The 72,089-nt window shown below is 40.7% G+C and overlaps 2 protein-coding genes and 1 long non-coding RNA gene across 5 annotated transcripts; all 3 read left to right on the forward strand.

Moving 5' to 3' along the window:
- Positions 1 to 12,039: 12,039 nt before the first annotated feature.
- LOC123596704 lies at positions 12,040 to 13,872 on the forward strand. The gene is made up of 2 exons (XR_006711815.1): positions 12,040 to 12,129; positions 13,206 to 13,872. It is a non-coding gene; the product is annotated as an uncharacterized LOC123596704 (long non-coding RNA).
- An 8,793-nt stretch (positions 13,873 to 22,665) lies between these two features.
- On the forward strand, positions 22,666 to 38,412 carry LCE6A (late cornified envelope 6A). The gene is given in 3 exon segments (XM_045475124.1): positions 22,666 to 22,822; positions 23,278 to 23,551; positions 38,387 to 38,412. Coding segments are annotated over 2 exon segments (279 nt in total). The 5' UTR covers positions 22,666 to 22,822; positions 23,278 to 23,298.
- Positions 38,413 to 40,818: 2,406 nt separating this feature from the next.
- On the forward strand, positions 40,819 to 50,386 carry LOC123596705 (late cornified envelope protein 2A). Of its 3 annotated transcripts, XM_045475063.1 has the most exons (3): positions 40,856 to 40,943; positions 43,903 to 43,995; positions 49,817 to 50,386. In XM_045475063.1, exon 3 carries the CDS (start codon positions 49,838 to 49,840, stop codon positions 50,138 to 50,140), a length of 303 nt encoding a protein of 100 aa, XP_045331019.1. In that variant the 5' UTR covers positions 40,856 to 40,943; positions 43,903 to 43,995; positions 49,817 to 49,837; the 3' UTR covers positions 50,141 to 50,386. The 3 variants fall into 3 exon arrangements, with proteins under 3 accessions (XP_045331017.1, XP_045331019.1, XP_045331016.1); XM_045475061.1 differs by lacking the exon at positions 43,903 to 43,995 and having other exon boundaries at positions 40,819 to 40,943; XM_045475060.1 differs by lacking the exons at positions 40,856 to 40,943; positions 43,903 to 43,995 and adding an exon at positions 49,081 to 49,178.
- The last annotated feature ends 21,703 nt before the right edge of the window (positions 50,387 to 72,089 follow it).

The following is a 72,089-nucleotide window of genomic DNA, read 5'->3' on the forward strand; positions in this document are numbered from 1 at the left end:
ACCCATCTATTTGCTGTCTACAAGAGACTCATTTTAGACCTGAGGACACTTTCAGATTGAATGTGAGGGGATGGAGAACTATCTATCATGCTACTGGAAGTCAAAAGAAAGCTGGAGTAGCCATACTTATATCAGACAAACTAGACTTCAAATTAAAGGCTATAACAAGAGATGAAGAAGGGCATTATATAATAACTACAGGGTCTATCCATCAGGAAGAGCTGACCATTATAAATGTCTATGTGCCATATACGGGAGCCCCAAATATATAAAACAATTACTCACAAACATAAGCAACCTTATTGATAAGAATGTGGTAATTGCAGGGGACTTTATAACCCCACTTATAGCAATGGATAGATCATCTAGACACATGATCAATAAAGAAACAAGGGCCCTGAATGATACATTGGATCAGATGGACTTGACAGGTATATTTAGAACTCTGCATCCCAAAGCAACAGAATATACTTTCTTCTCGAGTGCACATGAAACATTCTCCAAGATAGATCAATACTGGTCACAAAATAGCCCTTCATAAGTATACAAGAATTGAAATCATACCATGTATACTTTCAGACCACAATGGTATGAAGCTTGAAATCAACCACAGGAAAAGTCTGGAAAACCTCCAAAAGCATGGAGGTAAAAGAACACCCTACTAAAGAATGAATGGGTCAACCAGACAATTAGAGAAGAAATTAAAAAATACGTGGAAACAAATGAAAATGAAAACACAACAATCCAAATGCTTTGGGTTGCAGTGAAGGCAGTCCTGAGAGGAAAATACATTGCAATCCAGGCCTATCTCAAGAAATAAGAAAAATCCCAAATACAAAATCTAACAGCACACCTCAAGGAAATAGAAGCAGAACATCAAAGACACCCCAAACCCAGCAGAAGAAGAGAAATAATAAAGATCAGAGCAGAAATAAACAATATAGAATCTAAAAAAACTGTAGAGCAGATCAACGAAACCAAGAGTTGGTTTTGTGAAAAAGTAAACAAAATTGATAAACCTCTATACAGGATTCTCAAAAAGAAAAGGGAGAAGACCCAAATAGATAAATCATGAATGAAAATGGAATCATTACAACCACTCCCTCAGAGATACAAGCAATTATCAGGGAATACTATGAAAAATTATATGCCAACAAACTGGGCAACCTGGAAGAAATGGAAAAATTCCTAAGTACCACACACTTCCAAAACTCAAACAGGAAGAAATAGAAAGCTTGAACAGACCCACAACCAGCAAAGAAATTGAATCTGTTATCAAAAATCTCCCAACAAATAAGAGTCCAGGATCAGATGGCTTCCCAGGGGAATTCTACCAGACATTAAAGGAGAAATAATACCTATCCTTCTCAAGCTATTCCAAAAAATAGAAAGGAAAGTTAAACTTCCAGACTCATTCTATGAAGCCAGCATTACTTTGATTCCTAAACCAGACAGAGACCCAGTAAAAAAAGAGAACTACAGGCCAAAATCCCTGATGAAAATGGGTGCAAAAATTCTCAATAAGTTACTAGCAAATCAAATTCAACAGCATATAAAAAGAATTATTCACTATGATCAAGTGGGATTCATTCCTGGGATGCAGGGCTGGTTCAATATTCACAAATCAACCAATGTGATACATCACATTAATAAAAGAAAAGATAAGAACCATATGATCCTGTCAATCGATGCAGGACAAGCATTTGACAAGCTTCAGCATCGTTTCTTAATAAAAACCCTTGAGAAAGTCGGGATAGAAGGAACATACTTAAAGGTCATAAAAGCCATTTATGAAAAGCCCACAGCTAACATTATCCTCAACTGGAAAAAACTGAGAGCTTTCCCCCTGAAATCAGGAACACGACAGGGATGTCCACTCTCACCGCTGTTGTTTAACATAGTGTTGGAAGTGCTAGCATCAGCAATCAGACAACAAAAGGAAATCAAAGGCATCAAAATTGGCAACGATGAAGTTAAGCTTTCACTTTTTGCAGATGACATGATATTATACGTGGAAAATCCGATAGACGCCACCAAAAGTCTGCTAGAACTGATACATGAATTTAGCAAAGTTGCAGGATACAAAATCAATGTACAGAAATCAGTTGCATTCTTATACACTAATAATGAAACAACAGAAAGACAAATAAAGAAACTGATCCCATTCACAATTGCACCAAGAAGCATAAAATACCTAAGAATAAACCTAACCAAAGATGTAAAAGATCTGTATGCTGAAAACTATAGAAAGCTTATGAAGGAAATTGAAGAAGAAATAAAGAAATGGAAAAACATTCCATGCTCATGGGTTGGAAGAATAAATATTGTTAAAATGTCAATACTACCCAAAGCTATCTACACATTCAATGCAATCCCAATCAAAATTGCACCAGCATTCTTCTCAAAGCTAGAACAAGCAATCCTGAAATTCATATGGAACCACAAAAGGCCCCGAATAGCCAAAGTAATTTTGAAGAAGACCAAAGCAGGAGGCATCACAATCCCAGACTTTAGTCTCTACTACAAAGCTGTAACCATCAAGACAGCATGGTATTGGCACAAAAACAGACACATAGACCAATGGAATAGAAAAGAAACCCCAGAATTAGACCCACAAAAGTATGGCCAACTAATCTTTGACCAAGCAGGAAAGAATATCCAATGGAAAAAAGACAGTCTCTTTAACAAAGGGTGCTGGGAGAACTGGACAGCAACATGCAGAAGGATGAAACTAGACCACTTTCTTACACCTTTCACAAAAACAAACTCAAAATGGATGAAGGACCTGAATGTGAGACAGGAAACCATCAAAACCCTAGAGGAGAAAGCAGGAAAAAACCTCTCTGACCTCAGCCGCAGCAATTTCTTACTTGACACACCCCCAAGGGCAAGGGAATTAAAAGCAAAAATGAACTATTGGGACCTCATCAAGATAAAAAGCTTCTGCACAGCAAAGCAAACAATCAACAAAACTAAAAGGCAACCAACGGAATGGGAAAAGATATTTGCAAATGACATATCGGACAAAGGGCTAGTATCCAAAATCTATAAAGAGCCCATCAAACTCCACACCCAAAAAACAAATGATCCAGTGAAGAAATGGGCAGAAAACATGAATAGACACTTCTCTAAAGAAGACATTTAGATGACCAACAGGCACATGAAAAGATGCTCAGCCTCGCTCCTCATCAGGGAAATACAAACTAAAACCACACTCAGATATCACCTCACGCCAGTCAGAGTGGCTAAAATGAACAAATCAGGAGACTATAGATGCTGGAGAGGATGTGGAGAAACGGTAACCCTCTTGGTGGGTTCCCCCAACACTGTTGGTGGGAATGCAAATTGTTGCAGCCACTCTGGAAAACAGTGTGGAGATTCCTCAAAAAATTAAAAATAGATCTACCCTATGACCCAGGAATAGCACTGCTAGGAATTTACCCAAGGGATACAGGTGCTGGTGCATAGGGGCACTTGTACCCCAATGTTTATGGAGCACTTTCAACAATAGCCAAATTATGGAAAGAGCCTAAATGTCCATCAACTGGCGAATGGATAAAGACATTGTGGTTTATATACACAATGGAATACTATGTGGCAATGAGAAATAATGACATATTGCCTTTTGTAGCAATGTGGATGGAACTGGAGAGTGTTATGCTAAGTGAAATAGGTCATACAGAGAAAGACAGATACCATATGTTTTTACTCTTATGTGGATCCTGAGAAACTTAACAGAAGTCCATGGGGAGGGGAAGAAGAAAAGAAAAAAAAAATAGGTTAGAGAGGGAGAGAGCCAAAGCATAAGAGACTCTTAAAAACAGAACAAACTGAGGGTTGATGGGGGGTGGGAGGGAGGGGTGGGTGTGTGATGGGTGTTGAGGAGGGCACCTTTTGGGATGAGCACTGGGTTTTATATGGAAACCAATTTGACAATAAATTTAATATTTAAAAAAAAAGGAAAAGTAGTGGGACACCTTTTATTGATTAAAAGGAAATCAGTCAGCTGGGCATCCAACTCTTGATTTTGGCTCAGGTCATGATCCTGGGCTTGTGGGATTGAGCCCGGCATTGGGCTCAGTGCTGAGCATGGAGCCTGCTTGGGATTCTGTCTCTCTCTGTCTCTCTCCCTCTCTGACTCTCTCTCTCCCTCTGCCCCTCTCCCCCACATGTACTCTTTCTCTCTCTGTAAAAAAAAGAAATAAAAAGAAAAACAGAAAAAGGAGAAATAGTGAGTATATAATGAAGAAACTCAGCCAAAGTCATCTAAGTGGTCAAGTTATATTACCAGAATAGGGCAATTAGAGACCTTACGAAGCTTGATACCAGTTTCAGAGAAGGACACAGCACCACTTCTGTGGAATCTCTGAAAAATGCAAAACCAAATCTAGTCAAGAAGAAATATCAGATGAATGTGAATGGAGAGTTGTTCTACCAATGGCTCAAAAAGTGTCAGTACATGGAAGACAAAGAAAGCCTAAAGGACTGCCACAGATAGGAGGAAACTAAGGAATCACAGTAGCTAGAGGCAATGTTGGCTCCTGGATTGGATTCTGAGCCAACAGAAATTTGTTTTGCTCTTAAGGACAGTAGTGATGCAAGTGGCAAATCTGAGTAAGTTCTGTAGACACTCAGGGGAAGGAGTGAGGGCACATATGAGAAGGACGACATAAGTATAAAAAGAAACAATCAAGGCAAAAGAAGGAACGAAGAGTTCTAGTTTTATTGTTTCCCATTAGGCTGGGTTTGCCACAAGGTAAGCAGAAGAAGGACGTTGGGTCTGTACTCTGGGTTCCCAGGGCAGCCACACATTTGGGCGAGAAGGTGAGTGAATGGGTTCGGAGAAGTTCTGGCTTCTGGACACCAGGACACAGCGATCCTCTGGGCCAGAGGTCAGACCCCTCAGCCACATGGCTAGGCCCAGCAGGAGGAGCAGGAGCAGGAGGAAGGATTTGGCATTGGCTGCCCCCAAATCTGCTTTTCTTGGCTCAGAATCCACTTCAGCAGCAGCCTCCAGATGACTGACTGCTCCCTCCACAGCAGTTGGAGCCCCCCAAGGGCTGGCTGCAGCAGTCAGAGTTCTGGTGCCTGTGGCGGTGGGACCTGCGTCTTCTGTGGTGGCTCAGACAGCAGCCACCACCCCCAGAGCTACAGCAGCCACCACCCCCAGAGCTGGAGCCACAGCAGCCCCCAGAGCTGACACTGCAGCAGGAAGAGACTGGAGGACACTTGGGGGGACACTTGGGGGGGCATTTGGGAGGGGGCTGGCACTGCTGCTGGTTCTTCTGGCAGGACATCTCGGCAGGCGGGGACAGGAGCTGAGGGAGAGTCACACAGTCAGACCCAGGACACAGAGACCCCCTGCCCCACCACCTCCTATTCTTAGTACGTTTCTAGAGCCTTTATTTGATGAACTATTTAATGTAGTCCTTAATAATTCAACACAGAAAATCTCATTATTTCTCATAGTTGTCCAAATGCTCTCATATCATCTCCTTGAACCTAATTTTCTAACAAAGTGTTTTAACCTATTATATAAGTAGAGAAATTAGGCAAAGATGTTAAGTTCTCAGAATCAAACATGTAGTATTTAGGGGAGATATTCTACTGACATAAACCACAATAATCATTGAAACAATTAATCTAGGTAGCAGTTTATAAATGAATTCATTTCTTTAGGGGAAACAGTCATTCCCTCTTGGAGAATATTCTAAATATTCTTGTCCTGTATGGACATAGAAGTTTACAAATGCACAGAATGTTGGAGATTGGCTGGGAGAACTGGCTGAGGGTAGCTATGGTTACTCTAAGCTGGGACTGCACCAGGCCCTGACTGAGTCTGCTTCTCTGGCATCTTGTGGACACTCATCTCAAAGTAACACCTCAGCACCAAGGTTTGAGTTGTTCCTACTCAACTCTGCAGCCCCGTTAGTCTGAGCACTTAAACTAAGTCAGTCAGTTGTGCTTTCCTCTCTGCTGGCTGTCACTGTTCTTATCTCTACTTTTCCTGGAGGGACAGCTATGCTTTCAAAGAGAAACTTCCCTTTTGACAACAGTTACAGGTTGGTATGATGGTCAGTGTCGCAAATTATTCCAACCAGAGACCAATAACTATGGGTCAGTGTGGTTTCTCTAAGAGTGCTGTCACTCTCATGAAGTTCCTCCTGCTCGTGTTCCCAGCCTTGCTCCTTGCCTGTCCCTCAGTGTGTCTGAGACTCCTTCCATGCTGATATGAACCCAGTCTCACAGTCTTCTCACTGCCACCCACCACACACACACATGTGTGCACACACACCCACACACTCACACACACATGCACACACACTCTGCCCTGGAGTCCTCCTAAGGAAGGTGGTGCTGTTCCTTGTCCCAGGGGACACTTACCGGTGCACAGGCAGCACAAGGTCTGTCAGCACCTCAGGAGAGGAGTGTATGGAAGGCCTCAGTCCCCAAGGCCCTTTTATCCTGGTCTTGGGCTCTGCCCCAGCCTGTGAGAAAGGATCTGGGCATGAGGGGACTGCCTCCTGCCACCCACATGGTCCTGTGACAGGTGGTGACTGGCAGCTCCTTCCTGCCTCTTCATGGGGCCCAGGGCAGCTGCTTCCAGCTAGGAATAGGGCTGCTTAGAAATGGGGATGGAGTGTGAATCCCTACCATCATCTGCCACTCAGGGTTCTAGCCTCTCATTCTTGGAACCCCTCCCCCCCAGCTCCAGCTTCCTTTCTTTCCTCCCAAATGTTAATTTAATGACTACATCTAACTTGGTTTAAGCCAGGTTTTTAATATATTCCTTCATGTTTTATTCCATATTGGTAATCCTGACACTTACATGTTATACTGTGTGTGGTTTCAACTTTATAAACACCATCACATTTAATGTAACTTGCTCTCTTTAAACATTATTTTTGTGAATTATTTAAATTGATCTTTGAATTGAAATTGTTCTACAATTGAAACTGTAGCTGTCATTTACTCATTTTTACAACCTTATAGTATCTATCTTGTGAGTACAGCATGATTCTGATATGCTGTCTCTTTTGGAATGGCACTCAGGTTGTTTGCACTATTTGCCATATAAATATTGCAGCTATAGGGATGTGTGTGTGTGTGTGTGTGTGTGTGTGTGTGTGTGTGTGTGTGTGTGTTTGATATCTGTTGGAGAGAGTCTCCAAGTTAAGCATATGTAAGTGGAACTGTTGAATTTTAGAACAGACACATCCTCTGATTTGTTCTTGTCGATTTGTTTCCACTTATGGTTTATAAGAATCACTCTTTCTGTACATTGTTGCTAAACTTAAATGATTGCCATTTGATGCCTGTGAATCCATGTGCTCTTGTTTTTTTGATATGTGTTTCCTGCTTAGTAAAGATAACAAGCATCCTTCTATGCTTGTTGGTCCTTTTAGTTTCCTTTTCTATGAATTATCTGTTCTTTTTAAAAAAAATTGTTTCTATTTGTCTCTTTTTGTTAGGATCTGTAAGTTCTTCACATATTCTGGTTGCTAATCCTCTATTATTACATGAGTTGTGAACATCTTTCCTCAATAATTTGTTTTCTTGTTTGCTTTTTAAAGGTGTCATTTAATGAGCAGGTGTTTTATTTTTAATACAGCTCTATCTCTGCAACATTAACAATGCTATTTGCACGTTTCATGACTTTAAGAAATCTCAACCATTGCTAAGCTCAGAAATCTGTTCTTTTCTGTTTTCTTTAAAAAGTTGTAAAAACTCATTTTCTCTTAAAAATTAAGGTTTTTCTTTAACTTGGAATGGAATTTTTGTACATTTGATATTTATTTCATTTTTTTCCCAAATGGATAATCAGTTGTCTATCATAATCAAATATTTTATTTCCCCCCCTAATTTGAAATACCTCCTCAGTCAATGGCTGAGTTTCTACATTTGTATAGCTCTGTAATTAAACTGATTATTCTTTTCATTGTCGATTTGTTTATCCCAGTGACACTATCCTGCTGCCTTATTTACTATAGGTGTGTAATCAATTGTGATATCACATAAGTTGTATAACTTCGTTCCCCACCTTAAGATTGTCTTGGTGATTATTAGAGCTTTGCTCTATCGTATAAAATTTAGAGGCACCTTGCCACTTACTACAAATGAAAATAAAGAAAAACAAAATATCTTTAGAATTTTGATAGAAATACCGCTAAGTATATGCATTCATATATGAAGGATAGTCAATTTTTTTAAAAAATAATTTTCCTTTCCAGCCATCCATGAATATGGTATATCTCTATTTTGGTATTTATTCTGCAATGCTTTTCAGTAAAGTTTCCTCATTTTATCAAAAATATTTTACAATAATATTTTAGACATTATAATTTTTGCAATTTTATTTTATTTTTTAATATTTATTTATTTTTGAGAGATTTTTTATATTTATATATTTATTATATATTATATATTTATTATACATATATAATTATAATTATTATAATAAATAATTATAATATTTTAAAATATTATTTATTTTGAGAGTGCTGGAGGGGCAGAGAGAGAGGAAGACACAGAGTCTGAAGCAGGCTTCAGGCTCCAAGCTGTCAGCACAGAGCCCGACGCAGGGCTCTAACTCATGAACTGTGAGATCATGACCTGAGCCAAAGTTGGATGCTTAACCAAGTATGCCACCCAGGTGTCCCAATTTTTGCTATTTTAAATAGCAACTTTTATAATTTTGAATTATTTATTTCTGATAAATTTATACCTAATTTATTCTGTATTCTAATCTTATATCTTGCAACTTTTCTAATTCTTACTATTATTTTAATTTCTTGTAGTAATCATTCTTATGCATATGATTTTCTTTATCAAATATTTTCTTTCCTCTTGGGTTACATTATTAGAAGCTCAATTGCTATATAAAAGAGTATGTTCATTTTAGATTTTAATTTGTATATACAACAATTATTTGTTGAATAACAATTCACCAAATTTTCAACTAGATGATTATGATAATTTATATTTCCAACAACACAAGACCTATTTCCGATCACCTTCAGCAATACTGAGTTTTGTGATACATTTCAAGTCTTTTCCAGTTCAGTATAAAGGAATAAGTCTAATAGAACTCATCCCTGAAAATTCATCCTTGTTTTATATGTAATTCTTTGGTTGTTTGTATGCAGAAACATAAAGCAATAAATTTCAAAATCTATTGATTTTGTAGATAGTTTTATAGAATGTTTTGTAGATAGTTTTATGTATTTTCTATAAAAGTGTAAGAACTTACTGTTTATTATAAATGTTAATTCTGCTACTGGGCTGTGTGTTTTGTTTTTCCTAATATGGTTATTTTTTCCATCTTTTTTAAAAATGGTGCATTCTGCCATACAGATTATTTTTCTATGTGTGAAATTTGTCAATATTTTTTGCCATGCTTAAAATATTTTACCTGACTACTTATAAAGGAATAATTAGGTAAATAGTACTTTTGGAGTGTTGATATTGTTGCTACTATAGAGACTTGAAGTTGCTGGCTTGGGGACACTGAGTCTGAATTCTTACTAGGTCTCAGCATTCTTCCTTCCTATCTCCTGAGACTATGAGAGCCTGACAACATAAGAAACAAAACATATGCTTTCAGAAAACTCATCCTTTGCTAGTGCACATTGTTTATGTTAAAATGATACCCAAGCCCTTGAGATCTAGTGCCCGACTTCAGTGTTACATCATGCTGCTATCTTGTCACCTAAGCCCAAACAGATTGGTTGATATTTTGGGTGTTTCTCTTTGTGGAGTTAGGGCATGGACAAAATAGCTTCCAAGTCTCATCACACTTGGAATGGATGAGCTGGGCTCCTGAATCATGTAATTCAGGATTATGTGAGCCAGTAATCAATATCTTGTCTACACTCACATTGGTTACATTCTTTGAAACAATATGAGCCACACCCAGATAATTCACCAGCAGATTTCTGTAGGGTGATAAGTCTAGGACATAATAATGTGAATATCTCAGAGTGAGAATTCTGATGATAATGGCTCAGGTCACAATCAAAGTAAAGCTAATGCTAGTATTAATAAATACATTTTTAAACTCAGTATTCATTGAATGCATATTAGAGCTGATGAGGGATATAGAAATGTAAGACCCAACCTGGGGATTCGAGGAGAGTTTATTATAAGTGGATTTGAGAGAAGAAGAAGAAAAAAAAAACTCATACAGAGAATGACAGTGAACTGTGAATAGCACAGTTTTACAAGTGCATGGATCATGAAATAAATCATGGAAGTTTAACAGAGAGGATAAATTCAAGGTAGAGAAAATAGCTTAAGAAGAATATTTCTAAACTGGAGATGTAGCAAGGGTCCTATTGCACAGGCTTCAACCATCAGCCAGTAGAGATTGGAGCCCATCATGGTCTGAGGCAATTATTCCTGAGGGAGAGGGGTAGAACCCAATGTGGAAAAAAAAAATCAATGAGGAACTGAAACACAAGGAGGAACAGAAAGTAGGGGACATATGGCAGGCAAGAGGCAGAACAATTCAGGAAAGGCTGGACATGAGGGGATACCAGATGCTAGAAGGAACATGGCAAGATATACAGATGTGTATGTGTGCACACCCACGTACATATAGTCATATATGTGGTCTCTCATGGTCTCTATAATATCTCTAAGTAGAAGAACACATAGACACACACACATGCACACACATACCTCAACCACATACTAGTAGGGTTCGTAACACACCAAGTAACCTGGATATTTTCAAATCAACATCCGTTCAGGGTCTAGGAAATTCCAGAATTCTTCACAAGCCTGGAGGGAAGTAGACTTCCTTCATACAGTCTCCCTAGCTCTGATTCTACTTCATCTGATAAGTGGTTTAATTGTTTAATAACCTTGCACCACCATAGATGGGGGTCTTGCTATCTGACTTACTACCAACCCAGATGTGAACTCTGGCTCTTTTCTTTATCTCCTAAAAATGTGAAAATACCAATATTATTTTGAAAAGCCTGTTTTCATATAACTGAATTGAGGCTCTAAGAGACTAGGAGTGTTGGGAGACGCTTATAAAACAGAAAGGGACAAAAGTTATATGATATATTAATTACTCTTGTTCTTAAACACACTCCATCTTCCACTCCACTAAGGATGTCTTTCCCCTGGCTGCTTTACACTGGGCAGTGTCCAGTCTTACACAGTCTCACTGTTTCTTCACTGCCATATGTGGACTTCAGTTTAGCCTTAGACATGACACCTGGAAAATCTGAATTATTTATCTCACTGGTGGACCAGGTCTTCCCTCTCTCCTTCCTCTATAAAACTTCACTCCTGGTTCACAATGTCTTATTAAAACCTACCAATAAGCTCAACAAAACAGAAGAAGATTGTATTTTCTAACCAGATTCACTCTCCTTAGAAAACAACTGTAATTAAAAAAAATGAATGTGTTGACATTTTCTTAGAGAATATAGCATGTTAAAAACTATCAGAAATTTCCCTTGCATTAGCTCACTGACTTTCACACCCCTCCAACAAGAAAGTTATTTTTATATGATCTCCACTGTAGTTGGACAAAACTGAGAACAAGAGGATGAGGTGTTTTTCACAAGGTCATGCAGCTAATAGGTGGTAGAACCAAGATTCTCTCCAAGGTTACACTCCTCAAGCAGGTTTCTGGTTGCTATAACACACACACACATGCATGGATACACACACACACACACACACACACACACACACACACTTACATAAAAGTAATAAAGAGTTGGAGGATTCTATGAAACTTGGATTAAACCAGATTGTCCAGAAACATTGAATTAAGATTTGGGAGGCAAGAAAATAGAACTCAAGCTCCAAAACTGAGCCAGGCAGGTATCCTGCTGGGACAATGGGAGAGTCAGGTGGGGGATGATTGCAGTTTTTCTCCCTTGATCCTTTTTCTAAGCAACCCTATTGCTAACTGGGACTAACTGCCAGTCACCACCTGGTCACAGGTGACAGGACAATGTGGGTGGCAGGAGGAGGTCCCCTCATGCCCAGGTCCTGTCTCACAGCTTAGGGGCAGAGCTCAAAGCCAGGATAAAAGGGCCTTGGCCTCAGAGCACCTTCGTATACTCCTCTCCTGAGGTGCTGACAGACCAGTGCTGCTTGCACACGGTAAGTGTCCCCTGGGAGGGAACTTAGACCAGAGCTGCAGGGGCAGGTGAGAAAAGGCCTTGGGGATTGGAGGCCATGTGGAAAAGGGGAGAGAAGACTCAGGAAGACTGAAGGAGGACATGCATGGGGAAGTGCGTCTACTGAGTGCTGGATAGAAGAGTGGATGGCAGTGTCTTTGTGTTATACCAAACTGAGCTCTAGCTGCGAGGGCTGTCAGGTCAGAGAGAATGAAAGTGCTGGCCATCAGGCTCCACTAGAATTGCTTTCACAAGAGGATGTCACCTTTCAGAGTAAAATCTTAAACTGTGACTCTTTGCAAAGTTCAGCTGGGAATAATAGTTCTCAACTGACAGAGAAAGGGCTAATCAGAGGATATTTGGGGCAGTTCTAAAACCTACATACCTATGGATCTGAGATGAAATTGGGGTCTGTTTAAGAAGTCAGACACACCAAGCTGAGACTCACTGTGCCAAGATATAGTGAGAAGCCTTGGGTGTGCTGGAAATGCCAGAGCATCAGATTGGAGCTGGGGTGTCCAAGTTTGAATCTCCCACCTCCACAAACATACCATTCTTTAGCTATCTCAGTAAGAAAGTGAGCCAGTGAGACCAGTCAGCCTCCCAGACCATTTCTATCAGCATGTCCAATTCCTTACAGAACAAAACCTTCGATAAAGTTATGATCCTTAATTCCTTTCTTCAAGACAATATTTACATTCTGATCTGGTTTCCAGGCTGGACAATTTGAGACTTCTGGTTGACAAGATGGGAGAAATTACCACCTTCACTTATCAGATAATTAATCATAGATTTTCTTCTTACTGGTTTTTGCCTCTGTTTCCTTTTTTTGTGAAATACAGAATAATCCCTGCCTACCTCAAACAGAAATTATGACTCAAGGGAGGCAGTGTGAGAGCATTTGCCTAACCACTAGAAATAATGAAAATTCCAGTGTTGAATTATCAACAACTCCATTTAAACTGTTAAAAATAAAGGCTCTAGAAATGATACTGAGAACAGGAAGGGGTGGGGTGGGGGGCTCTGTGTCCTGGGTCTGACTGTGTGACTCTTCCTCAGCTCCTGACCCCTCCTGCCGAGATGTCCTGCCAGCAGAACCAGCAACAGTGCCAGCCCCCTCCCAAGTGTCCCCCCAAGTGTCCTGCCCCCAAGTGCCCCCCCAAGTGTCCCCCAGTCTCTTCCTGCTGCAATGTCAGTTCTGGGGGCTGCTGTGGCTTCAGCTCTGGGGGCGGGGGCTGTTGTAGCTCTGGGGGTGGTGGCTGCTGTAGCTCTGGGGGTGGTGGTTGCTGTCTGAGCCACCACAGGCGACGCAGGTCCCACTGCCACAGGCACCAGAACTCTGACTGCTGCAGCCAGCCCTCAGGGGGCTCTGGATGCTGCAGCCAGCCCTCGAGGGGCTCCAGCTGCTGTGGAGGGAGCAGCGGTCAGTCATCTGGAGGCTGCTGCTGACATGGACCCTGCCTGAGCCAAGAAGAGCAGACTTGGAAGCAACGAACTGCTGAGAACATCATCTTTCTCCTCCTAGGCCTCAAAGTCTGAGAGGTCCCAGAGAAGACTCTGAACTTGCAAAGACAAGATGACATCTGTGGGGTTTAGAAATCAACCGTCTCCTACTCCCCCATCTGTTGGCCTTGGATCTCATCCCCATGTCAAAGTAACTCATGTTGTACCTTATTCCACAGTGCTCTCTGGCTGATGTAAAACAATAAAATCAGGAATCTGCTCAGCATGTTGTTCTGAAAGGACTATTTCTTTCCTGGATTATCATTGTTCTCCTCCACCCTGTCCTCTGCTGGTAGTGGCCTTGGAACCTCATGGCCAGAGGGCAATCTGGCCTAAACTGGGGTAAATGGAGGTGTAGCATGAAAGACAAAGGCTTCCCACTCTGTTTTGTACCATGTTGTCTGGGCTCTGAAGCAGATTGCTGTAACCAAGTCTCTGGTTACAAGTCTTTGGGGAAGAATTAAGAGGACAGTGTCCTGAATTCTTAATCATAGAAAATTTCTTATTCCCTTTGTTTCCCAGCAGTTAGGTTACCTTTTTGTAAACATAAATGCTTGAGCTTCTGGTCACTTTCAGGGCCCCAACCCCATGTTGTCCTCCCTCCATGTACTCATTCTGGTGCTCTTGACCTACCCCACCAAACATCCTTCCTCTCCCACCACACACACACACACACACACACACACACACACACAGAAGAAGAAAAAATCAAATTAATAAAATTAAAAAAGAAAAAAATAGACATATTTTGAAAATACATGTTTCCTACCCACCACTTCTGTAATACATTTACACCCAGAACATTTGGGACTAAAAATTGCTCTTGTACTCACCTCCCAGCAAACCTTTCTTCCTCTTCTGGCTCCATTAAATCCTCTACACATTTTTTCCCCCAAACATACCCTTTGTGCCACATATGTGAGCTTGCCACTTCATTTCTGAGAAGCAGGGGTCTCTACAGAATAATGCACATGCTTCTTAAGTCCTGCATTTAAGACCCAACAGAAAGTGTTTCCAACTTAATTTCCAAGGTTTGCCCTTCATGGTGCTCCAAGAAAACTCATGCTTTTCCCACACTCAACAATTGACTCTTATCTAGAGATAACTCAGACTTGTACATCTTGATGTCTTTTATCTGGGAAGCAGTAGAGTTTACCATCTGTAGCTCAGTATCCAGAACATTTTACATCCTCATTAAATTCTATTCCCCCTTGAAGGCCCACCTCAAATATCATCCTTTTGTAAAGCCTTATCTGGTCACCTAAGCACTTCCTCAAGCAGGTGGATGTTAAACAATCTGACTATAACCATCAGATTGAGCAAACATAGCTTATGGGATGTAATAAAAATAGAAATTTTTAATATTATGCTACTATCTTTAAAATTTTATTCAATGGGGTGATCTTCTAATTCCTAAAGACCTTGGAAGGCCTAGTGACTTTACAGCTCTTTCCAAGTAAATGAAATAATTTATTTTGAAGCACAAACCCAGTCTCAGTTTAGAAATTAAAATATTCAGTGTAAGAAATAGTCACAATGCCAAACTTGGTTTAATGGCACATTTGTCAGTCCTGTGGGCTGGGTGATCACAGCAGGAGAAGGGAGCCTCTCCATTTCCTTCCTGATGTTTGTTGTTTCTTCTAGTCTTCAAAATGCATTTCTGATTGCTGCTTGGACACTGGGGGAAGGGGCACAGTCTACATGGGGTGCAATTTTCTTCTGATATTAGATGCAATTACTTAGCAGATTCCAGTCTCTGACTCCTCCTTTCCTTTATCTGTGATGTGAATGATGCCTCTCCTATGGCAGCAAGGTCACACCTGATTCCAGAATCTTCTCTTAAACAAAGGATGAAATGGCTCAGGACCAATTGTTCTTTCCACTGTGATGGACATTTGGTCACAGGAAACTGCACTAATGTACATTATTTGACTCACACTTGTAGAGGAACTTGCTTAGGTGACACAGCTGATTTCATTTCCTTGCCATTTCCTGGGTAAGACTTGGGTCCTACTTCCTATCCCCGAAATCAGGGAGACATCTGGCAGACTCCTCCCTGGGGAAGAATTAAGAGGACAGTGTCCTGAATTCTTAATCATAGAAAATTTCTTATTTGTTTCCAGCAGTTAGGTTACTATATATATATACATATATACATATATACATGTATATGTATATATATATACACACACACACAAATACATACACACACATATATATACTTATTATATATTTATATGTATTTATTGTATATTTACATATCAAATATTTATTATATATATAATTCTGTGAGATAATTATATATTATTTGTATATCATATATAATACATGATGTATGATGATAATATATATCTGTTCAAAAACTATCTGCAAAGTTCCTCCAAAAGGGGACTCTTTTTTCTTGCTCAGCAAAGAGTTCTATCACTCTGACTTGGCTCTTAGGTGGGACATTTTCAGAATTCTGAGTGGTGTGGAGCATGGACTCTAGTCACACTTTGTGAATGCCCATTTTACCATCTCCACTTAAAGGACACTGACTTTAGGCAATTTTGTTGATACAGCTGTCCTCTATATCTTTGCTTTCAGAGAAGTTCACCATGTCTGTTTTATGAAAAGCTCTGCCTCATACTCTGACACCATTTCCCAGACAACTCCTATGAAGCTGTCCCTGAACTTGGACTTGGGCTTTCTTCAGGGTGCAGCTTAGTCCTTGGGACAAGGCAGGGACATATGCATAGTCCATCCCTCCATTGGTCTCCTCCTCCTTCCCCCTGTATGACATTGCCCCAACTCACCTTTGAATTTCTTTCTCCTTCAGTCAAAAAAAATTGTTTAGAAAAGTGTACATGAACTTTTTACAAATAGCCCATTAATCTTGGTTAATTCTAACTAGAAACATCCATATAGCACGCGGCAAAGATTGTAAAAATTAAAAATGCCTATTAAAGGAATCAGGGAATTAAAAAAATCTGTCACTTCTTTCTTTTCTCTCCCTGAGTTTTTTAGAGTCAAATATTTCATATCTATGTTTTGTAAAATAGTCTTGATTTTTTTATCAAAATGTTTTTAATTAAAAATTTCACATGATATTTAATTATTATTAATTTTACTTTGGGTTTATTTTGCCTTGATAGTCTTTTTTATTATTGAAATATAGTTGACATACTATATTAGTTTCAGATGTACAACATAGTGATCTGACAATTCTATACATTACATAATGCTTACCAAGAAAAGTGTGCTTACCACCATCACCATACAATGTTATCACAATATTATTGACTATACTCCCTATGCTGTACTTTTCATCCCTGTCTTATTTATTTTATAACTAAAAGTTTGTACTTTCTTAATCCCCTTCACCTATTTTGCCTGTTTTCTACCCCCCTCCCTTGTGACAACCACCAGTTTGTTCTCTGTATTTACGAATCTGTTTCTGTTTTTGTTTGTTTTGTTTTTTTTTTAACGTTTTATTTATTTTTGAGACAGAGAGAGACAGAGCATGAACGGGGGAGGGGCAGAGAGAGAGGGAGACACAGAATCAGAAGCAGGCTCCAGGTTCTGAGCCATCAGCCCAGAGCCCGAGGCGGGGCTTGAACTCACCGGCCGCGAGATCGTGACCTGAGCTGAAGTCGGACTCTTAACCGACTGAGTCACTCAGGCGCCCCTGTTTTGTTTTTTAGATTATACTTATTAATGAAACTATATGGTATTTGTCTTCCTCTGTCTGACTTATTTCACTTAGCATAATACCTTCTAGATCATCCATGTTTTTGCAGATGGCAAGATTTCATTTGTTGATAAACTTGATATAGTCTTGATAGTCTTATTATAAACTGGATAAGTGGCCAATACCTCAAATTTATATTTTAATTCATGAAAAAACACAAGTGTCTGGTGGAGCAGATAGTAAGAACCCATCACAACTGCTGTGATTAATATGACCTCTAGATGTCCCTGTGTCTTTAGTTAATCATTCAAGATTCAAAGTCTCATGAGGATTCATCCATATGGCTGATCTTCAGCATGTATCTGCTCCTTGGCTATTTCAGAAAGCTAGAAGAGGGATGTATATTCCTTTGATGTCATTAACAAGAAAGCTCAAACACTACACGGGTTGGGCGATCCCTTCCAAAAAGTCAACTAGCATACTAACATGTATGGAGTTGATTGCTGGCCAAAGTGACACATGACCACCATGTTTTCTAAGTAGGAATTCTCAGACAGGAGGATTTTATATTTCTGAGGAATGTAATATTCCAGTTCGAAATGGGTCAGGGGTTGTCTCTCCTCGCTTATACTGGATACCTCCTACTGTCAGGTGCTATAAATATCTACCTCAGATTAGATTGTCATGAAAACAGAGGTTATGTTTCCCTACAAGGTCATGAAGATTTTTTCATACATGAAGAGTTTTATATTTTTAAGCCCATCAGTTAGGTTTGGATCCATTCTGAGTTATTTTTTTTTTTAAATACTGTAGGTAGGGAACAACTTCATTCTTTTACATGTGGATATATAGTTTCCCAGCACCATTTGTCGAAAAGCCTATGGCTTCCTCAGTGAAATGTCTTGACACATTGTCAAAAATCAATTGACCAGGCATTGATGGGTTTATTTCTGAACTCTCAAATCTCTTAATTGGTCAGATCCAATTAGGTCCAGTGCCCTTTGCAGGTAGTTTTTGAGGGGATCTTTGAGGTTTGTTCTGAACCCAGAAGGGCTTTGCTTTCCTTGATTCTCTCTGGTAAACTAGCTGTCCTGCTGTGATTCAACGTATTGCTGCCATGGATAAGCAACTTTTCTTAATAAAATCTCCCTTATTTTCCAGAGTGGTTTTAGGTTTGAACTTCTCCCAAACTCTGTTCTGAATAAAGGAAGCTCCTTTGGCAAGAACCTCAAAGCTTTTTATCTTTTGGTTTACCCCTTCTGCTGGTCAAAATCTCTGAGCCACTGCTCTGGAGCTGAGTTTGGGGACAGTTTTGTCTGCTTCTCTTGGAGAGACATCCTGTTGTATGAGCAGGGCATTGTACTGGGATGGCAACCTCTAGTCTTCTTAAATTGCCTCTTCACCATGGATTTTCTATCCTAAAAGTGAAGTGAGGCAAAGGTGATAAGGGTTCCAGGATTCTAGGTCTGTTGCAACTGAGGTAGGATCACTGCCTGCCTCTTCAGTGGGAGCTGGGTAGAAGAAGGGAGCCCTGTGTCTTGGCTGCCCCATCTTGGGATTTAGCCTCTGCAACATAGAGCTAGAGATGTTACAAGAAATGTTGGCTTTTAGTTGTTACTGACATTTAGTAGATTTTCTTGAATAAATGTTTTCTTAATTTGCCATAGAACAATTTATAGAAACTTTAAAAGTTTTTTTTAAAGTAATTGTCAACAGTTTTAGCTATTTTGTTGGGGAGATGGAGTTCTTCATACTGTCGTTCCAGAAGTCATCCTGTAAAATCTTTGGTTGAATTTGGTTTAGATTTTCTTTGAGACTTAAGAAGACTCTACATCTTAAGGTTTTATGTATGTATAGATTTATTTTATATTTTATTTTATATTTTTAAAAATTTATTTTATGAAGAGTATGGATAACTTTGAGCACAGTTTTATTTCTGTTCTTTAAATACCAGAAAATTCTCCTCTACTTCTCTCCTTTGGATGGGAGAAAAGGAGAACATAAGGGACTGAGCCTTTTGATGATGAATAGGTTACACTAAGCCTATCCTTTGCTAGTGACAATTTCCTCTACTGAAATGGAAACCAAGAATTTAGACCCAGTGGTTTGTCCTCATGATGTTACTTGTAGCCATGGGTACAAGTCAGGATTATGGTGGTTTGGCTACAGTTGTACCAGGAGGAAAACTCTAGGGACAGAAGATCTCTTAGTATCTATTCCTAGGAAAAAAAGGCAAATATGAGTTCTGAAATAAGAAGTCCCTGAACACTGACTCCAAATTGAATTTTTTGGTACAATCTAAATAAAAATATCATAGTATTCGGGAAATGTAGTTGAAGTGTCCACAGTGTGATGTAGGCAATCCACCTCACTTTAAGTCTCTGATTTTGTCATGGCCTGAGTTTGTAGTCATGTGAAATTAATTGACTCAGGACATAATATATGGAAAGCATTCTGTAAAGTGTTTTTACAAATGTTGATGACAAGGATTTTTCAATACCTAATAACTAATATGCATAATGAACCATTGCATTCACTGAAAAGAAATAGGATATATATGAGACATAGCCTCATGCTTGAAATGTTTACAATCTCACATTAAAATGTGCACAATAACAAATTACATGTGCAGCAAGCAATAAAGCCTCTGGAAGATTTTCTTGGTCAGGCATTACCAGGGAACCCATTACAGAAGATGTGAGGATTTAGATTGGTTCTTGAAAGATTTCCAAAGACAAAGAGAAGAGGGGGAGAATACTCTCAGAAGAAGAACCAGCACAAAAAAGAAAAAGACAGAAATAAAGAAGGGAAGGAAGGAAGGAAGGAAGGAAGGAAGGAAGGAAGGAAGGAAGAGACATCTATTGCTCAGAGCAATAGGGTCACAACAAATTGGGACTAGGAATGAGAAGGGGTGGATAATTATCAGGGATGGGCTCCTGTCCCCAGCCCAGGATGGGATGCTAATAATAGTAGGAACAACATCATTCAAAATACTATCATTCTGATGTGGTACATGCAGGTGGACTAGTACCATTTTCAACCCATAACCAGAATTCACCTGCCTCTCTGTTTGCCCATCTTTCACTTATCATCTTGTGTTATCTATTAATGTGTAATGTGTTTGCACTATCTCTAGAGTGAAAGCTCCGAAGCATGAAGCAGGGCTCTTACTGCTTTTTGTATCCAGGACAGAGTAGGTGCTTAGCAAATGCCAAATCATAGAATCATGCCATAGACACCTCTGCCAGGGAGAAATGGAGTGGCACTGGAGGGAGACACATGTCTGAGGTCCTGATCTGGAATTGGCTGGACTTGGAAGTCTAGTAGGGTGAGGGACTGCTCAAGGACTTCAAAAAGGCTCACTTCAGGGAGTGGACAAAGCCAGATGCTGCCTCCTCCACTAAATGTGCCAATCCTGGTGGGGTCAATCCCCAACACCGTGATGGAATTCACTGTACTGAAAATGACTGGACTCTGAGACTTCAGGGGGCCAGCATTATGAGGAGTGGTCTGGGGAACTGGAGAGGAAGGGGGAAAGAGCCTCCAGAAAGAGTCCTCAGCCCTTGGGTAGGGGTGGTGTGGGTTGGGTGGTTGTTAGTTAACCTCAAGGAAATGCATTTGTGGTGCATGAGGTATCAGAGTGTCGGCTTATGTGGTATGAGTCTGGGTGGGGAAAAGGAACCGCTGTGATAGTAAGACAAGAGTTACTCTGCCCTCCCAGTGCTTACTGTCCATCACTCCTTTCTGAGGAGCAGTTAGGACTACTTCTGAGGCCTGACAGGGAGGAGAAGAGGGAAAGGGGGAAAAGGAGAGATAGGAGGGAGAAGGAAGTTAGGGAAGAAGGGTTCTGACCTCTGAGGCCCCATAACTCAGGTGCTGTCTCCCCAGGGTCCTGTTCTAATAGGCTGAGAAAAGCTTCTTACCATCTCACCTTCTGTTTCACTTATATAGACTCTTCTTTTCAGCCAAACTACATGTCAAAGCCTGCCTCCCCCTGGGAGCCTTCTAAGTTGAAGCAGATGAGCCCTGGTAGTCTTGTCCTGCAGATTTACTCCAGCAGCTGTTCCTCTGGCCTTGTCCCACTCTCCAGTATTGTTAAGTTCTTACCTGTCACCCCACACACTGACCTTGCTCACCTTTGTACAATGTATGACTTGAAGTCTTTGAGGACAGCCCCTATAATCAGAAAATCCTTTGTAATAGCTCACCTTTTCCACTTACCTGTTTCCTGAGTCCCTACTGTGTCAGGCACTGAGAACATAGAGGAAGGCAAGACACTGTCCCTACCACCAGAAATTTCAACAGGATCTTTTCACTTAGCCAGGCATGTCTGCAGCTATTCTGAGACAGAAGCCTCCAGAAGTGAAAGACTGTATTTCAATGAGAATGTTCCTACCGTAAGCACAGCCACCATGTGCTGATGTCAATTTTCATAATAGATAAGTGAAAACTTTTCACTCTGTAAAAAGCTTTTCCTTGGGGTCTCTCTATAATTACATAAGCAACTCCACTTTGCATTAAGAGGTAGCAGGGTTTATGAATGTTTTGTTCTCCACACTATTCACAGCTTGATCTTTAAGGTGAGGTCCACCCACCAATTTCTCTGTACTATTTATGAAAGGGTGTTCCTAGAAGTCTTAGGTGGGGATACAAGAAGTTGAGATTTGGCCCACAAAACAAAAAACAAGTGGGTTTTTTATGTTTTTCTCTGATTTTTTGTTCTCCCCACATGCAAAGTCTATTTTAATGGCACATAGATTATTCTATCCCACAAGTATTAATGAACATTTATGTCAAGGACAGAATCAGGCCCTAGGAATTTAGAATGATAAAGGCAAGATCTTGTCATTAAGTAACTGTGTAACAAAGATGATAGGACAAATATGTAGGTCACCTTGATTATGAGCAGCTAAAAAGTCTGTGAGAGGTATCTCTGACATTCAGAGGAGGGAGGACTCAGATGTGGTCTGGCAGACCAGGCAAGTCTTCATGGAGGTGGTGGCCTTGAGCTGAGTGGAAGAAAGCATGGATAGAGAGTAGGGGTGGACCAGAAGTGTCTTCCTCACACTTGGATGGCATTTAACCTAGTCCTTCCTTATCAATCCTAGAGACATCTCCATAGTCATCATGTCCCTCTCAGGTCCCCAGAGATGTCATCTAGGCTTGGCCAATGTACCCAGCCCACTCAGGCCACTCTGAAGGCTATAGCCTCTGGTTGTTCACTCACATGGGATTCCTTTGACCCACATCCTGCTGCGTGCCACTGAGGAATCCAGTCCTGGGAATTGTGAAACATTCACATAAATAGTCCACTCACAGCTGTCTTCCAATAACATGTAGCCTGAAGTCTTCACTGGAGGATGTATAAAAGGCCTCCAGACTCCTTCTTGGATGATTTGTCCACACATCTTCCTCTAGGGTGATACTACTTCTGGGTGGGGAGACACTTGGATGTCCCTCACCCAGGTGCTGCAAAAGCAGGCCTGATTTCTCCTCTCACCAGGTAAGAGAGCTTTAGGAAGGGAAGTGGTCCCTGCAAAAGACCTCAAATTATGTAACATGGGAGAAAATTATAGAAGACAGAGGGGTGAAGAGGCAAAGAAGATACAAGCAGGATTAGGACACTCAGAGCAAAGTAAGACTGAGTGAAGAAAGAGTAGAGATTTGCTTCTCCTTCACACTTGAACATGGTGGACACTGGCCTGGGAAAGTGGATGGTCTGCTCAACTCAGCTGCATTTTGTTTAAGAAGAATAAGTTATTAGCTTGGTTGTTGGTGAGTGGGTCCCCTGAGGGTTCCCACCATGGCTCACTTCCCCAATTTACCCTCTCAGACCCATTTCTGTCCTTCCTGGGATGGATTTTAGAAGGTTGTAAATGGCAGCTTCATTTTGACAGTCCCAGCCCATGGAGAAAGAATCAAGGCCCTGACCTAATCCAATGCTCTTTTTCCTTCCAGCTTCCACTCACTAGCCCACTGATGTCACAGCAGAAGCAGCAATCTTGGGAGCCCCCTATTGCTCCCAAATGTACCCCTCCCCAGTGCCCAAACCCCTCCCTCCCTGCCTACTCTGCTCCTTTCTGTGACCTCCGTCCAGGAGTCCAGGTCAGTGATTCCAGTTCCCAGAAGCCAGGAGATCAGAGTCCGGGACACTCTCAGAGGGCTCGCTGCAAGAAACCCTGCTGCCTCAGTGGTGCCACAGTCTACCACATCAAAGAGGAGGAGTGCTAAGGTGACTGGCCCGAAGGAGAGGGACACAGGTACAGTTTCTCTCTCCCTACCCAGGTTTCTGCTTTTATTCTGCTGGGAAGCTCAGGGTCCCCCCTTCTCATTTGGACTGGGAAACACTTCCTGGCCCCTATAAGCTACACTCTTGCTCCTGTCTTCCACCCACTCCTTCATCTCAGCAACAACTTGGAGTTGAAGCTATGGCTGCTATGAACCCCTGAGATCCCTTGTAAGGGCTGAGGTGGAAGCTGCACCTTCTTCTTTCCTCCCAAGATGCTGACTGTTTCAAGATGCTGGTGATTCAAAGACACATGGTTTGAGATTTCTGTCTCTGTATCCTCATAGCTGTCAACCCATGTTGTTGCATAATCCTCGCACTGACAGCTTCAGTGTGGTAAGCATATGTTGAGCACCTACTCTATACTGTGCTCTGTGTTCCTCAATGTAATAGGATATTTGTTCCTGTTCTAGAAAAGCTTACAATCTAGTGCGAGAAGCAATGTACATTGTAGATTGAAATATGTATAATAATAAATATAATTTTAAGGTGATTGACATACTTCTTTTTTTCTCACTTTGTATGAACTCAAAGGAGGAAAAGAGTACAAAAAGTCAAGGACAGAAGGGAGAGACTCATCCTGACGGTGCAGATCAAAAGTGGTTTCCTGGGTCTTGGAAAGAGAAATCTGAAGCAGAGCATACTGCTTGAGGGAGAACAGGCCTCTGGGGTAGTTGTTTTCAACAGGGCTTTTAAAGACAAGCAGACTTTGGTGCTGGGTGTGGAACGAGGGGAAGAACTTTCCAGGTGGAAATGGTCCTTTCACACACAAGTGGGGTACTTGCCAATGACATGGACTTCAACTTGGCTGGACTTCCAGGTGTGAGATGATCATATGAAACAACTCATAAGCCAGGTATGAAACCCCAGGTCCCAAAGGACTGTACCTTAGAAGACCGTCTGGGCCCATGCCTAGGGTCTGTTGCCCCAGGATAGGACAGACTTGAAATAAAGTAGAGGTGCCTGGGGGCCTTGAGGCTTGAGGCTCAATGTAGTTGCATATCAGTGTAAGTTCCAGGTGATAATTTTTAGCTGATTCCCATTTTCCTGGGGGAAACTGAAAATATGTTTTTAACTAAGTACCCAGCCCAATGAATTCTATTGCTTAGTCTCAGGGCAGAGTGTCAGCTTGTCTATGATTCCCAAAACACAAGATGCCAATTTTGAAACCTTAGCAATCCTCCTGACTGCTGTGACCTGATTTTGCCTCTGCTAGCATATATCTCACTATATAGGTATATAGATAGAGCATAATTGTATATAATTTTGAATGTGTAATTTTTTTCTCTCTAAAAAAAATGATGCATACCCATATAAAGATGTATTAATGTAGATAAGCATAAGGAAGATGATTAAGATCAATGAAAAATCTTACTGCCTAAAAATAACTCCTGCTAATAATTTCAGGATCTATTTCCAAATTTTCTAAAGAAAGTCTCAAAATGGGATAATTTCAGAATACTTTATAACCTGATCTTTTAATTAATAGTACAATTGTCAATATTCTTCTGTGCTAATAAATATTGATCAACACTATTATAGTCCATTATATGAATGCATCATGATTTGTGTAATGAGTTCCCTGATTCGGGGGACTTAATGTTGCTTCCATGTTTTGCCATAAACAATAATAAAATAAACATTTTCATTGGTGATTATTCTTAGTAATTTTCCTAAGATAAATCTTTAGAGTTGGAATTTTAAAATTGTCAAAGACTATGAAGTTTTTTTTCAGACTCTCCAGAAAGATTGCATGTTAGAGGCAATTAAAATGCCTCCATTTAAGAAAATCATTTTGGGGAAAGAGACTTATTTTGTTCAAGAGCAAGAGTGGGGGTGCCTGGGTGGCTCAGTCAGTCAAGCTTCTGACTTTGGCTCAGGTCATGATCTCATGGTTCGTGAGTTTGAGCCCCATGTCAGGCTCTGTGCTGGCAGCTTGGAGCTTGGAGCCTGGAGCCTGCTTCAGATTATGTGTCTTCACCTCTCTCTGCCCTTCCCATGCTCATGCTCTGTCTCTGTCTCTCAATAATAAATAAATGTTCATTTTTTTTTTAAACAGAGCAAGAGTGAGTACTATGTTAAAAAATTACTATAGCTAAAGGAAAGATCCACTTTGTGGGGAAATAAAAATATACTTTCTGAGGAACTTACCAAGTATCTACCTATTGTACTGCAATGAAATCTGTACTTTAAAAAAAAAAAAAAGATTAGATGCCTTCTCTTTTTGAAGTGAAAAAGCATGCTATTTATTGTATAAAGCAGTGTCTTATGAATTTTGATATACCATTGGTTGCACTTCCATATTTGGCTGATAAGTTTTAAATATCCTTGATTTTAGATGTTCAGTTATGTTTGTGTGAGAGAATTCTGTGTGGAAAAATCTCCTTTTTACCTAAGAAAAAAAGCAAAATGTCAACATTTGGTTGATTGTGTAATATCTAAGAATCTCTTTTCTTCTATTTTTATTTTTGTTCTATACAAAGGTGGACACTCACCAAACAACAATTAAAAAAAAAAGTTTTGACTGAAACAAATTTTCTTTGACAAGAGTAGTACTTAATATTTGGTCTCCTCAATTCTCCAGTCAGTACTTGGATTCCCCTTGGTAACTGTTCAACTTATATATTATTGTATACTACAGTGTCCAGTCTGCATCAAATTGATTTTGAAATTCCTACCTTGAAAAAAATCTACTAATTTGATCATTATTTTTCTTCATAAAGGTCTGCATTTGGCATCTTTGCATTTTCTAAATATGTCTGTATATCAAAAATGTTAATATTGTTAATTTTTTTGGTGTGGATTCAGTAAGGTTTCATTTTAATATTGTACATTTACATTTTTTCTATAATAAATAATTAAAATGTAGACTTCACATTTTGTGCAAAACATCTTATATCCAAAATCTTATATTTATAGGGATATCCAAAACAGTTAAGTGGTACAACCACTTTTCTTTTGACTCTAACTACACACTTTTAATGAATGTTAAATAGTTACACATTTTCAACATTTTCTAATTAGGTAATTTTATTTTGACAGAGTATTTGATATTTAATATGTTCTTTTGTCTAATTTTTAAAAATTGTTACCACAGTATTGCATGGGCTAAGTGAAAAACATGTAAATTTTTTAAGAAAGCGAGCTGTGATGTTTTAAAGAGTTCCTGGAGGGACTTTGAAAGACTCCTGGGTGAGCCATTCAACAGGGCTCTGTCCTCTTCCAACCAGTAGTCATAGCAGCCTTCCAGAAGGGACATTTTCACTTGGGAACTGAACTGAACCCAGTGGCCTCAGGTCAGGTCAGCCCTGCCTCAGAGTGCCCGGCTCCCTGTGGTCTCCAGTTGCGATAGACGTTCTCTCACCAGCCTGGCCCCTTGGTCACCTCTAGGGAGGCTAGCCTAGCTTATGCCCTGGGTCCAGTGTGTTTTCAGCAGCTTACTTTACAACGTCTGGCAGACCATACTTTGTTACTACATACCATGTGTTCCATGATATAACACAAATAGTAATAAAAAGTCATTGCTTTATTTTTTCCTGTAAAGCTGTCACAAATAAAATATGAAAACAAAATCATCCTAAGCCAAAAGAAGCTATGTTGTGCTGATGTGATCTCTTATTTAATGGGAAGTCAGGAAATGTTGTCTCAGCTTGGCAGGTGAAGAAACTGGGTTTGAGTTATAGTATTTAAAGTTATAGCGGCAAGCCAATAGGAGCATGAAAAATAAAACATGTCTAAATAAAAGGGAGGGTGGGATGGGATGGTGAACGTGGTCCATTGTGCTTCATTGGGGAAGTGAATAGATATGTCTAGAAGGAGACAAAGAAATAAATGCATACGCTGATTATTTAGAATGAGACATTTCGTTTCATATTACAACCTATTGGATTACCTGATTTTTAATTTGCATGTAAATGTATTACTTTATTTTAAAAACAAATGAAATCACATCCCATTTTTACACACATCTGTGTGAATCCGAGGCCAAACCTTCCTTAACAGAACAAGTACATGTTCAGACCCCAGTCAAATGAAACCCATTTCAAATCTTTGAAAACCCTGTGATCTTATGTAAGTTTCTGTGCCTTTCTAGGCCTCAGTTTTCTCATCTAAAAATTAGGTGGGGTGCTTTGGTGGCTCAGTTGGTTGAGTGTCTGACTTTGGCTCAGGTCATGATCTCATGGTTCATAGGTTCAAGCCCCAAGTCGGGCTCTGTGCTGACAGATCAGAGGCTGGAGCCTGCTTCGGATTCTGTGTCTCCCCTGCTCACACTCTCTCTGTCAAAAATAAATAAACATCAAAATAAAATTTTTAAAATTAGGTAAAATAATAGTAGCCTCATGAGGCTGTGGAGGGGATTATATATGATGTCATAGGTAACATTTTGACATATTTAGCTCAATAAATATTAGTTGTAACATATTTGGCATGCACTTAATTTTTTAATAGGTTTTTTATTTAGAATAGTTATAGATTTATAGGAAAGTTGCAAAGATAGTATAGAGAATTTCCCATGTTTACTGCATGTGGTTTACTCTGTGGTTCAGATCTTACATTAGCATGGTATGTTTGTTACAATTAAAGAATTTGGGGCGCCTGGGTGGCGCAGTCGGTTAAGCGTCCGACTTCAGCCAGGTCACGATCTCGCGGTCCGTGAGTTCGAGCCCCGCGTTGGGCTCTGGGCTGATGGCTCAGAGCCTGGAGCCTGTTTCCGATTCTGTGTCTCCCTCTCTCGCTGACCCTCCCCCGTTCATGCTCTGTCTCTCTCTGTCCCCAAAATAAATAAACGTTGAAAAATAAATAAATAAATAAACCAGTGGTTTAAAAAAAAAAAAAACAATTAAAGAATTAATATTAAGATATTGTTTTTTATTTAAAAATTTTAAAATTTTTTAATGTTTATTTACTTTTGAGAGAGACAGAGAGATCATAAGTGGGGGAGGGGGGGCAGAGAGAGAGGGAGACACAGAATATGAAGTAGGCTCCAGGCTCTGAACTGTCAGCACAGAGCCCAACTTGGGGCTTTAACCTACCAGCAGTGAGATAATGACCTGAGCCAGAGTCGGATGCTCAATCAACTGAGCCACCCGGGTGCCCCTGTATTATTATCAACTAAAGTCCATATCCATACTCTATTCAGGTTTCCTTAATTTTTACTAAATGTCATTGTTGTGTTCCTGGATTCCATTTAGGGCACCACATTACATTCAGTTGTCTTGTCTCCTTAGGGTCCTCTTGACTGTGATAGATGCTTAGACTACTTATTTTTGATGACCTTGAGAGTTTTGAGGTGTGCTAGTTATGTATTTTGTAGAATGTCTCTCAACTGGGATTTGTGTGGTGTGTTTTTCTAGTGTTTAGAATGGGATTATAGATTGGGGGGGAGGAAAATTACAGGAATAAAGCCATTCTCATCCTATTATATCAAGGGTACATGCTATCAACATGACCTCACTGTTGACACTGATTCTCACCATCTGTCTGTGGCAGGGTTTGCAGGTTTTCCATGTAAAGGTCCTCTTTTTCTTTCCCTTTCCATGCTCTTCTCTTTGTAAGGAAGTCACTAAGTGTAGCCCATTCAAAGAGGTAGGGAGTTACACTCTACCTCCTTGAAGGGACAGTATCTATAAGTTATTTGGAATTTTTCTGTAAGATTTGTCTGTTCATATTTCTCTCTCTCTCTCTCTCTCTCTCTCTCTCTTTCTAACATCATTTATTAATATCAGTATTGACTCATGGATATTGGATAACTATATTACATTTTGGGTTGTAATCCAATGCCATGCTTTCTATTTTGTTGTTCATAACCTTCCAGCTTTGGGACCTCTCTCAGTCAGCTCCTGTGTCCTTTTTTTAAAGCACATCCTTACTGTAGGGCACTATGTATCATATGCTTCAGGCTCACTTTGTATAATCTCTGACCCAGACCTAGATTCAGCTATTTTTATTATGACCCCTCGTTTCTTTTATTGGGAAATTGATTGTAAACCAAGATCTGAGAGCTGGTTTATTCCTTACTACTGGGGTGTCATCACTTCTCAGTACTTGGAAATATATGTGTGTATAGTAACCAGCATCTACACACATACCTATAATTATTTTAGGCATAATCCCTCTGTATCTATATTAAGATAAACATGAGTTCATAATGTCTACATTAATTCAGTGTCCCATGGTTTATTCTAGACTTTGTCAAAGGAGATTTCAAAATGGAGCAAGCAAGCCTAGCTAGGAGGCCAAAGGAGAGAAATTTATGTGCATCCTTATGGGAGAAACTAAATTTTTGCCAGCTGTGAAAAGTTAAGCTCAGCCTGAGCTTAACTCCCTCCTCACTATGGCCCCTGAATTGTTTGCATTCTTCATTTGGGAAGGAGCCAATGTGATTTGACAAGTTTCAATCCCTCATTTGCATATTAATCCAACCAATCCCAGTTAACCTGGTTTGTTTGTTTGTTTAATGTTTATTTATTTTTTGAGAGAGAGAGAGAGAGACAGAGTGCCAGCAGTGTAGGGGAAGAGAGAGAGGGAGTCACAGAATCCAAAGCAGGCTCCAGGCTCTGAACTGTCAGCACAGAGCCCTGTGCAGGGCTCGAACTCAAGAACTGAGAGATCATGACCTGACCTGGAGTCAGATGCCTAACTGACTGAGCCACCCAGGTACCCTGAAGTTAACCTGTTTTAAACCCCTGTTTTGCATGGAGGACCTAAATGACAGTTGTACTCATGACCCTTTTCCTTTACCACTCTCCCTGGCAGCCTCTTAGTTTTTCTCACAACACAAGTCATGTTTTTACCTGAATCTGTCTCTGGAATTGCAATTCTAGTTGCCCAAATAAATACCTATTTGTTTAAATTTTCAGTGAATTCTTTCTTGGCCAACATCTCTTTCCTTCTTATCTACAACCTCTCACTTGAACAGTGAGAAATCTAGTTCCTTCCATCTGCACACATTCACATATTTGTTCAATCCCAGTATGCAGATATGAGGTCCTCTACTGTGAAAACAAAATTGTGGAATGCGTTGGAGTCAGTGCATGCTAAATGAGCAATTTTTTCTTTCCTCTAGAGGCTATAAAGACTATTGATTAAAAAGGAAAGAATGAGTGAGCCAGCATCCTTGAGGCTGGGTAAGGATGGGTCAAGGGAAAGACAGGGCATCATGAGGATCAAGGGACTGAATTGAAATGGACAGTCTTTCATGAGGACCTTCACCCACCAGAGATCATCTCCTAAACAGAGGCTCTGCTTGGTTTCCTCCTTCCACCATGCTACCCTAGCAGACCCTCTTCCTACATGGTTTTGGCACAAAGGTGAGATCAATGGATACCCATGTAGGACTGTGGGCAGGAGAAAGCCTCACTCCATACCCAGGAACATGTTAGAACCAGTTTGGATTCTTCCTATGAACCAGAGCAGGAGAGGGCATAGCATCTTTGTCATAAAACTACAAGTGGAAAATCAGAAAGCAATGGGAAATAGACTGTGAGTTGAGAAAAGAGCACAAATATTCAATCTGTGACCTACACAGTTATTATACCTCAGACTAATGATTAGTTCTGGGCTTCCTGAAAGATAAAATATAGAGAGACAAATGGTCTAATATATACAGACTTCAAGGGAATTATTGCCCTCCTAACAGTGGAATCTAAAGGAATTTTTTTTGCAGTGATCAGCGATATACTTAACGACATTCCTAGAACACAATCACAGATGAAAATGACAAAGCACTATTGTTTTGTCTCCCACTGAAAAAGGCATGTTGTATTAAAATCAAATGCTGCTTATGCAATGGCAGAGAGGGTCAATGAAGAAAAAGCAGATGGCTGAAAGCAGAAGATCTCTCAGGTCTATTTAGAGCTTTGTTCACGAGGGATGGAATTGACCCATCCTTGAAATGTGGCCAACAAAATATCTCCATTCTTCATTCTGGTGTGAGATATGCTTGACTTAAGATAAAGGGGCCTAAATACATGACTTTCTGCTTCATTCACCCCCTGCTTGTGTTATCTACCATGTGACAAGTACAGGACCCCTGCCCCACCTCTCTCTCTCTCTCTCTCACACACACACATACATGCACACACACACACACACACACACACACACACATCTCTCTCTGTCTCACATACACATACACACACGTCTCTCTAACACACACGTGCACACATGTCTCTCACATACATTTGCACACACATGTCTCTCACACACACACATCTCTAACACACACACATCTGTCTCTCATGCACAAACACGTCTCTCTCTCACATACATACACACACATGCCTCTCACACACCTTTCTCTGTCTCACATACACATGCTCACACGTCTCTCTCACACACACACGCACACACACACACGTCTGTCTCACATACACACACACATCTCTCTAACACACACTCACACACGTCTCTCTCTGTCTCACATACACACACACATGCCTCTGTCGCTAACACACACATGCACACACACGTCTGTCTCTCTCACACTCACACGTCTTTTTCTCACATACACACACACATCTCTCTAACACACACTCACACACGTCTCTGTCTCACATACATACACACATCTCTCTCTTACACACACACGCACACACACACGTCTCTCTCACACACTCCTCTCTCTCACACACACAAATATGTCTCTCTCTCTCTCTCACATGCACACAATAAACACATACATTAACTTCCATATTTCTCTCTAGTTCGCACTTGCCATCCTCCTCCGAGCTTCAGCATGCCCTTCCTACGTGTGCCTATAGTTGTCTCCATTGTTCTCCTTCTGATAGAAGGTCCTAGAAATTCTACTTTTCTCTCTGACAGGTCCTTTCTGTCCTGTCTCTCTTTTTTTTTTTTAATATATGAAGTTTATTGTCAAATTGGTTTCCATACAGCACCCAGTGCTCAACCCAAAAGGTGCCCTCCTCAATACCCATCACCCACCTCCCCCACCCCCATCAACCCTCAGTTTGTTCTCAGTTTTTAAGAGTCTCTTATGTTTGGCTCTCTCCCTCTCTAACCTCTTTTTCTTCCTTCCCCTCCCCCATGGGTTTCTGTTAAGTTTCTCAGGATCCACATAAGAGTGAAACCATATGGTATCTATCTTTCACTGTATGGCTTATTTCACTTAGCATCACACTCTCCAGTTCCATCCATGTTGCTACAAAGAGCCATATTTCATTATTTCTCATTGCCACATAGTACTCCATTGTGCATATAAACCACAATTTCTTTATCCATTCATCACTTGATGGACATTTAGGCTCTTTCCATAATTTGGATATTGTTGAGAGTACTGCTAAAAAACATTGGGGTACAAGTGCCCCTATGCATCAGTACTCCTGTATCCCTTGGGTAAATTCCTAGCAGTGCTATTCCTGGGTCATAAGGTAGATCTATTTTTAATTTTCTGAGGAACCTCCACACTGTTTTCCAGAGTGGCTGCACCAATTTGCATTCCCACCAACAGTGCAAGAAGGTTCCCGTTTCTCCACATCCTCTCCAGCATCTATAGTCTCCCGATTTGTTCATTTTGGCCACTCTGACTGGCATGAGGTGATATCTGAGTGTGGTTTTGATTTGTATTTCCCTGATGAGGAGCGAGGCTGAGCATCTTTTCATGTGCCTGTTGGCCATCCGGATGTCTTCTTTAGACAAGTGTGTATTCATGTTTTCTGCCCATTTCTTCACTGGGTTTTTGTTTTTTGGGTGTGGAGTTTGGTGAGTTCTTTATAGATTTTGGATACTAGCCCTTTGCCTGATATGTCATTTGCAAATATCTTTTCCCATTCCGTTGGTTGCCTTTTAGTTTTGTTGGTTGTTTTCTTTGCTGTGCAGAAGCTTTTTATCTTCATAAGGTCCCAGTAGTTCATTTTTGCTTTTAATTCCCTTGCCTTTGGGGATATGTCAAGTAAGAGATTGCTACGGCTGAGGTCAGAGAGGTCTTTTCCTGCTTTCTCCTCTAGGGTTTTGATGGTTTCCTGTCTCACATTCAGGTCCTTTATCCATTTTGAGTTTATTTTTGTGAATGGTGTGAGAAAGTGGTCTAGTTTCAATCTTCTGCATGTTGCTGTCCAATTCTCCCAGCACCATTTGTTAAAGAGATTGTCTTTTTTCCATTGGATGTTCTTTCCTGCTTTGTCAAAGATTAGTTGGCCATGCATTTGTGGGTCTAGTTCTGGGGTTTCTATTCTATTCCATTGGTCTATGTGTCTGTTTTTGTGCCAATACCATGCTGTCTTGATGATTACAGCTTCGTAGTAGAGGCTAAAGTCTGGGATTGTGATGCCTCCTGCTTTGGTCTTCTTCTTCAAAGTTGCTTTGGCTATTTGGGGCCTTTTGTGGTTCCATATGAATTTTAGGATTGCTTGTTCTAGTTTCGAGAAGAATGCTGGTGCAATTTTGATTGGGATTGCATTGAATGCATAGATGGCTTTGGGTAGTATTGACATTTTGACAATATTTATTCTTCCAATCCATGAGCACAGAATGTTTTTCCATTTCTTTATATCTTCTTCAATTTCCTTCATAAACTTTCTATAGTTTTCAGCATACAGATCTTGTACATCTTTGGTTAGATTTATTCCTAGGTATTTGATGCTTCTTGGTGCAATTGTGAATGGGATCAGTTTCTTTATTTGTCTTTCTGTTGCTTCATTGTTAGTGTATAAGAATGCAACTGATTTCTGTACATTGATTTTGTATCCTGCAATTTTGCTAAATTCATGTATCAGTTCTAGCAGACTTTTGGTGGAGTCTATTGGATTTTCCATGTATAATATCATGTCATCTGCAAAAATTGAAAGCTTTACTTCATCTTTGCCAATTTTGATGCCTTTGATTTCCTTTTGTTGTCTGATTGCTGATGCTAGCACTTCCAACACTATGTTAAACAACAGCAGTGAGAGTGGACATCCCTGTCATGTTCTTGATTTCAGGGAAAAAGCTCTCAGTTTTTCCCCATTGAGGATGATGTTAGCTGTGGGCTTTTCATAAATGGCTTTTATGATGTTTAAGTATGTTCCTTCTATCCCGACTTTCTCGAGGGTTTTTATTAAGAAATTCTGCTCAACATTGTCGAAGGCCTTTTCTGCATCGATTGACAGGATCATATGGTTCTTATCTTTTCTTTTATTAATGTGATGTATCACATTGATTGATTTGCGAATGTTGAACCAGCCCTGCAGCCCAGGAATGAATCCCACTTGATCATGGGGAATAATTCTTTTTGTATGCTGTTGAATTCGGTTTTCTAGTATCTTAATGAGAATTTTTGCATCCATATTCATCAGGGATATTGGCCTGTAGTTCTCTTTTTTTACTGGGTCTCTGTCTGGTTTAGGAATCAAAGTAATACTGGCTTCATAGAATGAATCTGGAAGTTTTCCTTCCCTTTTTATTTTTTGGAATACCTTGAGAAGAGTCGGTATTATCTCTGCTTTAAATGTCTGGTAGAATTCCCCTGGGAAGCCATCTGGTCCTGGACTCTTATTTGTTGGGAGATTTTTGATGACTGATTCAATTTCTTTGCTGGTTATGGGCCTGTTCAAGCTTTCTATTTCCTCCTGATTGAGTTTTGGAAGGGTGTGGGTGTTTAGGAATTTTTCCATTTCTTCCAGGTTGCCCAGTTTGTTGGCATATAGTTTTTCATAGTATTCCCTGATAATTGCTTGTATCTCTGAGGGAGTGGTTGTAATGATTCCATTTTAATTCATGATTTTATCTATTTGGGTCTTCTCCCTTTTCTTTTTGAGAAGCCTGGCTAGAGGTTTATCAATTTTGTTTATTTTTTCAAAAAACCAACTCTTGGTTTCGTTGATCTGCTCTACAGGCTTTTTAGATTCTATACTGTTTATTTCTGCTCTGATCTTTATTATTTCTCTTCTTCTGCTGGGTTTAGGCTGTCTTTGCTGTTCTGCTTGTATTTCCTTGAGGTGTGTTGTTAGGTTTGTATTTGGGATTTTTCTTGTTTCTTGAGATAGGCCTGGATTGCAATATATTGTCCTCTCAGGACTGCCTTCGCTGCATCCCAAAGCGTCTGGATTGTTGTATTTTCATTTTCATTTGTTTCCATATAGTTCTTAATTTCTTCTCTAATTGCCTGGTTGACCCATTCATTCTTTAGTAGGGTGTTCTTTTACCTCCATGCTTTTGGAGGTTTTCCAGACTTTTCCTGTGTTTGATTTCAAGCTTCATACCATTGTGGTCTGAAAGTATGCATGGTATGATCTCAATTCTTGTATACTTATGAAGGGCTGTTTTGTGACCCAGTATGTGATCTGTCTTGGAGAATGTTCCATGCGCACTCGAGAAGAAAGTATATTCTGTTGCTTTGGGATGCAGAGTTCTAAACATATCTGTCAAGTCCATCTGATCCAATGTATCATTCAGGGCCCTTGTTTCTTTATTGACTGTGTGTCTAGATGATCTATCCATTGCTGTGAGTGAGGTGTTAAAGTCCCCTGCAATTACCACATTTTTGTCAATAAGGTTGCTTATGTTTGTGAGTAATTGTTTTATATATTTGGGGGCTCCTGTATTCAGCTCTTAGACATCCATAATTGTTAGTTCTTCTTGAGGGATAGACCCTGTAATTATTATATAACGACCTTCTTCATCTCTTGTTATAGCCTTTAATTTAAAGTCTAGTTTGTCTGATATAAGTATGGCTACTCCAGCTTTCTTTTGACTTCCAGTAGCATGATAGATAGTTCTCCATCCCCTCACTTTCAATCTGAAGGTGTCCTCAGATCTAAAATGAGTCTCTTGTAGACAGCAAATAGATGGGTCTTGTTTTTTTATCCATTCTGATACCCTATGTCTTTTGGTTGGCACATTTAGTCTATTTACATTCAGTGTTATTATAGAAAGATATGAGTTTAGAGTCATTGTGATGTCTGTAGGTTTCATGCTTGTAGCAATGTCTCTGGCACTTTGTCTCACAGGATCCCCCTTAGGATCTCTTGTAGGACTGGTTTAGTGGTGACGAATTCCTTCAGTTTTTGTTTGTTTGGGAAGACCTTTATCTCTCTTTCTATTCTAAATGAGAGACTTGCTGGATAAAGGATTCTCGGCTGCATATTTTTTCTGTTCATCATATTGAAGATCTCCTGCCATTCCTTTCTGGCCTGTCAAGTTTCAGTAGAGAGATCAGTCACGAGTCTTATAGGTCTCCCTTTATATGGTAAAGCACATTTATCCCTAGCTGCTTTCAGAATTTTCTCTTTATCCTTGTATTTTCCAGTTTCACTATGATATGTCATGCAGAAGATCGATTCAAGTTATGTCTGAAGGAAGTTCTCTGGGCCTCTTGGATTTCAATGCCTTTTTCCTTCCCCAGATCAGGGAATTTCTCAGCTATTATTTCTTCAAGTATGCCTTCAGCACCTTTTCCCTCTCTCTTCCTCCTCTGGAATACCAATTATACGTAGATTATTTCTCTGTAGTGCATCACTTAGTTCTCTAATTTTCCCCTCATACTCCTGGATTTTTTTATCTCTCTTTTTCTCAGCTTCTTCTTTTTCCATAATTTTATCTTCTAATTCACCTATTCTCTTCTCTGCCTCTTTGATCCGAGCTGTGGTCGTCTCCATTTTATTTTGCGGCTCATTAATAGCATTTTTTAGCTCTTCCTGGCTGTTCCTTAGTCCCTTGATCTCTGTAGCAAGAGATTCTCTGCTGTCCTTTATAGTGTTTTCAAGCCCAGGGATTCATTTTATGACTATTATTCTAAATTCACTTTCTGTTATATTGTTTAAATCATTTTTGATCAGTTCATTAGCTGTTGTTATTTCCTGGACGTTTTTCTGATGGGAATTCTTCTGTTTGGTCATTTTGGATAGTCCCTGGAGTGGTGCGGGAGTGTGGGGCACTTCTCCTGTGCTGTCTTGAATAACTTGTGTTGGTGGGTGGGGTGCAGTCAGACCTGATGTCTGCCCCCAGCCCACTGCTGGGGTCACAGTCAGACTGGTGTGTGCCTTCTCTTCCCCTCTCCTAGGGGCGGGATTCACTGTGGGGTGGCATGGCCCATCTGGGCTACTTGCACACTGCCAGGCTTGTGGTGCTGGGGATCTGGCATATTAGCTGGGGTGGATCAGCAAGGTGCACAGGGGCAGGAGGGGCAGGCTCAGCTCGCTTTTCCTTCAGAGATGCTTCCGGAGGGGTGCTGTGGCACCGGGAGGGAGTCAGACCCGCCGGAGGGATGAATCCGCAGAAGCACAGCGTTGGGTGTTTGCGTGGTGCAAGCAAGTTCCCTGGCAGGAACTGGTTCCCTTTGGGATTTTGGCTGGGGGATGGGTGAGGGAGATGGCGCAGGAGAGCGCCTTTGTTCCCTGCCAAGCTGAGCTCTGTGGTCTGGGGCTCAACAACTCTCCCTCCCGTTGTCCTCCAGCCCTCCCGTTCTCTGAGCAGAGCTGTTCACTTATAATCTTCCAGATGTCAAGTCCCGGTTGCTGTTGGAACACACTCCATCCGGTCCCTCCGCTTTTGCAAGCCAGACTCGGGGGCTCTGCTTGGCGGGCTGGCCGCCCCTCCGCCCCGGCTCCCTCCCGCCAGTCTGTGGAGTGCACACCGCCTCTCCTCCCTTCCTACCCTCTTCCGTGGGCGTCTTGTCTGCGCTTGGCTCCGGAGACTCCGTTCTGCTAGTCTTCTGGTGGTTTTCTGGGTTATTTAGGTAGGTGTAGTGGAATCTAAGTGATCAGCAGGTCGCGTGGTGAGCCCAACGTCCTCCTACGCTGCCATCTTCCCAGGATCCTCCTTTCTGTCCTGTTTCTATTGCCACAGGACTAGCAGTGAATGCCACACCCTAAGCCCCATGCAGACTCAGCCCCTGCCTGAACCAAGCCCTAGCCCTACTGTGTCTCTCGTGCCTACTTAGTTTGATCTCATAGCTTTCAGATGAGTGAATTGTAGGGAACTTTCCTGATTATAGCTTCATATAATAACCCTGATATATGAAAACCATTTCCCAAAGATTTGACTCTAATTCACCTTGAATTCTTGTCTGATCCATCTCAGTATCCATTGTCACAGCTACAGCCCCAACCCATGCATGCCCCATGAGATTTCTATAGGAGGTGGTGGTGGTCCTGGGGGTAGGGTGGAAAGAGGATAGTGAAACCAGCTTGTCTGGGTCCTGACAAATTCTCTTGGCATTTACTGGTATTTGGAAAGACTATTTGTAAGTCTTTTGAGAAATAAAAATGTAGGTTTTCATCACTGAGGAATTCTGAACTATCCAAATAATTACCATTAAATTATTATAAATATTACAACAAAGGATAGTGAACTAACCAAATAACAACAATAATAAATTATTATATAAATATTATAACAAGAGACAATGAACCACCCAAATATTAAATATTATTATTATTATTATTATAAATATTACAACAATAATAGCACAAAGAGCAACAGCAATAATCTGTATTTACACAGAGCTTACTGTGGAGGAACACTCTACTATTACCATATACATACTACTTATTTAATCCTCACAACAGTTTTAGGAAATAGGATTAATGTTTATCACGTTTTACACATGAGCAATTGAGGCACAGAGAAGACAAGTGACAAGCCTAATTTTGTGCAACCAATAAATAAGGGAACTTGGAATATAAGCCAGATGATCTGGGTGCAGACATAGACCCTTAACTCTGATGTTGTGCCCCCAAGGGGGTGGTGTTGAATGAATCTGCTCTCCTTTTGCTACCTGTGTCCCTCTCCTCCTCTGCCCACCCCCAGGCATAAACAATGGGTTGGAAATCAGTTGACCTTAGGTATAGTTCTAATTCTGCCACAATTTTCACTGTGTGAATTGAGTAAAATGACTTTGAATCTTCAACTCTTAGTTGTGAAAGGAAGGCATATAACTAAGCCAAATAGCATATTTATTATTCATTAATTCAGTCATTCAACAAGTACTTAAGTGCCAGCTACATCAAGAATGGCTTTTTTGAAGCATTATCATCATTTATTATCTAGTGCATGCATTTATAAAGAAAAATTTCTAACAAAGATAATAGAAAGAAATGGGCTGCTTTGTGAGGTAAAGAGTTCTCTAACTAAAAGTTAGTTTATCCCAGAAAGCTTATCATTAAGCATACAGGAGAGAATATGGAAACACCAGGTAGAAAAATATACTAGATGTGTGCTAAGACCCCTCGAGGGCTGAAGGATTTTGTGAATTGCCTGTCCTCCCTATGTCTGCTGTCTATGAGGATCCCCAGAAGAACTTGTAGGAAGGTAGGAGGCTGTGGGAACGTTACCAGAATGTTTTGTGGGCTGGCTACAGTTCTATTGTACTCCAAGAACAGAACACTCTAGGACTATAGTTTCCAAACTAGCAGAATCCCCTGGGGATTTAAACATTGCAAATGCTTAGAACTCATTCTGTGGAGATTATAACTCAATAGGCCTCAGTTGGGGACCAGGAATCTGAACTTTAAAAGTGCTTTTCAGATGGTACAACCAGGTTTAGAATCCCTGATCTATAACAGCACCTAGACCAAGACTGAAAGAACAACTTCCTTGTTTCAAGCAATCCTTGCTGGTTTGGCTTTATCACTTCAGAACCAAGAAACTGTGATCTGCACTTGCTCTTAAACTCTCCAATGCTCAGTTTTTCCGTATGTAGTGATATCCACCCCACAGGGTTGTTAAGAGGCAAAAACAAATCATATGAAATGTGGTACAAATGTTAGGGAGAGGTGGGTGACCACTGTCTCTGAAAGTATGAATGGCTGAGAACTATACGTTCACAGAATAACAGAACAGAAAGTCCTGATGTCACAGATGATAGTGCAGGCACAAAAAGTCTGAGGAACTTGCCTAAGTATTAATAATGATGCCCCCTATGCTCATATTTTATAGTAGTGGCCTTCCTAGGTAAAGATAATTATTGGATCAGTAGTTGCAGTGGTGGTGGTAAAAGGTTTTCACAGTCCCTATCCTTCTCTGATGATTCTGAAGATGTGTTAATTGCAGGATAGAAAATACAGTCTCCTGAGTTATCTTCCTTTGGCACAGTGGAGAGAATGATAGTGAAGTCATTAGCATGGTGTTGTGATGAGTCAGAGACATTATTAGTACAGCAGTCTTTAAGAATGGGAAGATGATGGAGCCAAAGGGCTGTCCTGTGAAGCCTGGTGGGAGGTACTTACTATGACATCAGAAGAGAGGAATGAAGTCACACAGGAGCAAGAAAGCTCTGTCACTATAGGCTGTGGGCCCTACTTTCTTGGAAGATTTAGAAGTATTTTTTTGGGATCAGTGTCTATAGGAAGAAGACAGGCAAAGTGACCTCACTCTTCATCCCTTCCTATCTTAAGACTAAAAGGTATTGTTTGATGGTGATATTTGTAAGCACAAGACACAACAAGATGTTTTAGCTATTGCCCCACTCACTGAAGTCAGCTGAGGGGCCAGGGTAGAGCCTGGGGTTGAAAGAGGCGTTATAGCCTATATGTATAGCCTATATGTATATCTTAACATTTGTTACATCGTAGAAGGATCCTTACAACTATTAAGGATGATAACTCATCATGTCACCCAGGATCTAGTGTGATCTGACAGCTCCAAGCACAAAGCTCTCTCATGATTATGCCAGGGAACAAGATAAAAACCACAGCAGCACTCATTTCACAAATGGAGACTCTGAGGCCTAGAGAAGGCAAGTGACTCATGCCTCAGTGTTAGGACCAGGCCTGTGCTCCAGGGACAACCTGCTACTTCAATCCAAGGGAGTTTTCTGCAGTTGGATATATGAGAGAAAAGAAGGGCTATAATACCATTACTAGATGATCTTGGTGTATGCCTCCCCACCAGTGCCACAGGAACAGGACTCAGAAGCTGGGAAATACCCAGGACTTCAGTCAATAATGATCATACTTACATTGTAACTACAGCTTACAGAACACCTACTCAGTGCTGGGCAGGGTGTTGGTTTCCTTGGTCATAAGCATTTGTTTTAACCACCATATTATATATAGTAGGCCTATGTCTGTAGCCCACACTATACAGATAAGGGAGGGTGATTGACTTTTGAGGCCACCTCATGGAAGTGATGGGAATGTGTCATGCTGAGTTAGTCTTGTCCTCTCTCTTTTACACACTAATTGGGATGGCTTGAGACCAATGGGGCCAGGTCATTGAACATGGGTCATGACTGTTCCCTCCACCCCAAGAGAAGCAAAAGCAACATTAGTCCTTGAACAAGCCAGGTATAAATCCCATTGCCTTTGGAAGAACCATGAATCCTCTCTCAGTGATGTTTGCCAGGGTCAGACCCATATGTCTGCTTGCCCACTGGGATTCTGGCTTATAGGAAGATTGTTCAAAGGTCTGACTACTCTTGCAAAAGGAAGATCCTTGTTTTCCGTTCTTTCATCACTTGGGAATTAGCTTGATAAGAATCTGAATTTCATGCATGCCAAGGCTGGTCTCACCCTTCTATTAAGGGGCACACCTAAGACAAGCAGGAATCTATAGCATGCTTGACTCCTCAAGTAGGCAGGATGGTTAGGAAGTGCTTCAATTGATAAGAACAGAATCCAGGAATACATGGGCTGTGTCCAGACTCAACTCAGCCAAGTAAAAACCCTTCAGTAACCTTCCAACTGGTCCCTTGTCTACAGGCTCATTAACAAAGAGCTAACTCACTTGCGTCCATCTCTAATCCTCGCATTAAACTTGTAGCCTGGACATTCACCACGGACTTCATCTTCTTGAGTAACTAAATCATAACACCTAAGTTCACTTGAGCTGAGTGATCTTTCTAAAATGTAAATCTTATCAGGTTCTTCTGTTGCTTAAATGGTCAAGGATGCCCAGATTGTCTTGGTCAAACCATTTAAAGCAGCATGATACTGTTTTCAAATTAAATTGAATGTACGCCTGGGGCGCCTGGGTGGCTCAGTCGGTTGAGTGTCCAACTTCGGCTTAGGCCATGATCTCGCAGTTCGTCAGTTCAAGTCCCATGTCGGGCTCTGTGCTGACAGCTCAGAGCCTGGGGCCTGCTTCGGATTCTGTGTCTCCCTCTCTCTCTGCCCCTTCCCCCCTCATGCTCTGTCTCTCAAAAATGAATAAATTTAAAAAAATAAATTGAATGTATACCTTCAATATATAAAGCAGGTACAGGTATAATTACTCTGCAACGGGGGTAAGTCAGAAGCCCAGAGTGTTTTCTGCTCATGATCCCCATCCCAGGCAGCCCAATTAGTCAGGAACTAAGTATTTGTGATATTTTAATTTTTGTGACTCAAAAAGTTTAGGGACCCCCATGTGATGATGGGACATGATGTTGAGGAAAGGAAAGAAATTAAAATGTATTTCCAAACTACTATCTGTAGAACGTTATCTGCATTATCACAGTACAATAGCTTTCTGAGGTTCTTATTACTAATCCCATTATACAGATTTAAAAAAAGATGAATCTCAAAAAAATATTAAATAACATACCCATGGTCAAGATGCCAGTGCTCCGATGCCAGTGCTCCGATTCATCTTCCAGCTTCCATGACATGTAAAGACATGGAGCTGATGCAATAGACAATGGAGGAGGCAGGGAACAAGTTTGGAAGGGCAGCAACACAGATCAACTCACTCTACCCAGAGGTGTGGCTCTTGGAAGAGTTGATGTTTGAACATCCTTGGCAACAGGGTTCCAAGCAGTATAATTTAGAAGCCATTGATCTATAGGCTAAAGTATATAACCCAACAAATAAAACTCTTGATGTTCTGGGCCCTTCATTTCTTTCTACCCAGCTAGTGCCCAATACTATGCTCTTACCAAATATTATGGCCCATCTGTTTCCAGAAATGATCATGCCCCTACACATCTCCATGCCTATGCCTGTGCTTCTCTTCCCTCTATCTAGAATACCAGTTCCTCTCATTTCCTGACTAGTGCTCACTCTCTTTCTGGGCCACAGTCTTTTTTAATCTGTAAAGTGGGGTTAACATTAAGAAACTCATAGAGCTGATATATTGTGATAATTCAAATAACATGTTTGATGGTTTGAGAATAAATTTTAATTCCCAGTATTTCCCTTTATTATCCCACTTGCATCTTAAGACAAAGAAGAATCTTAATCTTCTCTGAATTCACAAAACCCTGAACATAACCATCACTCAGTAAATAAATGTCTTTAAAGTGATATTTGCAAAGTTACTATAAGAAAGGAATTTCTGTTAGGATAAATAATTTTCTTCATTGAACCAGTGGTTCATTGGTGGTATCGAGTCAATCCAATAGAACAATGTTTTACAACCTTTGGAAATTATTTGCAATATTTTAGTGGGGGCCATGCATGGAAGGAACATAACTTTGCCTATCCCTGCTGATCAGGACTTCAAGAGCTCACATTTGCAACTAGGAGAAGAGCAATTAGGTGAGTCACATATATACATAATTCTCTGCTTTGGTACAACCAGACAAGAAGTTAAGTAAGGAATTTGTCTGATAAGTGGGATGAACTAACTAGACTATATGAAGTTGCTATCTCATATAACAACTTCATACACCTTCCAATATTCCACATCACCATATACACACTAGCCTTCATCTTTCTCCTTTTCATTGAGTTCACTTCCACATTGATCCCAGGTAAAATATGTTCAGGGAAAAGAGAAAAACAGGAAAGGCAGCACTTGGAGGTCTGATGCTCATAAGTGCAAATATAGGCTTGGTGATGTACTTAGATAATCTGATCCAGTCTCCTCTGAAACCCAGAGGCAGTAGCAGAGCCAGGACCAGAGCCCTGATCCACTGCAAAATTCTTGCAGCTTGTCAGTATGGGTAACTCCACCCTGGGAGTATCTCCCACACCTGCTACATGTGCCTGTCCTCCCAAGTACACCTCTCTCAAGGTGTGAAAGGAGGCAGACCCTTGTCTCAAACACAAATAACTTATTAATTCATTCAACAAATATTTATTATTATTTTTTATTTAAATTCTAGTTGGCTAACATACAGTGTTGATTGGTTTCAGGAGCAGATCTCAGTGATTCATCCCTTACATAAAACACCCAGTGCTCATCACAATAAGTGCCCTCCTCAATACCTATCATCCATCTAAACCATCTCTCACCCACTTCCTCCATCAACACACAGTTCGTTCTCTATCATTAAGAGTCTCTTGTGGTTTGTTTCCCTCTCTTCTCTTCCTCCAACCTTCCCATGTGTTCATCTGTTTTGTTTCTTAAATTTCACATATGAGTGAAATCATATGGTGTTTGTCTATCTATGATTGGCTTATTTTGCTTAGCATAATACATTCTAGCTCCAACCACATTGTTGCAAATGGCAAGATTTTATTCTTTTTGATGGTTGAGTGATATTCCATTACACACACACACACACACACACACACACACAATCACATCTTTTTATTCATTTTTTTTCAATATATGAAGTTTATTGTCAAATTGGTTTCCATACAACACCCAGTGCTCATTCCAAAAGGTGCCCTCCTCAATACCCATCACTCACCCTCCCCTCCCTCCCACCCCCCATCAACCCTCAGTTTGTTCTCAGTTTTTAAGAGTCTCTTATGCTTTGGCTCTCTCCCACTCTAACCTCTTTTTTTTTTCCTTCCCCTCCCCCATGGACTTCTGTTAAGTTTCTCAGGATCCACATAAGAGTGAAAACATATGGTATCTGTCTTTCTCTGTATGACCTATTTCACTTAGTATCACACTCTCCAGTTCCACCCACGTTGCTACAAAGGGCCATGTTTCATTCTTTCTCATTGCCCTGTAGTACTCCATTGTGTATATAAACCACAATTTCTTTATCCATTCATCACTTGATGGACATTTAGGCTCTTTCCATAATTTGGATATTGTTGAGAGTGCTGCTATAAACATTGGGGTACACGTGCCCCTATGCATCAGTACTCCTGTATCCCTTGGGTAAATTCCTAGCAGTGCTATTGCTGGGTCATAGGGTAGATCTATTTTTAATTTTCTGAGGAACCTCCACACTGTTTTCCAGAGTGGCTGCACCAATTTGCATTCCCACCAACAGTGCAAGAAGGTTCCCGTTTCTCCACATCCTCTCCAGCATCTATAGTCTCCCGATTTGTTCATTTTGGCCACTCTGACTGGCGTGAGGTGATATCTGAGTGTGGTTTTGATTTGTATTTCCCTGATGAGGAGCGACGTTGAGCATCTTTTCATGTGCCTGTTGGCCATCCGGATGTCTTCTTTAGACAAGTGTGTATTCATGTTTTCTGCCCATTTCTTCACTGGGTTATTTGTTTTTCGGGTGTGGAGTTTGGTGAGCTCTTTATAGATTTTGGATGCTAGCCCTTTGTCCGATATGTCATTTGCAAATATCTTTTCCCATTCTGTTGGTTGCCTTTTAGTTTTGTTGGCTGTTTCCTTTTTAGCTTTGTTGGCTGTGCAGAAGCTTTTTATCTTCATAAGGTCCCAGTAATTCATTTTTGCTTTTAATTCCCTTGCCTTTGGGGATGTGTCGAGTAAGAGATTGCTACGGCTGAGGTCAGAGAGGTCTTTTCCTGCTTTCTCCGCTAGGGTTTTGATGGTTTCCTGTCTCACATTCAGGTCCTTTATCCATTTTGAGTTTATTTTTGTGAATGGTGTGAGAAAGTGGTCTAGTTTCAATCTTCTGCATGTTGCTGTCCAATTCTCCCAGCACCATTTGTTAAAGAGATTGTCTTTTTTCCATTGGATGTTCTTTCCTGCTTTGTCAAAGATTAGTTGGCCATGCATTTGTGGGTCTAGTTCTGGGGTTTCTATTCTATTCCATTGGTCTATGTGTCTGTTTTTGTGCCAATACCATGCTGTCTTGATGATTACAGCTTCGTAGTAGAGGCTAAAGTCTGGGATTGTGATGCCTCCTGCTTTGGTCTTCTTCTTCAAAGTTGCTTTGGCTATTTGGGGCCTTTTGTGGTTCCATATGAATTTTAGGATTGCTTGTTCTAGTTTCGAGAAGAATGCTGGTGCAATTTTGATTGGGATTGCATTGAATGCATAGATGGCTTTGGGTAGTATTGACATTTTGACAATATTTATTCTTCCAATCCATGAGCACAGAATGTTTTTCCATTTCTTTATATCTTCTTCAATTTCCTTCATAAACTTTCTATAGTTTTCAGCATACAGATCTTGTACATCTTTGGTTAGATTTATTCCTAGGTATTTGATGCTTCTTGGTGCAATTGTGAATGGGATCAGTTTCTTTATTTGTCTTTCTGTTGCTTCATTGTTAGTGTATAAGAATGCAACTGATTTCTGTACATTGATTTTGTATCCTGCAACTTTGCTAAATTCATGTATCAGTTCTAGCAGACTTTTGGTGGAGTCTATTGGATTTTCCATGTATAGTATCATGTCATTTGCAAAAAGTGAAAGCTTTACTTCATCTTTGCCAATTTTGATGCCTTTGATTTCCTTTTGTTGTCTGATTGCTGATGCTAGAACTTCCAACACCATGTTAAACAACAGCGGTGAGAGTGGACATCCCTGTCGTGTTCCTGATCTCAGGGAAAAAGCTCTCAGTTTTTCCCCATTGAGGATGATGTTAGCTGTGGGCTTTTCATAAATGGCTTTTATGATGTTTAAGTATGTTCCTTCTATCCCGACTTTCTCGAGGGTTTTTATTAAGAAACGTTGCTGAATTTTGTCAAAGGCCTTTTCTGCATCGATTGACAAGATCATATGGTTCTTATCTTTTCTTTTATTAATGTGATGTATCACATTGATTGATTTGCGAATGTTGAACCAGCCCTGCATCCCAGGAATGAATCCCACTATATCATGGTGAATAATTCTTTTTATATGCTGTTGACATCACATCTTTTTTTAAAAAAAATGTTTATTTATTTATTTTGAGAGACACAAAGAGCATGATTAGGGGAGGGACAGAGAGAGAGGGAGAGAGAATGCCAAGCAGGCTCCACATGGTCAGCACAGAGCCTGACTCAGGGTTCAATCCCACAAATCTTGAGATCATGACTTGTGCCAAATTCAAGAGTTGGACACTCAATTGACTGAGCCAGCCAGGTACCCTAATACCACATCTTCTTTATACATTCATCAGTCGATGGACATTTAGTCTCTCTCCATAGTTTGGCATTCAACAAATATTTGTTGAGCACTTACAATATGTCAGGCACTGTGCAAACGCTGAGGAACATGGAGATTTCATTCTATCCAGGATGAGTGATACTGAAAAATAAATACAAGAGTGGTGTTATAGGAGTATAGGGCATCATGACAACATTTCACAGGAAAAACTAATATGACTGAGTCTGAACACACAAGGAACCAGAGCAAAGTAGCAGGGACAGTATTTAGAAAGGAAAAGAGGCCATATCTCTTCTAACAAGGAGATCATAAAGGATGGCTATAGGCATAAGATTGAAGACCCAATAGTGGGAAGCTGAAGTGCCTTACATTTGACAGCTACTGTCTGACCCTTGGAGTAGAGGCAGTATCATCTGTCTAGAGGTAACAGTGAATATTTTGGAGGTTCATAGAGGAGAAAAGGCATGATGTGTGTGTGTGGAGTGAACACACAGAAGTATATAGAATCACCAAGCAGTGTTTGGGGCCCAGCATGAGTGGATGGTCATGATCTTATGATGATGCCAACCTGCAAAGAGTCTGTTTTGATTTTGTTTTTGTTTTTATAGCAGCTAGGCATAACATGAAGGTTTTAGCCAGGGTTGGTGTTTTGTCAGTCAAGTGCATTAATAAGCCAAAGGACCAAGAACATTTATTATATTGGTGACAGAGTGGTTAAAATAATAAACTAAGGAAAGCAAATGAGTGGGGAGTGGCATGAAGAAGAAGGATCTGGTGGGCAGAGAGGTAGTAGATTTTAGTGGACATGACCAAGCAGGTTCAAAAGAAGGGACTGAGGTCAAAGGCAGGGGTGCCTGGCTCCCAGTTCAGACACTGCACAACTTTGAACATCTCCTTTCCCCTCTCTGGTGCTCAGTTCCTCATCTATGTGTGTATTGTAGGTACAAGACTGAAATCCTTTCCAACTGGGCCTTTCTATGATGCTACATTGTTGGTTGATGTCTTATGCACCCTGGGATCTGAATCAGATACACTAAGCCCTCAGTAGTGACCCAGAGGTGCTAAGATTATTGGCTTCAAACTGATAATAGAATCTACAGAAACTCCCATCTATGTCCTAGATTGATTCAACAATAGTGGCCTTAGATTTTCGTCTAAAGCTTGCATTAGATTCCTGCAGAAACACTAAGTTCAATCCCCAAGGGTGGCCATTGTAAATGCCCTTGTAAATCATGATCTTCTTATCTTTATGGAAATACTTCTAAGTTTTATAGAGGGAAGGGATGTTCTGGAAAAATACTCATGAGGATCCAGTAGTGATCCAGAGTGATAAAGTGGTAGAATGACAAAGCCACAGGAATGTGGGAAGTTGCCATCATAACCACCTGGTTGGGAAGAGCTTTCATATTATCATGGCTCATTCTCTTGAGTTGAGTGCAGGATGTGTATAAAAGGCCTCAGACCATACTGTCTCCTCACTTCCCCTGACCTATCCATTGCTTGCCTGACATTGGGAAGCAAGGTAAGTGTCCTTACTCATCGGATGGCAGTTTGGGAATGGCTGGAATTGCCACACCATAGCTGAATGGGACAAGCCACTCTAGGCTGGAGAGAATGGGAACTAACCGGTAATTTCAGGAAGATCAGGCTCACAGAAATCATCAGATGGCTCAGAAGCAGCAATCCCAGAAGGGATGAGTGTTAATTGAGATTGGGGTCGGGGTGGGGGAAGCTAGTTTTTAGGACAAGAGACACACATAGGGCTGAAAAGTAGAACTGAAGGCCAAGCCCATGATGTAAGAAAGATTAAAAAAAAAAAAAAGGAGGTGAAGAAGACATGTGGTATAACTATGGACTCAGGCTAACCATGTGGTTTCTAGAATGCATAAATTAGAATATATTATAAAAACAAGGTAATACTTTGGAAACTACCCAAGTTGCTGCCTCAGAAGTCAAGAGTCTTGGGAGAATCAGGTCAGTAGAAGTTACTGACCCCTGGCCTGATTTTTCCTATGCCTGGAAAGTGGGGGTTCTCTGCTATAAAGATATGGATCCAGGAGTCATAGAATCAGTTATAGAACTTCAGAATCTGGAGAAAAATACTGATGCAAATTAAGTTTATAGTCACTGAACTTTCAAAACCTTTGCATTGCTTTTCAGAGTAACTAAACTTTTCCCAAGATGTCCAGCCAGCAAACCCAGCAGAAGTGTCAGCTCCCTGCCAAGTGTCTTCCACCGAAGTGCCTCGCTCAGACCCCTCAGGCCCCACAGGCCCTGGCTCCCTGCCCAGCTCCCTGCCCCCCACCTGTCCCCTCCTGCTGTGTTCACAGTTGCTGTACCACTGGCTTCGGAAGCTGCTGCTCTCTGGGGTCTCATCGGTTTCCGGATGTCTGTCTAGGCCCACTTCAGCCTTCCAACTGCTGGGAGAGGGAGTCCTCTGGGTGTTCCAGTTGTTGCCATGGATTTGGGGGCTGCAGCTTTTGATGAGCTTTGGTTCATCCATAGCCAAGGCTGAGCCTGGAGTTCACGACATTCCTCACTCGCACCTTGTTCTCATTCTCCTCCTGAACTAAGATGCCTAGATGTATACTTAAAGAATTCCTCTTTTTGCTAAAAACTTCAGACCTCTTGGCCTTGGCTCTTTCCTACATCAATACCTGAATGCTACAAAAAAACTCTGCTTCCCACAGCGTTATCAACATGTAAAAATAAAGCCTATCTTTCCTGGCACCCTGAGCTCTTTAGTGTTTGTTGATGCCCCCATCCTCAGTTCTGGGGAGCCCCTATTAACCTGGATTCTTCAAGCAGACTCCAGAATGAGCCAGCTATATATGGGAAATTCCCACCAAGGGAGGTCCCAGACATGGGCCGTCTGAGAGGGCTGTGGAAAGGAAAGATCCAGAGGGGACCAATGGGGTACTCCCAAAACCTGAGCGACCCTGTTCCACTGATGTTGCTGCCACCATCCATGAGGTTTCTTCCTATTCATTAGGGACACTATGATCCCCAGCCCTGAAATTCAGCCTCCAGACTCTTTTTTTTTTTTTTTAATTTTTTTTTTCAACGTTTTATTTATTTTTGGGACAGAGAGAGAGAGAGACAGAGCATGAACGGGAGAGGGGCAGAGAGAGAGGGAGACACAGAATCGGAAACAGGCTCCAGGTTCTGAGCCATCAGCCCCGAGCCCGACGCGGGGCTCGAACTCACGGACCGTGAGATCATGACCTGGCTGAAGTCGGACGCTTAACCGACATCGCCACCCAGGCGCCCCAACCTCCAGACTCTTTTGACTTGAGGGAATCTCATCCTTAAGAAAGAAGTGGCACAGGGATACTTGTTTTCAGACCTTGGCTAAAAAATCCATGACAAATACTCTCCTTGAACATATCTACCTGACTGAGTCCCTCACTACTTCTCTTCACCCAGGAACTGGAGTCTACACAGTGACACGGCACAATTCTTCTGAGACACTTTTGCTGTGTACCCTTTGTGATTTCTTTTCTCTTTGTATTCAATGAGACAAATGGTATGGATTTGGGGCAAGTTCTCAATATACTGTCCTTTTTAACCCAGCAGTCAGCATAGGCAACAGCAATGTTCATGCCCATCCTCCAGGACTAGGCTTCTTAGCCACAGGATTGAGACACTGGTGTCTTGGGGGCAGTGGAAGACAAAGGGATGGAACTATGGTCAGTGCCCCTATGGTCAGAAGTTGCACATAATTCACATCTTATATCAACCAAGCCACAGCTATGTGAACATCTGGGCTCATGTGGTGGAGTGAGTCTGACACCTGAATGCCATCCCCTAGGTATGCTGTAGAAGAGAGATTGAGGGCAACTGCTCCAGACCATCCTCTTGGACCAAAATAAATTATTAGAGGTCATTGCATTGGAAGTCATGTGGCATTCAGGTCACTGAAAGCCACATTCTTTTACATCCCAATCAACCTTCAGTCTGAGAAAGGAAATTGCTTGATCAGTGGTTTTCAACCTCTGACAAAAGCAACAGTAGCATCCAGAAAGATGTTTCAGAGGTTCTTGAGATGTCTTTGAGAGAGAAACTGTGTGTGTGTTTATTTATTTAAAATTCTGTGATAATATTTAGCATGCTTACTCAAAAGTGTTAAATAACCAATGATAAATGGTAACATCTTGGAGGTCATCAGGATCTCCAGGCAATCTGGGCTATTAGCATAATTAGCAGATGTCAGAGTAAAAATGTTGTAACAAATTAGGGTGCACTTAAGGTCTTAGTCATATTTATTGATTTAATGGGAAATATCTTTTTTCAACATTCTAGCTTTATTCTTTGAAATAATATTTTCAAACTCAAACTCACTCCTTAGCTCTAGAGGAAGGGCAAGTGATCTGACAGGTGAGGTTGTGAGAGACTTTCCTCGTGTGTACACTTCTTTGCTGTGCTTGTTGGTAGCTGGGGGAGTGTATCTGTGGATCAGATTCTGTCCCATTCCGGGTCCCAGGTCTTAGACTTTGGAATAAATATTATGGCTTCCATTTTGACCATGGTACAAGTTACATTCTTCAATGCTTTACTGACCATCTGTCTTACACCTAAATCTCTCTCAATTGATTCAGAGTTTGGAGAATAAAGGAATGTGATTAATTAACCCTCTCAAAAATTAAGAAGAACGTAGCTCTGTGCTGGATCCACCCATCCTTTATATACTGTATTAGGTTATACGCAATTTTACTCACACAAAATTGTACTACAGCTTATTTCATTAAATGTGATACCAAGTAAGTCCAGATGCATCAGTGTTTTATGGTAAGGTATCTTAAGAACTAGTAAACAAGTCATATGACCTATGTAATAATATAATGCTAAAGCTAATCTGAGTACTGTGTAAGTTTTCTTATCTGGCTATATTTATAAAAACTTATTTTAAATAAAGATAAAATAATTTTACAAATGGATCATTGATTAAACAGAAAAAAAATTAAAGAGTAATCACTGCTGTGCCCAACAGAATGTTCAGGCTTAAAATAAGACACGTTATATAGTACTGGTACCACATGATTTTCAACTAACAATAACTACATTAATTATAGCATACAAAATTAATACCATCAGCCCAAAATTTGATCTTAACATACCTTAAAGTAGCACATTATAATTATGTTTATTGTCATCAGGATTCATCATTTAGGGTGGTTAGGAATAAGGTAACTGGTCTGACATGTTTAATGCAGTGAAATTTCACAAGATCGTTTATGCCAGCTACTTCCTGACAATTATAATTTTGCTATAAAGTATAACATACATTCACTTGAAATAACTAATGTTAAAAGTACAGATAAATTTAAATCTGGATGAGTGCCTGGGGGATCAGTTGGTTAAGCATCTGACTTCGGCTCAGGTCATGATCTCACAATTCGTGAGTTTGACGCCCACATAAGGCTCTGTGCTGACAGCTCGGATTCTGTGTCTCCGTCTCTCTCTGCTCCTGCCCTGCTCACACTCTGTTTCTCTCTCTCTCTCGAAAATAAACATTAAAAAAAATTTAATAAAAAAATTAAGAAAAATTTAAATCTGGCAATGAAAACTCATTTATATTATATCAAAAGTGGATTCCCACATTTTACAGGAGAGAAAAACATATACCACTGTAGAATAGCTTGTTAAAAAATCACATACAATTGACACTGTAATATGGATGTTTATGACTGACTGATTTAGAATTACAGTTGGAACATTTGCTCATAAAGAAGTTCAGAAATATTCCAGTATGACATCAACCACACTTTGTGAATTATCAACCACACTTTGTGAATTACCTTAAAGGTTCAGATCATGAGATATTTATAACAAAGCTAAGATTACACATACCTAACAGAAGAAAACAACTTTATATATTGAGATTGGATTTTTAACACATTATTAAATACATAGGGAAAATGTGATGTTTTACATACTGATATTGCAAAGGCAAAAGGCAAGAAAAATTGCACGAACTGTGCTTTGTATAGACACTATTGCTAATATATATTGAAGTACTTGTGTGTGGCGTGAAAAATAAATGGATTTAATAAGATGCTGAGATATTGAAAGACAAGATCTGATAACCATTCATAAAAATTGGCTTTAACTTGCCAGATTTCTAATAGTATTTGTATGAAATGAGAAGAAATGGCATTTATGTTTTTATATCACAGATCATTGCCAGTACAGAGGCAACCTCCTGGTGTAGATATTTTAAATGCAATAAGAAATTACCATTTTGTTTGTTGTCAAACATCACTATGGTTGCCGAAGATCTCATAAATACATCATGGTTGCCTCAGTTGCCAAATTTTTCTGATTAGCTTAATAAACTGAAAAAGCTCAACATATATGGTATTGCAATGTAACTGTGTTTAAAACAGAAAATCAGATACAAACAATGAAATGAGAGGGTTTTTTTTTTTTTTCCAAATTTTAATTCCAGTGTAGTTCACATACCATGTTATATTCGTTTCGGGTGTACAATATAGTGATTCAACAATTCTATACATTACTCAGTGCTTCTCAAGATAAATGTACTCTTAATGAAATGAAAGCTTTTGACTCAACATAGAAGAAAGTAAGTTCAACTTTTTAAACATTGAATTGTTAGCAATTCATTAAATAAATATTTATTAAGCACCTACTGTGTGCCAGGCATTAATCTAGCAGTTGAGGATATAGCTATAAACAGAAAGAAAATAGTCCCTTCGCTCATGGAGCCCAGAGTCTAGTGGCGGAAGCAGATAATAACTGCACGCCACTAAACAATATATTAGATGCTACTAAGTGGAATGGAGGAGGAATAAAGGAAGGTTGGGGCCACAGAGAATTCTGGGGGGAGGCAGTTGATACAGTATGGTCAGGGAATACCTGTGTGATAAAGTCTTCTTATCAGGAAGCAAAGAAGTGAACCACACGAATATCTAGAGTGATAGCATTTTAGGCAGCAGGAACAATGAATACAAAGTTTGGGCAGAAACACGCTAGATTCTAGCTGGAGGGAGGGAGTGGGTGTCTGGGTAGGGGTAGGATCATAGAGATAACTTATATTCTGTTATGATGTGTTCACAAAATTTTCCTTTTATAATAAATGGAATGGGCATGCATCAGAAGGTTTGGGGTGGAGGTGTGCCATTACCTGACTTACATTTAAAAGTATAATTTTGGCTGTTTTGTTAAGAATAAACTATAGAGATTAAGGGCAGGTCAGGGTGCCCATAGAGAAGGCCACCACAACAATCAAGGCAAGAGCTAACAATGGTGTGGACAGAATATTTGTGTTGGAAGTGATGGGAAGTTTTCAGACTCTGGACATATTTTGAAGACTTAAGCAACAGGATTGCTGAAGAGATATGAGCATGTATGACAAAAAGGAGTCAGAGAATGTTTCATCTGGTCAGCAGGAAGGATGGAGTTACTTTCTTTTTGAGAGAGAAAGAGAGAGAGTACATGTGAGTGAGTAGGGGTGAGGCAGAGGGAGAGAGAGAGAGAGAGAGAGAGAGAGAGAGAGAATCTTAAGCAGGCTTCATGCTCAGTGAAGAGCTGGACATGGGACTCAGTCCCACAACCCTGAGATCATGACTGAGTCAAAATCAAGAGTCAACTGACTGAGCCACCCAGACACCCCCCCCCCCCCGCCCCGACTTTTTTAGGATGGAAATTCTTTTAAAGAGATAAGGAAGACTTTAGGAAAAATGGATTCGGTGTGTTTATTTGTTTGTTTTGATGGTTGATACAGGATGGTAACACCTGGAGAGAGAAGAGAACATCTTCAATGAGTAGGCCTCAGGATGCTCCAATGCCTAGAAATCAGGGACATGAGAACTGACTGTTGAGGGAAAGTGAGGCAGAGTGGTCAGTGAAGAGTATGGGACCAAGACAGGGTGGTGGCCAAACAACCAGGCAGAGGAAGCACTTCCAGAAAGAGTGAGTGCCTACCCCAGCCAGATGCTGCTGCTGGTGCCAGCCCCATCCATTGTATCTGGCAACGGGGAGATCAGCAGGACCTATGTAAGGGCATTTGGTGAAAATTGTAAGGATGCAAGCTGGGTGGCTAGGTTGAAAGAACTGGAAATGAGAATTCTGAGCAGTTTTATGGTACATAAAACAGGAAACAGAGTGTTGACTTGAAGTGGATGTCAGATTGAGGGAGAGAGTCAGAGACAGAGACAGATTTTTTTAAAGAATATATATGTATATGTACATATATGCAATATTTTTACATGATGATGGGAATGATACAGTATAAGAGAGAGGATGACTGCCAGTAAGATACTCTTGGGTAGATGAGAGGGGTGGGATCCAGGGCATCTGGGGTGGAACAGACCTCAGAGTGGTGTAGTGGGCAGTTCCTGCATGGGAGCAGGAAGGAAAACAATATTACCATGTAGGTACAAATTGCAGGTATGTTAGTGGACAAGAGCGTGTCAATATTCTCTTCTGATTGCTTCTATTTTCTCCATGAAACAGAAAGTATGTTCATCCACTGAAAGGGAGGACAAGAAAGTAAGTGCCAGGAGTTTGAGGAGAGCTGGGATGTGGGCTGAGTTGTCCAGGGCAGTGACAGAGTGAACAGACTTGAGACCTGCAGTGAGATTATCATGTACACTCATGATCACGTTCATGAAGTTGAAATGAAATCAATTTGGTATGGCTGTGTGTTTCTATGTAGTCACTCTGTGGTTTGTGGTTGCTGAGAGCCAGACAGAGTCAGCTTCATGGTTTTGCTAGTAGAGTTCAATGAACAGAAGAAAGAAGAGCAAGAGAGGCATGGATTAATCCAGTGGATGACAACAACACATGGGGTTTACACTGGGCAAGAAGAGAAATGAAGATGTGAAGCAATAATGCCAAGTCAAGGTGATAGAGTCTCAATGCACTGTGGGGTCAAAACCTCTCTCAGTTGAGATCCTGGAGGAAACCAGTCAGAAACACAGCAGGTGAGTGGTTTGAATGAGATACTGTGGAGAGGTTGCCATTGTTAATAAGGATGAAGTCTAAGGTGGTAGAAGTGGGAATGGATAAAAGGTAGGGTGAAGGACAAACCATTTAGAGGTGCAGAGGTCAAGGGATTATGAAGCAAATCATCAAGGAAATCATTTTTGTGAACATTAAAATCACCAAGGGTCACAACAGGAATAGTGTGGGATAGAGTAAATGTGGGCTAAGTGTTAAATGACAAGTGGGAATCTAGCCATCCTGTGGGAAAGACAGCCATCCTGTGGGAAAACTGTGGAGGATCCAGGTTTTAGTGAAAACAAGAAGGTGGAGGGGAGGAGTAAAAATGGTGGGGGAGTAGGAGAACCCCAAACCTCATCCCTCGAACACAGCTAGGTAGTTAATCATGTTGAACACCCAAGAAATCAATCAGAAGTCTGTGAGAACAAAAACTGCAAGTCTACAAGTAGAAAAGAGACCATGTTTCAAAAGGTAGAGGGTGTGGAGAGTTGACTTGGGGAAGACAAAGCTGCAGTTAAGGCAGCAGGGAGGGAGCACTGTTTATGGAGGCTACCACAAAGTATTATAAGTAGAACACAAAATCTGAACTTTTAGAAGTCTGCTACTGTGGGGGGATGTGCCTGGCTTACAGGTGCTCAGGAGACAAAGCAGGGAGGAATCCCAGGAGTGGCAGCATGGTCTGAGTTGCAAGAAGGATAGGTGGTGCCAACATGCTGCACTGTTCCCACGCAGAGGAGTGGAGACACTGGCTGAGAGCAGCAATCTGAGGCTTTCTGCTCTGTTTTACCATAAACTCTGAACTGCTGTGTGATTATGTGACCACTTTCCTGGCATGGGCTGGCAAGGCAAAAGCACGGTGAGACTGTCGCCCAGAGGAACAGTGCAGGTCCATCCCATGAGAGTCCCTAAAATTTGGAGTTTTGAACTCAGTTGCACACCTGAGGAAAAAAAAAAAAAAGAAAAACCTCAGACCCAGGCAGTGGGAACGCAGGGTTCTCATGGAAACCAGGCAGGGACACAAAAGGGGTGACTGATTGTCTTCTGCGAGGGTACTCTGAAGACTGGGGTGGCATGGTCTTTCAACTCTGGGGCTAGAGAGTGGAGTGCTGCCATATTCATCCTGCTCATCAGGAATAAAAGACTTCAGGGAGCAAAACAGCGCCACCTAGTGGAAGCTAGAGCCGCTTACACCAAGCCCTGCACCTCTGAGCCCTGGAGGCGCGTTTCTACTCCAGCAAGTCTACCTAAGAAACAGTGCAACAGACCTCTCCCCAGAAGACCAGCACAACTCACTGACACCAAGTCTACAGACCACTGAGTGCTGCAAAACTTCAGCTCTGGAGGAAATAGGATCTAGCTTCTTTTTTTCCTTTTATTCTTTATTTTTTATTATTATTTTTTCATTTATTTCCTTACTTTTTTCAATTATTTTTAATTTTTTATTATTTCTAATTTATATATATATAATTTATATATATTATATACATATGTATATTATACATTTACTTTTTGTTTATTTTCATTTATTTATTTTTTTTTTTTCATTTTTGGATCTAGGTTCTTTTAACAAGCTGAACAAAACACACACAGGATCTAGGGGACTTTTTGTTTGTTTTCTTTGTGTCTTTCTTTCTTTCTTTCTTTCTTTCTTTCTTTCCTTCTCTTTCTTCTTTTCTTTTCTGGACAAAATGATGAGATAGAGAAATTCACCACAAAAGAAAGAACAGGAAGTAGAACCCTTAGGGATTTAATCAATACAGATATAAGTAAGATGTCTGAACTAGAATTTAAAACAATGATTATGAGGATACTAGCTGGGCTTGAAAAAAGCATAGAAGACACTAGAGAATCCCTTTCTACAGAGATAAAAAAAAACTAAAATCTAGTCAGGCCAAAATTAAAAATGCTATAACTGAGATGCTAACCCAACTGGATACCATAAAAATGAGACTGGTTGAAGGAGAGGAGTGAACTGGTGATATAGAAGATAAAATCATGGAAAATACTGAAGCTGAAAAGAAGAGGGAAAGAGAAGTAATGGATCATGAAGATAGACTTAGAGACGCAGTGACTTATTAAAATGTAATAACATTCAAGGGTGCCTGGGTGGCTCAGTTGGTTAAACATCCAACTCTTGATTTTGGCCCAGGTCATGATCTTGCAGTTTGTGAAATCAAGCCCCACATTGGGTTCTTCCCAGGTATGGAGGCTGCTTGGGATTCTCTCTCCCTCTCTCCTGCCCTCCCCTACTGGTGAGCTCTTTCTCAAAATAAATAAATAAGTAAATAAATAAACATTAAAAAAAGTAATAACATTCATATCATAGAAGTCCCAGAAGATGAAAAGAGAGAAAAAGGGGAAGAAGGTTTATTCTAACAAATTATAGCTGAAGATGTCTCTAAATCTGAGGAAGGACACGGACATCAAAATCCAAAAGCACAGAGAACTCCCATTAAATTCAACAAAAGCTGGCCAATGCCAAGGCATAGTGAAACTCACAAAATAGACAAAAGTGAATCCTGAAAGAAGCAAAGGGAAAAACTCCTCAACCTACAAAGGAAGATAAATCAAGATCACCGGGAAATATACTGCAACAAAGGCCTACATCAAACAGATAGAAACAAAGAGCGGACTCTTTGAAAGAATTAAGATCTGTTTACAGAAACTTGGCAGTCCAGAAGGCAGTGGCAGGATATGTCCAATGTTGTGAATGGAAAAAAGATGGAGCAAAGAATCCTTTATCTTGCAAGCTGCTATCCAGAATAGAAGGAGAGATAAAGAGCTTCCCAAAAAAAAACTAAAGGAGTTTGTGACCACTAAACCAGCCCTGCAAGAAATATTAAGAGGACTCCTTAATATCTAGTCAGGCCAAAGTTAAAAATGCTATAACTGGGTGGAGAAAAAAAGACCAAAAACAACAAAGTCTAGAGAGGATCAGAGAACATCACCAGAAACACCAACTTTACAGGTAACACAATGGCACTAAACTCACATCTTTCAATAATCACTCCAAATGTAAATGGACTAAATGCTCCAATCAAAAGTCAAAGGATATCGAAATGGATTTAAAAAAACAACAAGACCCATCTATCTGCTGCCTACAAGAGACATTTTAGACCTAAAGACACCTGCAGATTGAAAGTGAGGGGATGGAGAATCATCTATCATGCTAATAGATGTCAAAAGAAAGCCAGAGTAGCCATACTCATAACAGAAAAACTACATTTTAAAACAAAGACTGTAACAAGACATGAAGAAGGGCATTATATCATAATTAAGGAGTCTATCAATCAAGAAGATGTAACAATTATAAATACTTACGTCCTCAATTTGGAAGCAACCAGATATATAAATCAATTACTAACAACATAAAGAAATTCATTGATAAGAATAAAATAGTACTAGGGGATTTTAACACCCCACTTACAGCAATGGACAGATAATCTAAGCAGAATTTCAACAAGGAAACAATGGTTTTGAATGACACACTAGACTGGATGGACTTAACAATATATTAAGAACATTTCATCCTAAAGCAGAATACACCATGGAACATTCTCCAGAATAGATCACATACTAGGAGACAAATCAGTCCTCAACCAATGCAAAAAGACTGAGATGATACTGTGCATGTTTTCAGACCACAACAATTTTAAACTTGAAGTCAACCACAGAAAACAATTTGGAAATCCCTCAAATACATGGACGTTAGAGAACAACCTACTAAAGAATGAATGGGTTTACCAAGAAATTAAAGAAGAAATTAAAAAAACACACATGGAAGTGAATGAAAATGAAAACACGACAGTCCAAAACCTTTGGGATGCAGCAAAAGCAGTCCCAGGAGGGAAATATATTGCAATAAAGACCTACATCAAGAAGCAAGGAAGGTCTCAAGTACATAACCTAAACTTACACCTACAGGAGCCAAAAAAAGGAACAGCAAATAAAGCCTAATGCCAGTAGAAGAAAGGAAATAATAAAAATTAGAGCAGAAATAAATGAGATAGAAACAAAGAAAACAGTAGGACAGGTAAGTGAAACTAAGAGCGGGTTCTTTGAAAGAATTAATAAATTGATAAAATCCTAGTCAGATTTATTAAAAAGAAAAGAGAAAGGACCAAATAGATAATATCATGAATGAAAGAGGAGAGATCACAACCAACACCAAAGAAATACAATTATAAGAGAATACCATGAAAAATTTTATGCCCACAAGCTGGGTAATTGGAAGAAATGGACAAATTCCTAGAAATTTACCAACTACCAAAACTGAAACAGGAAGAAATAGAAATTTTGAATAGACCCATAACCAGAAAAGAAATTGAATCAGTAACCAAAAATCTCACATCAAACAAAAGTCCTGGGCCAGATGGCTTTCTGGGGAATTCACTAAATATTTAAAGAAGAGTTAATATCTATTCTTCTCAAACTGTTCCAGAAAATAGGAATGGAAGGAAAGCTTCCAAACTCATTCTATGAATCCAGTAGCACCTTGATTCCAAAAGCAGACACAGACCCCCCTAAAAAGGAGAATTACAGGCCAATATCCCTGATGAACAGGGATGCAAAAATTCTCGATAAAATACCAGCAAATTGAATTCAACAGTATGTTAAAAGAATCATTCATAATCAAGTGGACTTTATTCCTGGGTTGCAGGGTTGGTTCCATATTTGTGAATCAGTCAAGGTGATACATCACCTTAATAAAAGAAAGGATAAGAACCACATGATTCTGTCAATAGATGAAGAAAAAAGACTTGACAAAATATAGCATCTATTCTTGATAAAATCCTTCAATAAAGTAGGGATGGAGGGAACATACCTCAATATCATAAAGTCCATATATGAAAGACCCATAGTTAATGTAATCCTCAATGGGGAAAAATGAAAAGTCTTTCTCCTATGAACAAGACAAAGATGTCCACTCTCACCATTACTATTTAATGGAGTACTGGAAGTCTTAGCCTCAGCAATTAGACAACAAAAAGAAATAAAATGCATCCAATGGGCAAAGAAGGCAAACTGTCGCTATTTGCAGAGGACTTGATATTCTATGAAGAAAACCCAAAATATTCCACAAAAAAAATTTCTAGAACAAATACATGAATTCAGCAAAGTCACAGGATATAAAATCAATGTGTAGAAATCTATTTCATTTCTATAAACCAATATTAAGTAGGAGAAAAAGGTATCAGGGAATTGATTCCATTTTCAATTACACCAAAACTGTAAGATACCTAGGAATAAACCCAACTAAATAAGTAAAATATCTGCACTCTGTAAACTATGAACATTTGTGAAAGAAATTGAAGAAGACACAAAGAAATGAAAAATAATTCTATGCTCATGGATTGGAAGAACAAAGATTATTAAAATGTCTGTACAACCCAAAGCAATCTACACATTTAATGCAATCCTTATCAAAATACCACCAGCATTCTTCACAGGACTGGTACAAACAACCATAAAATTTGTATGGAACCACAAAAGACCCCAAATAGCTAAAGCCATTCTGAAAAAGAAAAACAAAACAAAACAGGAGTCATCACAATTCCGGATTTCAAGCTATATTATAAAGCTGTAGTCATCAAGACAATATGGTGCAGGTACAAAAACAGACACAGAGATCAATGGAACAGAATAGAAATCCAGAAATGGATTTCCACATGGCCAACTAATTTTTGACAAAGCAGGAAAGAATATCCAATGGAAAAAAGAGTCTCTTCAACAAATGGTGTTGGGAAAACTGGACAGCAGCACACAGAAGAATGAAACTGGATCACTTTCTTACACCATACACAAAAATAAATTCAAAATGGGTGAAAGGCCTAAATGTGAGATAGCAAACCATTAAAATCTTAGAAGAAAACACAGGCAGAAATGTCTTTGACATTAGCCATAACAACTTCGAACTAGACACATCTCCTGAGGCAAGAAAACCAAAAATAAAAATGTACTATTGGAACTTCATCAAGATAAAAACCTTCTGCACAGCGAAGGAAACAATCAGCAAAACTAAAAGGCAACCTACAGAATGGGAGAAGATATTTACAAATGACATATCAGATAAAGGGTTAGTGTCCAAAACCTATAAAGAACTTATCAAACTCAACGCACAAAAACAAATGGGCAGAAGAGGGGTGGCAGCCAGTTAAGTGTCTGACTCTGGGTTTCAGCTCAGGTCATGATCTCATGGTTTGTTCAAGCCCCGCATCAGGCTCTGTGCTGTCAGCGGGGAGCCTGATTGGGATTCTCTCTCTCTCCCTCTTTCTCTGGCCCTCCCCTGCTTGTTCTCTCTCTCTCTTTCTCTCTCTTTCTCTCTCTCTCTCTCTCTCTCTCTCTCTCTCAAAATAAATAAATACCTTTAAAAAATGGGCAGAATACGTGAATTGACATTTTCCCAAAGAAGACATCCAGAAAGCTAACAGAGACATGAAAAGATGCTCAACATCACTCATCAACAGGGAAATACAAATAAAAACCTCAATGAGGTACTGCCTCACACCTGTCAGAATGGCACAAGAAACAACAGCAGGTGTTGGCAAGGATGCAGAGAAAGGGGAACCCTCTTGCATTGTTAGTGGGAATGCAAACTGGTGTAGCCACTCTGAAGAACAGAGGTTCCTCACAAAACTAAAAATAGAACTACCTTATGATCCAGAAATTTCACTACTAGGTATTTACCCAAAGGATACAAAAATACATATTTGAAGGGGTACATGCATCCCAATGTTTATGGCAGCACCATTAACAATAGCCAAACTATGGAGAGTCCAAAAGTCCATCAGCTGATAAATGGATAAAGAAGATTTGGTATGTATATACACAATGGATTATTATTCAGCATCAAAAGAATGGAATCTTGCCATTTGCAATGACATGAGCTTGCAATGTATTATGCTAGAATGTATTATGCTAAGCAAAATAAGCCAATCAGAGAAAGACAAAGACCATATGATTTTACTCATATGTGGAATTTAAGAAACAAAACAGATGAACATATGGGAAAGGGGAAAAAAAAGGAAAGAGGGAAACAAACCATGGGAGAATCTCAATGATAGAGAAGCAAAAGGAGGGTTGATGGATGGAGGTGGGTATGGAATGGACTAGATGGGTGATGGGTATTAATTAAGGAGGGCACTTGTGATGAGCACTGTGTGTTGTATGTGAGGGATTAATCACTGAATTCTACTCCTGAAACCAATATTGCATCGTACATTAACTAACTAAAATTTAAATAAAAAGAAAAAGAAAAAGAAAAAGAGAGAAGGTGGAGGGGCCTTGAGAGAAGCGTTGCCTGGAAATGCATTTTGCTTATGTAGAACCATGAGTCTCTGAGGGCTCTGGGGGAAGTCTGGGGTGCTGGTAGAGGATGGAAAATGGGGTCCCATTAGGGAACATGTGACCTGTGAGTTTCAGTCACACACATCTAGTGTGACTGAAACAGGTGGGCAGAGAGGGTGTGATGGGGTCAGTGCCAAGAGTCCTCCAGACAGAGTGGAGTAGAAGGCCATCAGCTCCGGGGAGCAGTACCCTGCCTCCCCACTGCCTCCACTGCCACCATTCCTGCTGGTTGCGACTGAATTTCTTTCAAGGAGTAAGAACTAAGGACCAAGGATTCTTAGAGTGTCAAGAACAGCATTGTGGATTATTCATACTCTTCTATACCCCTAAGTATTATATCAAATACTACTGCATCACACCATACCTTATCATATATATTTTTCTACTCAACAACACTTACTTGCATTGTCTGACATACTAAATTTAGTTTGCTTTTGACTTCACACTTTCCAGTTAAAGAATGTGAGCAGGTCTGACAGTCTATGATTCTTTTTTCAAATGATGGTATTAGTCCAATTGAAAAAAATAGGCTGAAATTGAAAATGGATCTATTGAAAACAAAACAAAGAAAGAAACAAACACCAACAACCATTGGTGGTAGCTGATAGGGGAAGCCCCTGGGTTGAGCAGTACATGGTCTGCGCAACTCTGAGCAGAGGACCTGGTTACTATTTGCAAAGCAGCAATTATGATTTCACCAATCCTGTCCAACCAGATAAAAAATCCAGAAGTAGAGTGTATGCTAAAACCAATTATAAGGCTGCAACCATCATCTGCAATCCATTAATTAATTTTTTTGTGTATTCATCAAAATAGCCAAATTTCTCTAAATTGATTAACTGATGCAAATTTTAATGTGAAAAACTTAAATGAATAGATAAACCCTTGTCTGTTTTATATATAATGACTCCAATGTAAGATTTTATCTGAAAAATGGTTGCAGTTGTTAAAATATTGAAAGTTTCCAAAGAATATTAGAGATTCCATGTTACACCAATAGGGATTGTATTTTTAAAATTTGCAAGTAATATTTTTCTTTATAAATATTATAAATAATATAAGTTTCATTGTGATATTAATGACATTTATATTATTTTTTATTTTAACATGCCATCTGCGTCTTAAGAAAATAACATGCCTAATCAGAGAAAGCCAGAAAGTCACCGACAAATTGATTATCTGAGCTGGTTACACATGACCTATAACTTGGGCATTAATTCACATGTGGAATTTCTGGTTAATCTCTGCCTTGATGTATATTGTCTAAAGAATGGGAACACTCATTAATATTATTTATCTTATTTTACAGTATTAGTGTATACCTGAGATACTATTCAATATTATTAAATATTGGTAAATTACTATACAAATATATCCCCTTTGATGTGTTACTGAGAAAATAAATTTGTGGGATCTTTGTTTTTTTTTTCTCTACTTTAATGCAAGAAGGTGTTATGTGTATTTCCTGAACAAAATTAAATGAATTCTTCCATTATTAAATTAAAAATATTACATATGCCATGTTCTAATAATCTGGAGAAATGTAGTCCAGAGCAACATTCATCAAAACTCCATCAGTAAACAACACATGTGTGTTAATTTATTAATGAATTCTATACACATATTACTGTATTAATTTTAAGTACAATATAAAGCAAAACAAAAAATAAAAATTTACAAGATGTGATAATAATTAGAAATATTTCCTTTGAGTCACATTGGACACCCTTCAGTGTTGTGTAGTTTTCTTTTCTTTTTTTTTTTTTTTTTTTTTTTGAGACGACATTTGGTTTAAATGGAAACAGAGCATCAATTTTCAGAGCTAAACCCCCTGCCTGCCCCTGGCGCGAACAGGTAGTGTGGTGCCTGAAGAATGAGGTGTTGGTACCTACTAGACCACAAGAGGGCAGTGATGGAAAGACCACAGTATCTAGAGGCAGATCCCGGTACAAGCCAGTGGTGTGGCTCAGACCCTGTCTCTGAGCCTTGTCTTAGACATCTGAAAATGGAAACGACACCATCACTAATGACAGCACATACTAGGTTGGTTTAGTTTAAAGATTAAATGAGATAATGTATTTGGAAATTGTTTCTAAATTGTAAACTACTGTATAAAATGTTATTTTAAAAAAATTAGGGGACATTGATCTCTTGTGTTTGTTTGATGTATGTATGTTCACATTTCTCTTTTGTTCTGTCTGGCATTTTTCTGGATTATTTTCCTTTTCTGGTATTTTTCTTCTCTGTCTCTCGGTGGTGTTTCTGTCTCCTTGACTGGCCATGTCTTGCAATACTTGCTAACCCTGTGTTGACATTCTGCTAGAAGCTAAACATGTACTATGTTATGCAGCCCTCACAACAACTCTTTATGAAAGAGTACTGTCTCTCTTCATTTCACTGTACAGAAACTTGAGGTTAAGCAATTTGTTCCAGGTCACAGAGCTGGTAAATTATAGAGGTGAGGTTTAAGTCCAGGTTAGTTGACTGCAGCAGGGGATGCAATCATGGGAAAGAAACCAACTATTAGGTTAGACAAAGGAGATTCAATGTAAGAATTATTAATAATAATAAAAGAAAAGGTAACTACAAGGAAAAGGCTAATGGAGGGTACCACAGAGGGACAAACCTGGAAGGGGTCCATACGATTGGAAAGGAGTGGTTCAGCCATCAACTAGCACAGGAGTTGTCTGGTCTAGCCAAACAGGAGCTGGTCTGAAGTTGCTGGAACAGAGGCCACCTTCTCAGGTGCAGGGTGAGACGGGGAGGGGACATCAGGAACCCACAGTGGCCTGTGTGTGAGATGGGAGCATGGGCCACATTGGGGTAGAAGGCCTTCAGAGCAACCAGCAGCAGGGATGCCAGTAGGGGAGCACCAGCTTTATGGACAACCCCCACCCCACCCTCACATAGGAGACTGTGCATGGTCCAACCCTGTGGGAACTTTGGTTTCAGGGTTAAGAGTCCTGTGGAAAGATCACCCTCATGCAGAAGCTGCAAGGTGGCAGAGGATCCTATTCTGGGTCCATGGCTGGGCAGGTGCCGTCAGATGTCTTCACACACACCTGTATCTGCCTGCGTGTCCTCTGAAAGGGAATCTGCAGGAAGCTTCTCCCCCTTGCAGTGTCTCTCCAGTGCCCTCTACGGAAAAGATTTACCATCTGCTCACTTCAGAGGAGGCATGCTCAAGAGGACTGCATTCTTTATCACAGATCTTCTACTAAAGGGTGCACTTGGAGCTGAAAGGTAATAAATGGACAACAGGCATACTGGCATGCACGCTTTCTCTGTCTCTCACAGACACTCACACCTACACCCACACACTCACACTCACACACTCATACACACACACTCACTCACACACGTGCACTCACAGTGCTCTCACAGACACCCACACCTACGCCCACACGCTCATACGCACACTCACACACTCATATGCATACACACTCACACACGTGCACTCACTGTGCCACAGTGACTTTTGTTTCTCTGACAAATGGACTACATCTCTGTCCTGGAAGGATTATTCACTGGGGACAGTAACTGTAATTCATATGACAGTAAATCAACTCAGGAGGAAATGCCGTTCACATTTCAGGACTATAAGGATGGCTGTGTTTTCCATCAGGGGCAGGAAAGCTGAGCCTTAAACTGGACTTTGCACAGCTGTGTATGGACACAAATTACTTGGGCATTCTCACACTGTGTCATGACCCTGAAGGCCTCCTGAATTCTTGCTAATGGTGAGGCATTATGGGGGGAAGGGGAGAGGGGCAACCACGGTTACATTCAAGAGTAGTTCTTCTGATTTCTAATTGCAGTTTGGCCCTAAAGTGTCAGAGTGAGGTTGTGAAAAGGATGTGAAACTTCTACTCCCTGAAAGCAGAATCATAACAGGAGGTCTTTCCAGATCTCAGCAGGGGACAGAGAAGGGCTTGAGTTCAAGGCTGCAGCTTTAGTTTTGCTTCCACTCATACAGTGGGACTTAGGAGGCATCCCTTGATCATGCCATCCTGGCCTGCTACACACCACAGCAAGCTGATGCATGTTGTACACAGACTGTTCAGGATACTGTGGAACAGAAATGGCCCTGAACCTGTTCTGATCTTGGTGCCACTGACCCCCAAGGCAAGGAATTTACTAAATGGACCCAGGGTGGTTCCAGAATGTATACATGGCTTAGAGACAGCAGTCGGGATGGGTGGAAAGAGAAGCCAGGGGATTTGCCTAAAAGCTTTTTTGCATAGCAAGCACATTCCTTTTTGCTTATAGTTCTATACAAAGAAAAAGTTCACTAGCTGTGTTTCAATTCAGTCTTATACAAGGTATCAAATATGGCCATTGCCCATAATACATCCAAAGACCCCTCAGCAGAAGCACAAACACTTGTGAGGGAGATGATTGAGTCCTTACCCTGAAAGGTCTGCTCCCTGGAAAACACACATTCCCCAATCTAAGGCCTGTGAGAGAGGACTATGACACATGTGGCTCAGCTTAGCCTGTCAAGGCCCAAGAAGTATCTGAGATGAACAGTATTCAGCGTGATGGACAAAGAAGAGGCAGATATTGGGACAACTGGCCATCTCTGGTGGGAGCCTGTGAACCCAGCAAAAGCAAATAATGCACTTCCCTTTGTGGCTGCTGTCCACAGCAATCTCAGAGAAAGCTCTACCACAGAGCCTCTCTGCTCCACCTGTCAGTGATATTTCAGACTTCGCCGGCTCTACCCTTGCTAATTCAGTTCCTGGAATTGTGTGACGCAGAGTCTGTACAGGAAGTAATGCTCTGTTTCTTGACTGGGTGGTGTTCGTGCAGACTCTCAATGTATGCATGCTATAGTTCAATAAAACAATTTTAAAATACTATACACACATGTGTACGATAAACACAAAAATGGCCAGGAAACATTGTATGTGTGTATAGTATAATGTATGTATAGTGCATCATATGCATAGTATATTGCATGTACTTGAAAAGTGCTCCTGTGGGAAAGAAAACAGAACCATATAAAGGTGACTGGAGTGAGGGAAACGGTGGCTGACTGTAATTTTAAATGGAAAGATCAGGGTATAACACATCATTTGGAAAGTGACATACAAGCGAGGACTTAGAGGAGGTGAGGGTATTAGTCAAGAAGACACCACAGGGAAGAAGAGAGTCTGAGCCAGCACAAAAGCTCCTGGATGTGCATGTGTGTGTTTGTGCTGAGCTAGATGAGAGGAATATCAAAATGAATAAAATGGGAGTCCTTGCCCCCCAAGGACTCCTTGATTCTGTGTTGCCCTTGATTCTCCTGTTTAAAACCCCTTGAAGACTGGGGGCCCCAGGGCTGCTCAGTAGGCGAAGTGTCCAACTTCAACTCAGGTCATGACCTCACAGTTTATGAGTTCCAGCCCCGCATTGGGCTCTGTGCTGTCATCACTGAGACCGCTGAACCTGCTGAGCCTGCTGAGCTAGCCTAGGATCCTCTGTCTCTCTCTCTGCCCCTCTTCTGCTCATTCTCTCTGTCTCTCAAAAATAAGTAAACATTAAAAAAAGACCCTCAAAGTCTCCCCAGACCCCCAGGATAAAGCCTAAGCTCTCATGGTGTACAGACCGTCATCAACACAGCCTGTACCCGTTTTTGTGGCTTACTGGACCTCTTCTCCTTTCTCCCCAGGCTGTCCAGCCACACTAGGCTCCTCCCACAGCTCATCAGTGCTGGTGCACCTGAGTCTAAACACCCTTTCACATGTACCTCCATGCCCCACTTCAAAACATACTCTTTCCAGAAAGCATTCCCTATCCCAAGCCTGGCCCCATGTGTTCCTGTGACACCCAGGGCTTACTTTCACATCATTCTTATGGTATAGGACTGACACTTTTTTTTGTCTCTATACTGAATTGGAAGAGCATTGGGCATGGGAACTATATCTTATTGAACTTACACACTTCATGTTTAGGACAGAGCCTGGCAGATAGTGGCCAGTTTATACAAATGTGACCTTTAGGTTTCCTTTTTAGGTGATTGAATGATTTTAGATTAACTACAGACCTCCCTTTGTCCTTCAGGAGAGAAAAACACAAGAGGATTTGAGCGGTCCCACCAGCAGGGCATGCTGGTGGATCAGTCACAGTCACAGAATCTTGGGGGAAGAATGACTGTGTCACAGAGGCTTAGAACCTCAGAATCTAGGAGGGAAGAGAAACCATTTGGCATCTCACAGTCATGGACTCACTAGGTTGCTGAGAGGAGGTCATATCTGCTGGAACCAGTCCAGAGAAGACTGTTTTTCTGAGGGGTCAAAAATGACCATCATAAATTGAGAAGAAACTGAAGAGAAGTAGCCAAAACAGGTAACCCAGAGAAAGTTTGTTTCTTTGGGTCCTCTCTTCATGTCATTTCTCACTTGTTGAAGCCCACATCATGTCATTCATTGTGCTAAACACTGAGAATAGTGGCAAGCAGGAAGCACAGATATCTGTGCTCAGGAAGCAAACAGACTAGAAAAGTCAGATAATGAGGGAAACCACAAGTGTGTGAGAATGTAACAAGAAGTGAAGGGACCCCCCCCAGGAAGTTACATGGCGGCATCACCCCTTTGGGCTAGGGAAGTTTTCCTCAAGGGGACGATGTTGAAGTTAAGATTCACATGTAGTGAGGGGATGGGGTGGGGCTGGTGGGCGGAGACCAAATAGAAGCTAGCCTTGCCATTGTCCAGGCAGCAAGCAGTAGCTCAGGTAGCTCAAGAGGTAGGGACCTGAGACCACTCCTTGCCCTCCCAATGCTGCAGTGCAGAAGACTGATTTCTCACTTCCTCTTCATCTGTGACATGGCAACCTTCCCCCATTCAGGACCTGTTCCCAGGGACTGTCCTTAGGGGATGGGCTCAGCAGGGATGTCTGTGGGGGAAGCTAGGGGAACCCCTGGCCAAGAGCTCTGGGTGCCCTCTGGCGACCAGGATAAGAATTGATTTTGTAGAAATAGCCCAGCTGGGACTTGAAAGCATAGAGCCTGACAAACAGGCTGGCCTTCCAGAAAGGAAGCTCCAAACTGTCAATTCAGGAGCACTGCCCTTCAGAGGAGAAAGGTAAACCATAGACACAGAAGAGGAGAAAGAGAGAGAGAGATAGAGAGGGGCAGAGAGAAGAAGTCATAAAGGAGGCAAAAACATTCACAAAGAAAAGTTTCCCCTCATGGGTGAGAGCCTGCCGCTGACCCAGTTCAGACTGTAGCCAAATGACCAAGGACTTGGGAGTGTGAAGGGTGTAGACCCAGTGGTGGGGGCCCTTGCAAGGTGATCCTCCTCAAATTTCTTTCACGTCTGCTGCTCTAGTTCAGGAGATTCATAACATAGTGGATTCCAAAGGGTAGTGGCCACAGTCTGTCCCTCAGCAGCAAGGAACACAGTGACAGGTGCCTCAGGCACACCCCAAGGGTTCTTTCCCACAGAGGAACTCCAAGATGAAGCTCTGTTGGTTCCAAAAGTTGAGGGAGGAGAGCTTAGACTGGGGCAGCACACAGATCGTCACTTTGAAAGTTACTGTTTTCAGTGGGTGGACGTGTCTGCCATGCCTGGCTCAGTGGGAGGCCGCTTGTACACATGAGCAGACTGGAGTGGATTTGCAGATGAAAAGTGTTGAGGCTGCCAGCCTGACACCTATCATCTGAAGCCACCAAGGCCCTGTGTCTGCAGTGAAGTAGGTCATCTTCAGGTGTCAGAAAGACCACCTGATTTGAGAGTCCTGCACATTTTCAGTGAACAGAAGCGGTCTTGGCAAGGAGGGGATGATACAGCTTTCTGCCCCTCTCTGGTAACCCTCAGGAAGTCTCTCGTGTGAGGGGAATTTTTAGGAGGATGGAGTCCCCCATCCTCAGAACATAGAAAAGAACAGAACAAAAAGATGAAAGATATGGCTTTCAAAGCATCAAGTGGAGTATTTGGAGCAGGGCAGGGCAGGGCAGGAATGAGGTGGAGAAGGCCCATGGGCAGGAGGCAATGAGGCCAGAGCAGAAACAAGCTCCCTGTGAGCTGCTCACACATGCTCCAGTGTTAGAGCCTAATGAACAAGTCCACAGAAATTTCTGCTTGGTCCAGCCACACGGCTGTTGTCAGAAACCTCAAGTCCCGCTGTCCTTGTGCCT

This window comes from Leopardus geoffroyi, chromosome C1, assembly GCF_018350155.1.
Source record: "Leopardus geoffroyi isolate Oge1 chromosome C1, O.geoffroyi_Oge1_pat1.0, whole genome shotgun sequence".
NCBI lineage: Eukaryota > Metazoa > Chordata > Mammalia > Carnivora > Felidae > Leopardus > Leopardus geoffroyi.

Coding starts and splice junctions, on each gene's coding strand:
- LOC123596705 (XM_045475061.1), top strand. CDS start 49,838: ATGTCCAGCCAGCAAACCCAGCAGAAGTGTCAGCTCCCTGCCAAGTGT.